Source organism: Trachemys scripta, chromosome 1, assembly GCF_013100865.1.
Source record: "Trachemys scripta elegans isolate TJP31775 chromosome 1, CAS_Tse_1.0, whole genome shotgun sequence".
Lineage (NCBI taxonomy): Eukaryota > Metazoa > Chordata > Testudines > Emydidae > Trachemys > Trachemys scripta.
The window spans coordinates 246059805-246131893 of NC_048298.1; the positions used below are offsets into that span (position 1 = coordinate 246059805).

The 72089-nt window shown below is 42.0% G+C and overlaps 1 long non-coding RNA gene across 1 annotated transcript; it reads left to right on the top strand.

Annotated features, from left to right (window-relative positions):
- The first annotated feature begins 2379 nt into the window (after window positions 1-2379).
- LOC117870813 lies at window positions 2380-37105 on the top strand. The gene is made up of 3 exons (XR_004644045.1): window positions 2380-2535; window positions 5000-5104; window positions 31617-37105. It is a non-coding gene; the product is annotated as an uncharacterized LOC117870813 (long non-coding RNA).
- Window positions 37106-72089: the final 34984 nt, after the last annotated feature.

Below are 72089 nucleotides of genomic sequence, written 5' to 3' on the forward strand. Positions count from 1 at the left end.
AGTTAGAAGTAGTCCATGAGGTTCATAGGTGACAAAATCATTTGTCCCAAATATGCCAGCAGTTTTAAATTTTGTCCAGAAATGTGCCAGTAGCGAGGAGGGAAAAGGCTGTGGATTTCTGTGTTTTTGCATGCAGTCATAACAGGCTAAGTCATATGGAAGCTAACGTAGCATCCTGTTGATTCCCTGATGGATTCTGACTCAATCGTGTATGTTGATAGCTACAGACTTTTCCTGAAGCAGGATCTCTACGTAGTTAGTCACATTTCAGGGAAGGACATATTTTATAGGGCCACCTCACTAGCTGATTGGCCCACTCCACTCATAGATGTGCTGCTCAGCCAATATATATTTTAATACTTCTGTGCATAGGCACCGACTTCCCCTCTTTCCTGTGGGTGCTTGACCCCCCCCTCTGCCCCCGGTCCCAACGCCACTTCCATGAGGCTCTGCCCTTGCCCTGCCTCTTCCCACCACTGCCCCACCCCATTCCAACCCCTTCCCCAAAGTCACTGCCCCAACTCGGCCCCCTCCCTGCCCCATTCCAACCCCTTCCCCAAATCCCCGCCCCAGCCCCGCCTCTTCTCCTCCTCCTCCCCTGAGCGCACCACGTTCCCGCTTCTCCCCCTCCCTCCCAAAGCGTGCTAACACTCCCAAACAGCTGTTTGGCAGCAGTTGGGCAGGAAGCGTTGAGAGCTAGGCCGAGGAGCAGGCATTCGGAGTGCTCGGGGAGGAGGTGGTGGGGTGGGGGTGAGGGGAGCTTGGCTGCCGGTGGGTACAGAGCACCCACTAATTTTTCCCCATGGATGCTCCAGCCCAAGAGCACCCACGGAGTCAGTGCCTATGTTTCTGTGGCATAAACTGCAGATTTCTTGGAATGACACCTCCCTTTGTCAGTCAATTACCACAAGAACTGTTATGTCCTCCAAAATGTGGAAGGCCTGAAATCACAGAAAAAGCTTTTGTACCACGGCCACTCATAGCCTACTCCTCCTCCTCCAGCCTTCCTCTCCACCCCCAAAAAAACCCAAGTAGTTTTATAATTTTCTAAAATAAAGAAAGCAGTTTGGATTTTTAACTTACCATTGTGCCTGCAATTCTTCCACTGTGATTAACCAAGCTGTATCCTGGAGGCTTCTATGGTCTGATGCATCCTTCTCACAATATATTGAAGTTCAGTTGGTAAATGTATCATTTTATGTCCTTAAAATTCCATGAGGAATTTTTCTGTGCTCCTGCAGTGAGTTCTTTGAGACAATATGCCCGTATTTTATCCTGATCCAGGCCCCTGGATGTCTACTGGCTGCAGAGCCTCCACAGCTCACCCACATCGCAGCAGCAGCCTGAGCTAATGTCCCTTCACAGACTGTTCCAAGCGGAAGTGTTTCCATGACAAACTTATGGTTGTGGACGGGGCCAACAAGCAAGTCCAGTACCAAAGACAGAGGGACTTGTGACTTCAGGAAAGGTATGCTGAGAGGCAAAAGGCAAGGCTCAGGCTGGCAGCACAGCTTGAGGACAGGGTTTCAGCATGGGAGCAGGCATTTGCTTTGCAGTTCCTGGAAGAGGAACAGTGGCTAAGGGAGGAAGACAGAGCTCAGCAGAAAGAACTGTTTGAGTGATTCATGTCACTAATGATCTCAAGAGTAGCATCTTCTGCTGCTTCATCTACATCACAGCCTGAGTCCCCTGCATGATCCTTGCAGCAGTCCAGAAGCAGCTTGAAAGACTCCATGGCTGGGTGACCCATGCAATTGGGCCCCATGAGTGGCTGGGCAGGACAATCTTGCCCCATGCAGCCCTCCATATTAACCCTCTCCTCTTTGGATCCCTCCACCTCCTTCCCCTAGAGTCACATGCCCAGCAAATGAGGAAAGAAGAACAATGGAATAGTAATTACATTTCAACAGAGAGTTGTTACCATTGTGAAGAAAAAAACAGGCCCATGCAAATCTTTGGTTGTTTTGCATGTGGAGGGGGCAGATTAAGGACTCCTTCAGCTTTAGGTAGACACAAAGCCTCCTGCGGTGCAGAGGGAGTGTGATGCTAGAGATTCAAACATGAGCAGACTATGGGTGATTGCTATTTTCTATTGCACGATCTGAAAATATTGCCACATTTTATTCTCGGGCTTTTATTGATTTATTTCTTGTTTGTTCATCCTTTACATACACAAGTCAAGTACAACTTTAAAGAAATCAATGAGGATTTCTGTTGTAGAGGGCTGTGTGCTGATTATTTATCTTATGGCCTGTTATCTCCCGCTTTGTTTGTATTTTCCTTCTTTTTTCCCATGCCAGAGTGCTGAGTGATAACAGCTTTCTGCTGATGCCATTGCTTTTTACTAAGAGTAATTGGATTGTGATTGGCCCTGCTGTGGCTGTGGGGTGAGGAAGAAGCTTCCCCTTGCTCATGTGTTGTGCAGGGTCCACTCATAATAGCTGTCCCTGAGTTCCATGTGCTCTGGGAACACTGGATCTACTCCCTCCTGCTCCTCTCCCACCAAAGAATACAACAGAAGGAGGATGGGAATGGGTAGGTTCATACTCCTAGCCCCCAGGCCCAGCAGAGCTCACATGTAATGAGCAAAGCTGGGTCAGACTGTGGGTACATCCATACTACCCGCCGGATCGGATCGAGCTGCCATATTTCACCACCCGGATCGGCGGGTAGCGATTGATCTATTGGGGATCGATTTATTGCGTCTCGTCTAGATGTGATAAATCAATCCCCGAAGGCGCTCCCCGTCGACTCTGGAACTCCACCAGGGTGAGAGGCAGAAGCGGAGTCAACAAGGGAACTGCGGCCGTCGATCCCGTGCCGTGAGGACGGGAGGTAAGTCAATCTAAGATACGTCGACTTCAGCTATGCTATTCTCGTAGCTGAAGTTGCGTATCTTAGATCAATTCCCCTTCCCACCCCCACCCCCACCTCCCGTAGACTAGGCCTGTGACACAAACTCTGAACTGCTCCTTGTGAGATGGTTTAGCTCTGTCACCCACTACATAGGACTGCTATGGTTTTGGCCCTAAGACTTACACTAATGTTAGAAAGCGAGGGGCTTATTGGGTATATGTCGTTCCTGGAGTTCAGATAGCAGATTACTAATCTACCATACATGAAACTACAAACGTTACAAATTTTCCTATGCTAACCTTTAGTCCATTTTTTACTGTGGGTAATATTATCAAAGCACTTACGTGGCCTCGGAACCCATTCTTTTTCTACAGGACATAGGCTCTTAAGTGACCGAGGTGTTTTAGAAAAAAAAAGAGTAGGACTGAACTAGATCAGTCCTTGAACTGCAGAGACCTAAAGAAAGCCAAGGGTGAGTCAGTAAGTGGTACTCTTCCCTCTGAGTTAGTAATGAACCAATGCCCAAACTAAGTGGGTACAAGAGGACACTGTGAGCAGATGACAGCGCTATTCTTTTGGATGAGACATATAATTAAGGTTCTGACTACTAGCAGACTTTAAAGATCCCATGGCACATGTTTTGCAACAGTAGAGGTATTCTCCCCAATGTTGTTCTAGCCAAATTCCAATAGGGGTAATTAATTGTGGTAGATTCTGACTCAGAAAATCCCCCCCTGTGACTTTCTAATTGGCTAGGTCTTCACTTCCTGCCCCAAACTGTTATATAATGTTGCTGCGGTCTGTTAAAAAAGCTGCCATATTTCACCACTGAAGTGGCTGCATTTCAGTGAGGCAGTGACCCTTGTGTGTGTAGGTTTTTTGGAAAATATTTTGAAAATTTTAAGTATAATTATTTACTATTTTTTTCCTTTGTTAAATTTGTAAAATGCTTTGGAAAAACTGAGGCTGGAAGGTGTTATATAAATATAATATCTTATTTTGCACTAGTCCTTTTGTAAAATATTATATGGATTCATATCATTCACAGCCTATACATTTACTATATATTTTCCAGGAATCTGTCTCTACTTCAGTTGTTCCAAAGTCATGATCAGGAGCTCAAAGAAACATTTTTAGCACCTCTATCACTTTTGTTCTATCTCGTGAACTAAAAATACATATTCCTGGAGTGGTGCTAAGAGACCAGTACTACCAATCTTTTCTAAAAGAGAGATTTCAAACTATCCAGTATCTGCAAACATGCAGTGTCTCAAATGTCACCCTGAGAGTCTTTTACAAAATGCCTGCTACTGAATGCCCCCAAAGCTTTGAAATCGATAGCAGCAATTATACACATGTCTAAAAGAGCCTCCCCTCTTTGGTAACTGATATCCTCTACACCACAAGTGGGTACTTCACAGCAAAGCAAAATCTGCCTTCATCACAAACAGTAGTTAGTTTCTTTCTGTGAACACATAACTGAATGTCATGTCATTATCAGCACTGTGTTTTGGGAGGACTTTATGTTTGTGGGCATTTATCTACTTTCTTTCAGTTGGCTAATTACAGCTACACACTCTCCAGCTGGAAATGTTTAACCCAATCCATGCCCAAATTTTCTGCCGCTGCCCTGACAAGGCTTTTAGGGATTTTAGCTGGGCATGGGGGCAGGGGAGGGAAGAATAACTCCAAAATGGGTAGTGAACTGTTTTGAGTCCCACTTATTCTTGTTATTGCAAAGCAAACTGCGCAGAAACAAAATAGCAGATCTCTCTTTTCTTTTAGACAACATGAGGCCCAATGCTACTCACATGGAAGCCAGTAGCAGTTTTGCAATAGACTTTGGTGGGAGCAGGTTGAGACCTTACTTTGTAACTGACAACTTTTTTACAAATAAATTGTAATTGTAAACTCTCCTCTTTTGCTCTTTTGTCACTGACATGGGGAAAGACTAAAGTCCAAATCTCGCAAATACTTATGTACAAGCTTAGTTTTACACATGTGAGTAGACCTATACATTTCAATGGGGAATGAGTGTCTGTACCCCAGCAGGGGGGTATTCTTGAAAGAGAGGAGAAGAATATAAACAGGGGACAATGACACCATTACTTCACCTGCCTCTCCTCCCCCATCTCTATGCAAGGAAGCAAGATCATCAGGAAGGCAAAGAAACTCTACTGAGACTATGGCAGGGGCTAGTCCTAACTAGAAGACATTCCAGTTAGCAAGAACCGCCATGAAGTTTTGGGTGAGAGAAATCCTTTCACTTTTAGAATTATTAGCATGGTAAAGTTTAAGAATTAGGGTGCAATTTTGTATTTTATTTCCTTTAGTAACCTGCTCTGATCTTCTATGCCAACATCACTTAATCACTTAAAATCTATCTTTCTATAGTTAATAAATCTGTTTTGTATTTAATCTAAACCTGTGTGTTTTTGACTGAAGGGTTTGGGGAATCTACTCAGGTTACAATGGCTGGTGCATGGTCAATTTCTTTGTTAAACTGGCAGACCTTATGAGCTTGTACAGCTCAGTAAGTAACTGAATGGAACAAGACAGCACATTTCTGGGGTGCAAGGCTGGGACTAGGGATATATTAATGTTGTCCTATATGTAATTCAAGAGTGGCTGGGCATAGCACTCTGGTATATGTCTGGGGGTGGCTTGCATGCTAGAGGCTGGGGTGCGTGATAGGATGTCAGCTCACACAGCAAAGCAGGGCATAGTGCACATCAGACAGGAGAATTAAAGGGGGCACAACGATCCCACAGTTCAGATTGTACCCTGGGTGATGTCACAATGGGTTACAAGACTTTTGTGGATGAATGCATTGATCTAGCTCAGGGATCGGCAACCTTTGGCACGTGGCCCGCTAGGGTAAGCTCCCTGGCAGGCCGGGCCAGTTTGTATACCTGCTGCTTCCGCAGGTTTGGCCAATTGCGCCTCCCACTGGCCGCAGTTCGCCGCTCCAAGCCAATGGGGGCTGCAGGAAGCGGCGTGGGCCGAGGGATGTGCTGGCTGCCACTTCCCACACCCCCATTGGCCTGGATTGGTGAACTGCGGCCAGTGGGAGCCGCGATTGGCCAAACCTGCAAACGCGGCAGGTAAACAAACTGGCCCAGCCCGCCAGGGGGCTTACCCTGGTGGGCCGCATGCCAAAGGTTGCCGATCCCTGATCTAGCTGCATAGGGGGTTGTGGGAAGAACAAAGAGGAAGACAATGGCCCCAGAACACACTTGAAAGCCAATGAGGAAAACTATTGTTTCAAAGATCTTACATGCCATCTCCCACACATTGCAAGCCTTGTTCTGCCAAGGCTAGAAATTAAATAAAAGGTCTATAAACAGTTAAAAAGTAACAATCTCTGGGAAACGGGGTGACCAAAAAGATTAAGCAGTTTTAAAGGAACCTCTCCCAGACAAAGGGGAAATGGATTGTGAGTTAAGGGAACTTAGACCTACCAGAGTCCAAGGGTGCTGGACAAAAGTCAGGACTGTTGTGGTAATCATGGCTGATACACAAAGGGAGTGCAACCCAAGGCTTGATCTGAGAGTTGAAGAATCATGTGATTCCCTCCTGAGAGAGGTGAGGGCTTGAGGCCTGAGACCTTAGAAGGCATACACTCAAAGAGACCAAGAGGACTCAGAGGCACAGTTAGGCCAGTAAACATGGCATATGCATAAGAATTTGTAGGATCAGTGTTTACATACTAACTTTTACAGGAAAATCATTGCAAATTAGCCTCTCTATCCAGCAAAAAAACCAGCAAAGTTACTGCATTAAAAAAAAAATCTCAGTTTTCTATCAAACCAGCATGTTGACATCTATGAGAAAATAGCATACATCAAGATGCAGTAGGTGAATAAGTCAGCTTTGAAGATTTCACCATATACAGAAATCTTTTCTTTTTTAAAAGATAGAATAAGTAGACAAAATTACCATCCTGCTGACTGAAAGCAATCGAGGTGTACTACATTAGTCACTGTGTGGAGAGGAATAACTGTCCATGTTATGCACAAGACAGAAGCAAAATTATCTGAGGCTAATCTGAAATTCAGAGCTGCTTCTTCTTGGTGACACCCTCCATATAACGAACAAGAAAAGGAGAGCAGTCCTGCTAATTAGAAATGGCTTCTCCTTTTTAAACGGTTGGTGACATCCTTGCTCTCTTTCATCTTCAGACTTTGATCCTAGCAAATATAACAATCAGTTTCCTATCCTGAGAGGCAATGTACTAAGCTCTGTATTTACTTTTTCTCCCTCCTGTTAGACCAATTGTGCTGCCTGTACCAACATCAAACACAACATACACCATCTTTCTACATGTAGGTGATTGTAAATACCCAACTATATTTTAGAATAAGCACGGTGCTGGGCAGTTGTGTTTTCACTTTACACAAACTGTTTTTTGAGTAGAAACACATTGTAACTGGAAGTTCACTCAGGTTCTCAGGAGTATTATACTTAGTTACCGGAAGACACCTGGGCTGTGCTTCCTTCTTATAATTATAGGGATCAAATAATTCACCATAGATGAATTTCAGTTCTTGTTTTCAGTTCTTATCATTTTTGGACATAATAATTAAATCTGATCTATGACTCATTCATTAAAGCCATTGTGTAAATAATAAATATAACATGTTGTCAATGTTTGATAATGTTGCTAAAAAAATTCCTATTCAGAAAAATTAAAAACAGGACATGCTTCTCTATTAAATGGATATTAACCTTGCATCTGCAACTGAATACTTTGTAATAAATTACTGTACAACTGAAATTCAGACAACATATGTACTTCATAGTTAAAAAGATGCAGTGTTTGCCTAGGGTGACCAGGTGTTCAGTTTTTGACTGGAACACCCAGTCAAAAAATGATCCTGGAGGCTCGCTGACCGGGCCGTTGACTGTCTGGTCGGTGGCGCTGCGCAGCGGGGCTGGCAGGCTCCCTGCTAGCCTCCATGGCGTGCGGCTCCCGGGAAACAATGGCATGTCCCCGCTCTGGCTCCTACGTGTAGGGGCAGCCAGAGGGCTCTGCACACTGCCCCTGCCCCAAGCACCACCCCTGCAGCTCCCATTGGCTGGGAACTGCGGCCCATGGGAGCTGCGGGAGTGGCACCTGCAGATGGGGCAGCACGCATAGCCACCTGGCCGCATCTCCGTGTAGGAGCCAGAGGGGGCACATGCTGCTGCTTCTGGGAGCTGATTAAGGTAAGTGCCGCCCACAGCCAGCACCCAGACCCCTTCCTGGGCCCCAATTCCCTGCCTCAGTCCTGATCCTTGTCCCGCCCTCCGAACTCCTCGGTCCCAGCCCGGAGCACCCTCCTATACCCCAAAGCCCTCATCCCCACCCAGAGTCTGCACCCCCAGCCAGAGCCCTCACAGCCACCCCCACAGCCCAACCCCTTGATCCAGCCCAGAACCCCCTCTTGTAACCCAAACCCCTTAGCCCTAGCTCCACTCCAGAGCATGCACTCCCAGCCAGAGCCCTCACCCCCTCCCACACCCTAGCCCCCTGAGCCAACCTGGTGAAAATGAGCGAGTGAGTGAGGGTTGGGAGAGCGAGTGACAGAGGGAGGGGATGGAGTGATCAGGGGGTGGGGCCTCAGAGAAGGGGAGGGGCATGGGTGGGGCCTTGGAGGATGGGCGGGGTGGGGGTGGGGCAAGGGTGTTTGGGTTTGTGCGAGTAGAAAGTTAGCAACCCTAGCCCCAGTCCGATGAAAGTCAGTGAGAGTGGGGCAGAGCAAGCGTCGGAAGGAGGGGAGATGGAATGAGCAGGGCAGAGCCTCAGAGAAGGAGCAGGGGTGAGGCCTTGGGGAAGGGGTGTTTGGTTTTGTGTGATTAGAAAGTTGGCAACCCTATGTTTGCCAGAAAATATAGAAGCAATCAAAGAGCAGAGAACAGGAAAGTGAATGCTTCACTAAAAAATAATTAAGGATAGAGTGACATCCCCGATACCATATTAATTATAATTCAAGAATGCTTTTAAGTTAACATCCTTGTAGCTTTTACATACATCATTCTCTTGCATAATAAAATATTTTCAAAAATTAAAGCATAGACCTGTGCTTTGGGATATCAGAGGATGGAGAAAGCTATGAGACACATTTGCACTATGTTTCCTGACTATGAGAAAAACTTCAGGATGCTTATCGCTTGGCTATGGCTGCTGCCCAGAATAACTCAGATAGTAACACGCACTAGTATGATGCAGGAGCTCCATCCAGGGGACAGAGTTCTGCTATGAAATGTGGGTGTTGCCAGAGAACATAAGATTGCTGACAGATGGAAGGCAATACCTTACCTGGTAGTGGAAAAACTGGGAGATCTGCCGATCTACAAGATTAAACCTGAGACAGGGCCAGGGCAAATAAAGATGGTACATAGAAACCTCCTACTATCTGTGGGGGAATTGGTAGGCACCCCTTATGGGATGCACCATGACATGGGATATGGGCAGAAAATGGGTGCTAGACCAAATCCACTACCCAACACGTGCAGTGGGTCCTGTGGGGGCTAATCCACCTTTATCTAGCACATCTGAGAGAGAGTCTGAGGAGGAGGACACTACCATGGAGTATCCTAGAATGGAGACCAGATTCCGCCCTCCATCAGCTGAACCCAGTGAGAGCTCCACTTCTTCAGCTCTAAACCCCAGGGCAGAAGCATTTAGGCCTGTTGCTGGCAACCCCCCATCAATGATGAGACCAGTCTAAGACAATGAGCTTGCCTCACTAACATTCCCAGACTTCCTGGAAGAAAAACAGGCCTGTGATGACATGCCTAGGTGGCTGAACAGAGAGGACATACAAGTGGTAGGTACCTCTGGTGACCTGGATATTCCAGTACCTGGGCAAGAGATGCAGGGGTCTGTGCCAGTAGAGGGAGTACCCTCAAGGGAACCCTCATCATCCCTCTCCCCAGAAGAAGTCCCCACTGCCCCTGCCATGCCCACTCTCAATAGGCGTGACAGGGTTATAAGGCCAGTAAATGGGATAACTTACGATGCACCTGCAATGGTTAGTGAGGAAGTGATATATTAGCTCACAGGGTTGTGGCAGCCATAGTGGGTTTCCTCAGACCCTTTGAGGAGAACTCATGCAGTTGATATAATCTGGAGCATGATTTGCCAGGATGACAAATTCTCGGCAGGGGAGTGGGGGGAGGATGTAAGCAGGGTCTGAATGAATGCTTCCCTGACAGCTATCTCGGAGGGGGAGAGACTCTGGGTGTGGTTACGTAAATACAGTTTGCTCCTGCTTTGCTTAGATTTGCTTAGATATTCAGCAGATGGAGCGGTGTTTTGCTCATTGTAATCAACTTGGCTGGTGTTGGGTCACAGATCACATTAGTACTGAATGCAGGGGTAGTGAAATGCTCTTATCAATGTTGTGATTATTGTGGAAATGCAGGGAAGCAGGACTGTGCTTAACCTGTTCCAAATGGGGAGGAGGTCACCCTTAGCGGAGAGGACCTCATTGAGCCAGGGGCGCGACTGCCAAAGCCCTGTGAAAGTAAGAGGGTTGGGAACATGAGTCTTGGTCAGGAGGCTGCACACACTCTCCCCCTGCCCTCTCTAAACTAGCTTAACCTGTTCTTCCCCACTGTCCAAAGAATAGAGCTAAACAGGCTTCATTAAGAGCCTCTTTTGTTATTTTAATTGCTTAATCAGAGCTGAAACTAGTTGTGGTAGGACTGTATTTCTGTCCTGCCTGCTAAAAGCTAAAATCACTGAGAGCTGAAATAACTTGAGATGGGGCAGTGTTTCTGCCCACTGTGCAAAAGAGCTGAAAATCGCTGAGAGATTGATGTGGAGAGGTCACGGCAGAGAGGCAGAAAGTGACTGACAGTCAGCTGGCGAATGAGTAACGAGCTGGGCAGCAGTGAAGAGGCGTGATGAGCAGCCAGCAGGGTGTGGCAGGAGGCACAACAAACAGCCACCAGGGCGGCGGTGATAAGGTGCAAGGAGCAGCCAGCTGGGTGGCTGGTGGAGGAGCGTGATGAGAATGGTGAGCAGGTGGCCGGTGAGAGGCCAGTGGAGCAAGTAAGATGCCTCTTTACCCCACACCCAGGGTGGGAGGTGAACTCTGCAGATGCACCTCTGAACTCTGAGACTGCACTGACCAAGGACAGTAACTGTGAGTGGGGTGCAGAGAAGGGTCGGGCATGTGAAAGGGACTTTTGGGTTCCTGGATTTAAGGACCTGAGGGGAAAAGGGCACTGTCCAACCTACTTGGGGTGGGTCTTTTACTCACGGTTTATGTTTATGAACCCCGTTCACGGTGTTTTCCCAAATTAACTCCGAGTTATTCCCTCCTTTTATTAAAAGTGTCTTTTCTACACTCAGATTCTGTGCTTGCAAGAGGGGAAGTATTGCCTCTCAAAGGCGCCCAGGAGTGGTGTGTAATTTTCCCAGGTTACTGGGTGGGCACTCAAGCCGGTTCTGTGTTGTATCGATGGAAAGGAACCACTAGATATTGAACCCGGCCCTGGTTGCTGCTGGCTCCACGTGGCAGAAGGGTTACAAATACAACCAAAGATTCCTTACAAATATAGCACTGCTTATTGTTGGGTTTTTACACAGTATACAAGTGATTTTTTTAAAACGGAGAAAAGACCAAAGGAATAAGTTGCTTTAACAATGAACCAGGATCAGTTGGGAGGAATCGGAAACTGCAGAAGGGCTTGGGAAGGCTGCCACCTAGGTCCCCAGGACCCAGACATATCCACGGAGGGCTGATAGGTCCTCTGGCATAGGTCACTGTTTGATTGAAAGGATAAAATGTAAAGCTGTGCTTGACACTGGATCCCAAGTGACTATTATATTCCTCTTCTTCTACCAGAAGGTTTTAGGCACTTGTCAATACAGCTTCTAAATGGAGTAGGCCCATGTGGCCTTAGAGAGGATGAATGCCCAAAGATATGTCATAGTATACCTGGAATTTCCTGAGGAAGTGAAGTGGATACTGCAGTACTAATATACCCTGACCCTGATGTGTCCGTGCTGTTAAGGACCAACTCTAGACTTTTCAGGGTACTCTCCAATTACTAAGGGGGAGCAACACCTGAACACCCTGAGAAACCATGCATTTTGTGCTGCAGCCAAGAGAGCATAGACAACTGCAAGGAAGATAGTCGAGTTACCAGTGGGAACACTAATGTATGCAGACAAGGCACCCTAAGTGGTACTGGCAAGGAGTGAGAAAAAAATTGCTTGATGTAAGTATCTGCCTGAAAGACAGTAAGAAGACACTTGAAATTATATAGCAGTCATTTGAAGGAAATCTCCTGGAGGAGTGCTGATCCCAAGCAGAGTCATAAACTTACCTGCAAAAGCCAAGGGAAAAGTGGCTATGATAATTGCTAATGAAACTAACCTTGATATTGTTGTGAAACAAGGACAGAAGATAGCAGATCTATTTGAGCCAGAAACCATCACGAAATCCACTGCAAAGACCAAGCTTCACCAATAAACCCTGCAAGGTTTGACATGAGGATTCAGACACTGATGACATTTTCTGTTGAATTAGGCACTTGGCCTTTAGTGTTTGCACAAAATATTCAAGTAAATTCTTCAAGCAAAAGAAAAGAGCCCTGAACTTTCCAAGCTTCATCAGAGAGTGCTGCCCTAGTGAGACCAATGCTTATTAAAAAAGGTCATTCTATAAACAATGTAATATTTCAAGATTTTAAATATTTTTCTAGCTCTGTATGTTCATCATGTAGGCTAATGGATTTTTATCCACTTGCCAGTTCTGATTAAAAAACCTGCCAACAACAATGAAACTGTGACAAATCCACAAGCTGGTGGAATTTTGATCTCCGAGGTTCTTCCTGCTTTTCTCCACACCTATGTATCTCCCTCTCTTCTTTTTAGCCTCTGCCCTGTGAAAAGCTCACTGTTAAGTGATGAGACTGAAATCAGAGGTGCTCTCACTTCTCTCTGCCCCATTGATTTTAGTGGCATTGCTCTGGATTTTCACCAGTGTGGCTGCGAGTAAAATCTGACCCAGTCTCTCCCTCTTCCACAAAATTATTACTCAGGGCAGGTCTTCACTACGGGAGGGGTCGATTTAAGATATGCAAATTCAGCTACGCGAATAGCAGCCGACGTATCGCAGCCGACTTACCCCGCTGTAGGGACGGCGGCAAAATCGACCTCTGCGGCTTCCCGTCGACGGCGCTTACTCCCACCTCCGCTGGTGGAGTAAGAGCGTCGATTCGGGGATCGATTGTTGCGTCCCGACGGGACGCGATAAATCGATCCCCGAGAGGTCGATTTCTACCCGCCGATTCAGGCGGGTAGTGTAGACCTAGCCTCAGTTTGCGGTAAATGGGAAGTAATTATAAAACATCAGGACCAATGTGTGATATTACAGTGTGTAAACAAAACGTTCTAATAACAATGATTTACTATAAGTAGTGAGATTACCTCTGCTTCATGTAAACCTTGTGTTAATGGAGGTATAAAATTAAAAAAACCTTAGTCAGCTTCAGTAGAGAAGGATTATCAAGTCACAGACCCCACTATAGTCTTGCTGCATGTGTGTACTGAAAATATAGAGTATAGTCCACATGCATGTTCCAGGAAACCTGCAGAACTGCTGCATAATTTATTTTGTGGAGGGGGTTTCAGACTAGGCTGTAGTTTAATCTATTACAGCATGTTTCAATCAATTAGTAGCTTTTCTGTATCCTGTTTATTGTATGCCTGCCAATTATGTTTATTACAGACAGGTGGAGTTAAAGCAGTCACACAGTAAATTAAAATGAGAACCATCCAAATTAGCAAATACAGGGCAAAATCCTGAAGCCATGGAAATCAAAGGGAGCTTTGCTATAGATGTCACGGGTTCAGGATCACGCCCATAGATGGTTTTAAATTAACTGTATAAGAGTAATAATAATAGACAGCACCTGTAACAAGTAAATCTCAAAGCGCTTTACAAAGGAGGTCAGTATAAAAATCAACAATAAAATTGGCTAAAATTCCATTGTAGTTAAGGGGAGTTTTGCCTGTGACTTCAATGAGGCCAGGATTTCATCTATTGTCTTTACTTGGTCCACAAATAATTTTCCAATACCCTCTGAAACACAACATACACTGATAACACATGGAATATAAGATGTAGTGTTCATTATGAGTCCGTGTAGATGCACTTGACCAGGGGTGGCCAAACCATAGCTCACAAGTAGCATGCGGCTCTTTTACAGTTAAAGTGTGGCTCGTGGACCCTTCCCCCATGTTCTGCCTACCAGACTCGGGAGGGGGGAGGGGGGGAAGGGGGTGAGGGGAGCTCAGAGCTTCTGCCAGAGATGATTGGTTCTTGCTGAGAGTGGGGGTGGGGCACAATTTAAAGCCCCCCCACCCCCAAGAGCTTGAGTCACACCCTCCTAGGCATGCTCCCCCTCTTACCTTCAGCAGCCGTCACTGAAGCACCCAGGCGTTAGCTCCACAGGGAGAGGCAGCAGCAAAAGAGAGGCTCCCTCTGCAGTGCCCAGCTGTTTGCCACTGATTCTCCACACAGCCACAGCTCCCAATTTGTCGGCTCCAGCAGCTGCCGTGCAGGGAGGGGCCCAACAGCACCATGTGACGTAGCAGGGTCAGCAAACACTGGCAAAAATCGGGGGGGGGCATGTGACCCCACGTCCTCCCCTCCGCCCCCCCACCACATCACCTCTGGCTTCTGCCCAACAGAGAGGTGGGGCTCAGGGCTTCAGCCCCGTGGGACACGCCTGCCAAAGCTCAAGATTTCAGCAGGAGCAGGGCTGAAACCCCGCACCCCAGCAGGCACACCCTGGCTCTCAAACTTCTGAAGATTGTTGTATGTGGCTCAAAGGTTCAGTAAATTTGGCCATCCCTGCTCTAGATGATTTTCCACAGCCCTACCAATTTGTGCTATGGCACTCTCAGATCTCACCACTAAGCAAGCTCACCCTAGGCCAGTGCTTGAAGGGGGCCCTCTAAAGACTGCTTATTATAGATGCAGTAGGAAGTAGTGCCTGTGATACACTATATCAAACTCTTCCCCTTGACTAAATATGGAATCAGTTCCCTACAAGGGTGGTGGTGGGAGTATTGTGCTGCTACTGCTGTCTTCCATGTGGAATATGAAACTAAGATGGCTCCTGACACTTATTAAAATTTCTATGGCACTTTTTGTAAGACTAAGGTTGTTAACTCCAGTGTTAACTCTCGTGTCCTGGCAAAATTCCAAATCCAATATATATAATATATGCTTATCTAAATTCTTCCTTCAGTTTCAGTTGGCTATAATAACCTCCTTCACTTCCTGTTTTAAATTGTGGAATATGGTTGTTTTGCACTGATACACAGCTGCTGAGCTCCACTTCAGAGGTGACTGCACATCACTGTTGATGAAATTATCTTTATATATTCCTTGCCTACCTCACAGGGGCTAGTGTGAGGCTTAATTAATGTTTGTAAAGAGGTTGAGAACTTAGGAAGGAAAATATAGAAGTGTGGGGGAAAATATTCAAATGCTCCTAAGTCGCATTGAAAGTTAATGAGATAAAGACTGTTAAATCACTTAGGTGCTTTTGATATTTTACCTGCAATCTATTAATTATTAATTATTATTATTATTATCATCAAGCTACATGTCAATAAGGGTTGTGTGTTGAAAAGGCAGAATCAAGTTGCACATCATTTTTATATGTTAAACTATACAATCTTGTTTCTCTTCAATCTTTTTGTGGTGGTGCTTTGGCAAACACTTGTGTAAAATTCCTAAACTCATTGATAATCTGTTTTAAACTAGTGTAATTTCATTGACTTCAGTGGTGCTATTTTTAATAGACTATGGTATGAACAGAATCAGGCTCCAAAAATAATCCTATGTTATTTTTCTATAATGCTGTAAACCTTAAAGTTTTAGCTAAGTGTATACGAAAATTACTAAAAGTAATTATGGAAGCTATTTGATCTCATCTTACATAGACACATCAAAGGATGACAGGTCAAACTGCAGAGTATGATGATTTCTGGTAACAATTATTTCAGTTAAAGAAAATAAAACTTAAAATACAACTATTTTTGATTCTCTTTCAATTTATTTCTGTCTTAACTGGCAGTAAATTGTCCAAAGAAAATAGAACTAAAAATAGTAGTTATACAACTTCCTTTTTAAATGGCAACAAGGGCACACTGTTGACATATATCCAGCTTCTCGTCCACTGTAATCCCCAGGTCCTTTTCTGCTCAAATGCCGCTTAGCCAGTCGGTCCCCAGCCTGCAGCAGTGCATGGGATTCTTCCGTCCTGAGTGCAGAACTCTGCACTTGTCCTTCTTGAACTTCATCAGATTTCTTTTGTCCCAATCCTCCAATTTATCTAGGTCACTCTGGACCCTATCCCTACCCTCCAGCATTTCTACCTCTCCCCGCAGCTTAGTGTCATCTGCGAACTTGCTGAGGGTGCAAACCATCCCATCATCCAGATCATTAATGAAGATGTTGAACAAAACTGACCCCTGGCTGCCAACTAGACATCAAGTCGTTGATCACTACCTGTTGAGCCTGACAATCTATCCAGCTTTCTATCCACTTTATAGTCCAGTCATCCAATCCATACTGTTCTAACTTGCTGGCAAGAATACTGTGGGAGACTGTAACAAAAGTTTGCTAAAGTCAAGATATATCACGTCCACTGCTTTCCCCATATCCACAGAGCCAGTTATCTCATCATAGAAGGCAAGCTTCTCTTATTCCATGTCCTCCCACCTTCTGTTACTGCCTGCTGCATCCCTTCTTCATTTTCCAACACACCAGACCTGTTTCTGAATATTATTTCTCCATCATTAGCCGGTCTCTTCCTTTGCTCGGTTCTTATAGTCACATGCTTCCATTACCCTCTCAGTTCTCCAGTCCAGCTTACATCTGCAAGTCTTGAGGTTTCCTTTCAGCCTACTCTTGCTTTCCCTCCATCATCTGCTTGAATCCCTTTCAAAAGTCAACCATCGTTTCTATCTGCATCTCCAAATCTCAGAGCTGATGGAAAAGAAGATCCATCAAGCAGCACTTCATATAAACAAAGCTCTTTTCAGGTACCCACTCCAGGATACTGTACATCCTGCTGCTTCCTCATCCAGTCATCTTCATTTTCTCTTCCATTCTTTGGGTCACTACCACTGCTGCCTCTGTATCTGTCATAGCCTTCCCGACTAAGTTCCTGTCGGGGGAGGAAGGAACCACACACATACACAAACACAAAACAAAAACAGACCACCACATACCTCCTGCCCCAAATTCCCCTTACAAACTCACACTCAAACTCCCTTGTTTTCAACTCTGTTTGCTGGCCCCTGTGCCACTGGCTGGCTGCTTAGGTGCCTTTATAGGTCTCCTAATTAGGGAAGCCCCACCCCAATCTGGGCTCTTTTGTGATCACACGTTCTGCTTCTCTCACAGAACCCTGATCCCTACCAGCCTCTGCAAACTGGGGGGAAAAGAAAAAAAATAACAAGCAATCAAAACCAACAAAAAAACTCTTAAGAACTCACTCATTGCCCCTAAGGAATAGAGGCTTGCCTCCTTTCTCCTCTAACACTCAACATCTCCACTCAGACTCTCCTGTTTTCATCTCTGTTTGCTGGCTCCTATGCTGCTGCTCCTGGATAAGGACAACAGGGGAGGCTAGGAATTGTCATTGACCTGCCAGTCAGAAAAGGAGGGCTTGAGTGGGAGAGAAGGAAAGAGAATGGAACTACCTCAGGAGGTGGAGAAGGAGCTGAGCATAGCAGTAGAGCTGTCATTCAAAGGGGAAGATACAGGAAGAGGAGGAAACGGACCTGTAGAGCTGACTAGTCACCTGAAAGGCAGGGAATGGGACCTTTGTTTCTGTCAGCAACACAAGTAATACCTTCGGAGAAGTATATTGCTGAATATGCCTGAGTCTGTGGTTATTGTCTGTTGGCGCTCTGATCAGAGGTCTGTGGTGACTGGGGAGAGGGAAGATTGCATCTGGTCTATTCAGTTACAGTCAAACCATTAAAAAATAAACAATTTAATTTTCCAACCAAACCAAAAATAGGTGGTAAAGCACCTTTTAAAGCTTTGTAATCTTAGCAGCACCTAACCTGTTTTGATTAGGCACAGTTTTAAGAGGCAAAATAAATTTGCAAGCTATGGGTCACAGTCAGGTAGTTCAAAGGCAGCGAATTATATCTCAGAAATGCATATAATAATATTATCACATAATTTATAAAGACCACAGTGTAACTTCTAAATAAGTGAAAATTAATTTGTCAGTATTCTCATAGTTGGATTAGTGAGACTGTACAGTCTTTATCTCTAGCCCAATATTTAGTTTTGATTTCAATTCATATAATGCTGTATGTTGCCATTAGTTTCATATTAGTCACAAAGTGCTAGTGTAAGACAGAGATGCCAAATTAGGTCAATAAACTGACTACCAATTAGCATAAAAAAGATAGTCATTAAATATACATGGAATATAATACCATTGAAAACAGACAGGGTTTTTTGTTTGCTTTGTTTCCCCTCTGTCATTTTAAATGGGTTCTTTTAATATGGCCAAAACAGATTCTTTCTTTTTACTTTTAACAACATTTGGTTATTAAGACTATATCTATAAAAAATTAAGAGAGATTCTTTTACAGGAATTCTGTCTGGTCTAATCCTGTTCATTACCTCAATTACCATACAAGTATCCATTACCTATAATTTCAAGGGGAGAATTAAAATGTCCATTATTGTGTTGTCTCCATAATTTTACAAACATTTACGCATGTGAGTAACTACTACATAAACCTTTGCAAATCAGAGGCCTGCATCATACCTCTTATGTGAGGCGATAACCTATATCGTTTTGGCTCTGGGGTTCAATACCAATTTTTGAGAAGCTCTATATAAAAGTCATATCGCATTTAAGAATTAATATCTTTCTACAGAATTACATAAGAACAAAAGAATGGCCATACTGATCAGATCAATGGTCTACCTAGCCCAGTATCCTGTCTTCCAACAGTGGCTGATGCCACTCAGAGGGAATGAACAAAACAGGACAATTACTGAGTGATCCATCCCCTCTTGTCCAGACATCTAGCTGTCACAGGCTTAAGAACACACAGACCATGGGGTTGCATCCCTGATCTCTTGGCTAACAGTTATTGATGGACCTATCCTCCATGAATTTATCTAATTACTTTTTTAACTCTATTATACTTTTGGCCTTCACAACATCCTCTGGCAACAAGCTCCACGGGTTGACTCTGCGTTGTATTAAGAAGCACTTCCTTTTGTTTGTTTTAAACTTGCTGCCTATTAATTTCATCAGGTAGCCCCTGGTTCTTGTGTTATGTGAAGGGATAAATAACACTTGCTTATTCACTTTCTCCACACCAGTCATGCTTTTATAGACCTCTATCATATTGTCCACACTTAGTAGTCTCTTTTCCAAGTTGAACAGTCCTAAGATTTTTAATCTCTCCTCATATGGAAACTGTTCCATACCCCTAATCATTTTTGTTGCCCTTCTCTGTACCTTTTCCAATTAGAATATATCTTTTTTTTAGATGGGATGACCAGAACTGCATGCAGGTGTGGGCGTACCATGGATTTACATAGTGGCATTATGATATTTACTGTCTTATTAACTATCTCTTTCATAATGATTCCTGACAGTCTGTTGGCTTTTTTGATTTGTGCTCAACACTGAGTAGATGTTTTCAGAGAACTATCCACATGATTAGACCATCTTTTCCTTGAGTGGTAATTTTTAAACCAACCTATCAGAATTCTATAAGCAGGCTTATCATTCTCTATTAAAATCTATAGCATAGCTTAAACGTTCTATAAAAATAAGATTGTCTATTACAGGCCACAGGTTTTAATGGACTAATGTCTAAAGAACCCCATTTCATTTTTATGAACCCTGCCAGTTTAAGTCCTGTTAAATTCTATTGGGCTTTTACATACAGGGAAGAAAAATTGAAGCTCTGAAAACTTCTAGTCCATTAAAGACCTGCCCACAACTCCCTCTAAAGTCAGTGGGAACTACAAGTGTGGAACACCTTAGAAAATCAGGCTCTTATGTATACAGTGTAACCTTCTGCCAGGTGCTGACAGCAGCAAAAAGGGCTGGGTTCAATTTTCTTGAGGTTTCCTTAAAGTCAACACCAGCTCAAGTCCCCATGCAGAAATCTTTTTCTGGAGTATCACTAAAAAAGCCATACATATGTAGAATTGAATGCACTTGCCATTAAGGACCGTAAGTAACAGGGCCAGCTCCAGTTTTTTTGCCGCCCCAAGCAGCGAAGCAAAAAAAAAGATAAAGCCGCGATTGGAGGCATTTCAGTGGCAGCTCTACCGCGCCGCTTCATTCTTTGGCGGCAATTTGGCAGTGGGTCCTTCCCTCCAAAAGGGACTGAGGGACCCGCCGCCGAATTGCCGTCGAAGACCCGGACATGCCGCCCCTTTCCATTGGCAACCCCAAGCACCTGCTTCCTTCGCTGGGGTCTGGAGCCGGCCCTGGTAAATAAATAGCACCTACCCAACAAAAGAAACTGGCCATGAACTGACTAGACTCATTAGTGAGCAACTTCCTTCTAGGGAGACTTCCTCTAAGTGTTTTTTTTTTTTTTGTCCAATCTGTAGACAATGGGATTTCCAGTTGCTGGGCAGTGGGCACTTTTAGCATGGAACCCTCACTGTGTTTGAGCACTTGGCATAAAGTTGTGCAACTGGGCATTTGACATAAAGTTGTTCAGCTAGTAGGCTAAATGTCCTTGTCTCATGTGTTTACCCAAGACCCAGCAAGATACAAATAGTTCTGATTAGGATGGCAAAAATTAAATACCAAAATCCAGAACAGTTCTAGTTGCTGGGCATTAGCTGTGTAGGTGTCACAGGTAACTGCATATATAAAGGAATTGGCAACAAACAGACATTTATTTCTAAGTCACAAGATAGTAATGTATAAGAATTTTCTCTTTCATGATTTCCCAGAGTACTTCTCGTTCCTTCCCTCTCCCACCATATATAAATCTGATGTATTGGTTGCCTCAGTCCAGCTCTTAGTGGACAAATGTCCACAGTCTCACTAGAAATGCTGAAGAATGAAGGGGCATGGAGACTGAATTAGTCTGGTCAAAGTCAAAGCATATTGATGAGGCAGCTAGGGGAAGCTTGCACTGCTGTGGCCTGTATTGCTCCAGCTTTTTAGCTAAAAAGAGTCTTAAATCAGGAGTAAAACCACTGAGGTCAATGGAGATGCTTTGGTGTAAACCTGGTGTGAGATCAGAATCAGGTCCTCAATATCCAGAGTGTACATCTGTCACCATTCACAAGCATTTCAAGGCCTAATTGTATCACCTTGATCACACATCTTCATGATGTGTACTTATTACATAACTAGTCCACTTGACTCTAATGGAGCTACCTGAGGAGTACAGAACTACTGAAAGTAAACTAGGTTTCTGCATGGTAAAGGACCAGCATTTGATATCATTACTCATATAGTTAGCTCCTTACTACACAAGTAGCCCCATAGACGCCAACATTCACTGTGAGTAAGAATATAAGAACAGCCATACTGAGTCAGACCAATGGTCCAGCTAGCCAAGTATCCTGTCTGCCAAGAGTGGCAAAGCCATGGGGCTTCAGAGGGAATGAACAAAACAGGAAATCATCAAACGATCCATCACCTGTCATCTATTCCCAGTTACTGGCAGTCAGAGGCAGTGCATGAGGTGTCATCCCTGACCATCTTGGGCAATAGCCATTGATGGTCCTATCCTTCATGAACTTATCTAATTCTTTTTTGAACCCCATTATAGTTTTGGCCTTCACAACATCCCTGGCAACAAGTTCCACAGGTTGACTGCATTATGTGAAGAAGTGCTTCCTTTGGATTTTTTAAACCTGTTGCCTATTAATTTCATTGGGTGACCCCTGGTTCTTGTTATATGTGAAGGAATAAGCAACACTTCCTTATTTGTTTTCTCCACAAGAGCAGTCTCTCGCGCTTGAGGGCAGAGGGAGGCCACTCTGCCTTATTACAGGCAGATGGGAAAAATAGTCTATTGGGGGAAGCTCTGGTTCTGGGCGGGGCAGAGCCCAAACAGTCTGTTAGTTCACAGCCTCCTGGCGAGCACAGGTGGCAAGTACCCATCTATAGGGGGTGCTCTAGCCCTCTGGGCAGGGCAGAGCACAAACTGCCTGTAGCCCCAGCTTTCTGGATGGGGCAGACAGTAAGTAACAGTCTAGAAGGTGCAGGCCTCTTGGCCCAGACAGAGTTTCTAGGGGAGGTTGGGGGACCTATCGGGGCCCTATCAGTGCTGGGCAGTCCTGCCACTGGGTCAGGGGGGAAAGCCACTGAGCCAGGCTGCCTCACTTTCCAGCAGCACAGCCGGCTCAAGGTCTGGTTCCCCTGGGCTACTTCCTACCCCACTTAGTTGCTGGGACTTGTCAAGCGGAGCTCAGTTTTGTCGCTTTGCAGTCAGGCAGAAGTCACTGCAGTCCCTCCTCAGGATCTTCTGTCTCCTCCAACCACAGGGCACTGGTCCACTATTCCCTACTCTGTGGCCACACGAAAAGGTCTTTTTCAACTTTAAAGCACATTAAGACATTCACACGCAAGAAGCCTGGAGGCAAACACCTGACCAACTTGGCTTTACTGACCATCAAAAAGGGACCACTTCGGAATCTGGACTCCTTACCAGATTTCTCTGACTTAGTCATTGAGGAGATTCTTTAAAAAAAGATAAAAGGATGGATTTTTTATTTCAGTAGAAACATTAGATAATCACATATTTATACATTCTCAGCTTCCACTGTATTTGACAACCAGGATTTGTCAAAATGAAAGTATTTGGTTTATGAATCACTATGGGTAGGTTAGAAAACAAAATCATATCTGTCATCTAAAAAGTTATTGCATGCCTTACTAAAAATGACACCGAGTGCCATTGTTCTTTAGATAGAGATCAGTGGTATCTAGGACTTTTTACAGAGTTCTCACCATCAGAAAGGTGCTCCCAGAAGAAACTAGGTAGGCTTTCCCTTTCGCTCTCAGGTCTGTCTAGACTCCTTTATGCAACTGTACATGACTGTATTCACAGGCAGGGTAACACCAGGCACATTCAATGTCAATGTCTTATCCTTCTATTTCCCAACAAGATTGATAGCATTTTATTACCCCCAAACTCAAAATTTAACTGTACTTTAACCAAAATGCCCCAGGCTGTCACATAACTAAAATGCAAATGAGGTCTGGCCCATTCAGTCAATTCCCTTTGCCCTCCAACAGATGCTGGCAGAGAGCTCTCTTCCCAGTAAGGTCCCTGCCCATCTACAGTTCTTAAGCAACTCTGGGCTACTCTTCTGTCATTTAACCAAGAGGTAATAATAGAGAGCTCATTACTCTCTAAGGCTTCTTAGGGCTTGCATTGTATAAGATGAATAGTGCCTGGTTTATTCTGTGGGCAATACAGGACCACACAGGACCTGTGGAAGCATTGCATCTCCATTGTGTAACAGAGATCGAATCTACAGTACTACATAGAAAATGAATATGATTCTCTTTTTAGGGTTGCCAACCCTCCAGGATTGGCTTGGAGTCTCCCGGAATCGGCATCAGTCTCCCAGTGAATATTGAAGGCAATCTGGGAGATTTTAACAGGATATTTTAAGAAAATGACATCACATCATGTTGGGGGGAAAAAAATCTCCCAGAATAGCTTCAGTCAGAGTTGGCAACCCAACTTTCTATAGATTCTTAAAACTTTCCATAGAATTCTATAGCAGGGATATATTTTCTATTAAATTCTAGAGGATGAACCTCAAATGCTGCAGAAAAAATTATATCTAATTAAATTCCATAGGACCTTTCAAACAAGGAGCTCCTTGGAATGTAGGCGAGGGTGTCCATTGTTTCACGCAGTGCAGCATGTGATCCCTTCTCTGATCAGGCAACTTTATTGGCTAGTACAGGGGAGAAGGGACATGATTAGGCAATTGCACTGCCTCCTCCCCACCACGTTTGGGATGGTTCACATTGCAGGAGTTTAGCAGGGAGGAATCCCTGCACTGAAAAAAGTTCAGAAACTACAATTGTGGCTACAGTTCAGATGCACAAGTGGGATGACACTCTTTGGACCCTCCTGTCCTTTGCACACTTTTGGAAAGGCCAGCAACAGTCGGGCCCTAAATTTCCTGTAATACACCCTCTGACATTTTGAGGATCATTCAGACCAGTAAGGGGTTAGGTTATCAAGAGCCTTGTAACTTGGGGTGCCTTAATGCTGTGCTGCTACAGATCAGAGCTGTGACACCGGTAGCCAGCCTATAAGCATAAAGGTCTCACCCTGGCAGCCATCCTTACCCCTTGCAGGGTGATCCCAACAGCCCTTCTGGTCCTGAGTTTCTGCAAATCCACCACTGAGTTCTTAACTACCAGACACATGGACTTTTCCTTTCTGGTTCATCATCTCCAAAGGAATGAAACCTGCCACCAGTTATTAGTCCACTTGGGGCCACCCACTGCACCCAGACTGCACAACAGAGACCTCCTTAAGGTAAAAATAAACAAAAAGATTTAACAGAAAAATCACAGATTCAAAGATGAAATAGTAAGAAAAAGTGAATACATTCAAGTTACACAGAAAATAAACAAAGACACAACCTTAGGCTTTGCAATTCTGTGTGAACTAAATTCCCTTTTCTAATACAAGTTACCTATTGCCTTTGAACAGTTTCCCAGCATGCCCTCTGTCATACAGGGGAGCCAGTGTTTTGCAGACAGCACCCTACTTAGATGCTGGCCTTTGGTTCCTGAATAGCCTTTACTTCAACCTCTTCCCTTTTACCAGGATTTGCAGGATTTTTGTCTTTGTCAGACTATAGTAATTCATGGTTACACAGGTCTTGTCTACAATACCGGGATAAGTCGACCTAAGTTACACTACTCCGGCTACATGAATAACATAGCTGGAGTCGACGTAGCTTAGGTCGACTTACTGCAGTGTCTACATCATGCTGCGTCAACAGAAGAGCGTCTCTCATCGACTTACATTAATCTTCTCATTCCGATGGAGTACTGGAGTCAACCCAAGAGCCCTCTGCGGTCTTCACTAGACCTGCTAAATCGACAACCACTGCATCAATCACAGCAGCCTCGATCCCTGGTAAATGTAGACATGGCCAAAGAGTGGGGAAAAGTCCCTCCTTCTTAGTTTTCCAAGACTGGGGTTTTCTTTTCAGTTTCAATGCCTTTCCATTAACTTTAATGGTCCACCATTTTCTTTCCCTGTACAAGGCTAGGTGACTGGAGTTAGTTTCACATAAAAAACTAGCCTGGGAGGTGCCTCTCCCTGCCTGATTGCGTCCTCACACTACTGTGAGGTGATGCTGTGGTTGCACCCTGATGACAATTACAATGTTCTACAAAGCTGTACATGCATCCATTCATAACCATAACTTGTATACATATCTCCTAATGACCATCAACTTCAGAACATTACATACTTCCATAAAAGATCTTAATTGGCATATATTTACACACAATAACATTGTATACAACCAGTTGATTCTATTCTTATTCTTTGGGAGAGAGTCTGAACCTCATTTTCCCCTTGGGGTGTCTGAACCCTGATTGTTACACCCCATTTAGTTTTATTATCTCCTCACTGACTAAACATGATTTTTCAAAACCACTTGAAATATAAGGTGCTAAATTATGGCTCACAACCCACAGAAGTACATGAGGAAAAAGCTATGAAAAATCTTGATGAAAAAAACCTTCTGGCCCAATCCTGGTTGCAGAATTACCTAGCAAAGAAAATGTTCTGCAGGCTCTGCCTGAATGATAAGGAATAGTGTCAGAAAGGAGCATGCTCAAAATCAAAGGCAGGTGGAAGGGCCTGGGCTTCCCAGCCTAGCTCCAGGTTCCTTCTTGGCCGGGGAGCAGGGCCTCGGGGAAGCGGCAGGGCAAGGGTGGGGCCACAGAGGGGGCAGGTCCTCATGACCTCCCCCCACACTTTCAGGAAGAATCCATTGCCTCTGATTCAGGCACACGAAGGAGGGCTGCGGGACTCCTAAACAAAGGAGAAGGGTGGGGCCTGTGGAGTAAAAGAGCCTGTTTTGAAAAAAGACTAAATAAATGAGATTCCACAAAAGGGGAATCTTGTTTTAAGTATTTCAGCCTGAGAGTAAGTTATTACAAGGAACTAAGAGGGAACTGAGGGCAGGGTCCCCGCAGGTTTATCTCAGGCCATGAGAGGGCACTCTGGGATGGCACCTATCCACAATACCTATTTATGGAGATTATTTCTCCCCCATCACCGCTGCCCCTTTACTGATGTAAGTCAGAATTGTCTTGTAATAAATTTTGCCATTGACATTATGATGAAGTTGTCAGATGAGGCTGCACTCTGTTCAAGGAGCCCGGGATTTCACATTATAAAAACACTGCATCTGTCAGACAAATGTAAACATCTGAGCTATTTCATTACTGAAAATATACCCAGGTTAAAATTACTTTCCCATTCACATGTACAAAAAAAGATTATATTTTTTAAAACTATTTCTAAAAAAAATCTAAATTTGATCAAATAAATGAAATGTCACACCAGCTGACAACCATTCTGAAACAGCCAAGGTTTAAAAACCCTGAGCATTGTGGCGTTTATAATGAAAATACCCAATCAACAACTGCCTTGCAGGTAATGTGTGCCTCTTCCTACAGTGTTGATACATGTTATCTCTGCAGCTGCTGTGAAATAATAATGCAGCCAAGATTTGAAAGAAACAGGACAAAAATTCTGTAATAATAGTATTTTGCTTTTATGGCCTACCAGTAAAAATAATCACCTGCTTGGCTTGGTATCCAGAGCAGTAGAGCCTCTGTATTGCTTTGCACTGTAAAGTCTAATTGACTGTTGTCCAAACAGTGGATATAAAGTGACATCCTACAGACTTGTCTTTTGTCTATTCACTACAGTTAGCAGGAAGAGCTGTGGTGCTTTACTGTTCTTGCTTATTGTTTGTGATTTACTCAGCAGCCATTCAGAAAATGGCAGGACTGAAAGTGTTTGGGAAGAGTTTGACAGCCCTGGCCCTGTGGTTAGTCAGCAGAATATTCTGGTTGGTTATCAACTATCCTCAGTGGAACAATATTTTGGTTTTACTCAGGTTTTTACTGGCTTATCCTCCCTGTGCTCTGGAAAATAGGTTCATCTTAGTGTTTTGAATTAAATGTTTATGGATTCTTATCTTCTGTAATTCACACGCTGCATAAAAGAGCTGAATGCTAACTAGAAGCATGAGCTCAGAATTTTAAGAAGCTATTTTTAAAATAATCAATTGAGTCATCTTAGGAACAGAGCAACAGCATAAATACCCCCTTTCTCCCCGCCCCAAAAAAGGGAATAGTGGATATATAGAGCTGTATAAAACCATCATGCTTTAGTACTGCTCCTAGCAAACTTGATTGCTTTTTGCATAGATTTACAAAATTAGCTGCTGAAAGGAATGCAGTAAAATGTTACCTATTTGCATTTTAGCAAATATTTGATACCCTTAGCCAGATTGTTGCAAGCTCTGTCTGTATATGCAATAAACTTTACACCCACCCCACCACCACCACTTTTGTACACCCCCATGTATGGATCAGCCACAATCACAACCTTTGCTCTCCCAGAATACAAGGACTGCTCTGGACTAGTGCTACCAGCAGCACCAGTCTCCTGGACAGTACAGAGAAGAACTTGCAAAGGTTGGCAGAGATACCAGCTCTTCATGGCACTCTCACAACAACATGCCCTGTATCCTGCACACTACAGACAGCGGCTTGAAGCCACAGTCTGGTCCTGTGTTTTGTTAGTAGCAGTAGTAACTATCGGTATTCCAAAAGTGCCTAGAGGCCCACCCAGTATCAGGAACCCATAGTGCTATGCACTCTACTGCAAGAGTTAGTCCCTGATCTGGAGAATTCACAATCTAAATAGACAAGTCACACATAGGATGGGAGGAAGGGATAGAACATATAAGCAGAGTGACTGGAATGATGGTTTCCAAATGGCCTGCTAGTTGCCACAAATTTTTAAAATATTTTTGCAGGTTTGAATTTTAATTTTTTTTATACAAAATGTATTATAAAATGCAGTGTGAGTGAAGCGGGAAGGCAGGAATGCTTTAGCTGAAAGGAAAAAAGGAGACAGTGAGGTGAGGTCTACACTATAAACTTACATTGGTAAAACTATGTCACTAAGGGGTGTGAAAAATCCACACCTCTGACACAATTATACTGACCTAAACCCCGGTGTAAACAGCACTATGTCGGAGTGGCCCGTGCCACTTCCCGCAGCTCCTATTGGCAGGGAATGGAGAACCACAGCCACTGGGAGCTGTAGACAGTCATGCAAATGTAAACAAACTGTCTGGCGGCCCGCAAGCGGATTATCCTGACAGGCTGCATGCAGCCTGCAGGCCACAGGTTCCCCACCACCGGTGTACTAGCATCTTCACTGAAATGCTACAGCAGCACTGATGCAGTGTAGACCTGCCCTCAGAAATAGGATGTGAGGGAAGAAAATAGATAGGAAAGTTGGAGAGAGCACAGAAGGCAGTTAAAATGAGGCTAATGTGAAGAGACTGAGGGAGAGGGCAGGAAGGAACTGGAGCCAGCAGTCAATCAACAAAGAGGAAATTGTGTTCAGAGAAACAACTGTAGAAAGGATAATCTCATTACATCATCAGTGTCCAACAGTGCTTGCTGCAGCAGCTTGTATAGCTGCTCCTGCCAGCTGAGGTCTTTTCCCAAGCTAGATGTTTCCTGGAATTCCTTCCTTACGCAGTCCCAGTGCTGGTGCAGGATGGGCTGCCTGGGGACTACTGGGGATGATTGGGACATAACAGAAGGGGCAGGGAGGTGGCAGCCCTGGCTGAGTATTACTCCACCTGACCCTTATCCCTGGCACTGTTCTGCCTGTTGAATCTGAAATTGTTTCAAGAAATATTAATTTAAAAATTAATTCAAATTGGTTTGGACAGGAACACTAACATGTGGATTCAAAACTGGCTAACAGACCATAAAAAAAAGGTTAATGTTGAAGGGAAATATATCCACAACTGGGAGAAGTGGTGCTGCCTGGAGAGATTAGAAATATGGACAGTCTAATATGTCGGTAGAAATCATTTGAAATACAAATACTCAATGGGAGGGAGAACATCAGTATTCAGGAAGAAGTAACATTGAAAGAGAGCTACCGGTGACAGACAAACTAGACATGAGTCTACCATGTGACATTGCTGCATATAAGGCCAAAGTATTTGATTTGCATACTAGTACTGGGTGGGAAATAAATTTAGGAGACCTAAAAAAAATGTCCATCTCAAAGTAGGACAAAGTCAAAATCTCAAATTTTCATGAACAAAAAAAAAATGGCTCAGGTCAGGTGAAGCAAAATATTTTATTTAGATAATTTTTTGTTTTAATTTTATTACTATAATTAGCTTACATTTCGAAACAAGAAGTTGTTTAGAACTGGAAAAAATATATATTTTCATTTAGACATTTAATTTAGACACAACATTTTGACAATTTCAAAGCTTTTTTCCCCAGAAGTTTTCGAAGTAAAAAAATTAATCCAAACCATCTCTTTACTATCAAAAGTTTTGGTTTTGACAAAGACCCATTCTCCAATGAAAAACATTTCATCAACAAAATTCCCAACAAGCTAAGTCGCATGTGCAAAGGCCTCAAAAAACAAGGAGATTACAACCCACTATGCATGTGATTTGACTGTATGTGGATAATTGTATTTAGTTTTAGGCACCTCAGTAAAAACAAGTACTAACAAGAGAAAGAGTTCTGGGAAGAGGGACAGAAATGATCATGACCTGACAAGAAGGATTTGTGAGAAAAGATGAAAAAAGATAAATATACATAGCTTCATTAAGTTACAGCTAAGGAGGGAAGGAAACATTACAGTCTCCATCAAAGGTTTAAATATCATAGAATAATAGAATATCAGGGTTGGAAGGGACCTCAGGTCCAACCCCCTGCTCAAAGCAGGACCAATCCCCAACTAAATCCTCCCAGCCAGGGTTTTGTCAAGCCTGACCTTAAAAACCTCTAAGAAAAGAGATTCCACCACCTCCCTAGGTAACCCATTCCAGTGCTTCACCACCCTCCTAGTGAAAAAGTTTTTCCTAATACCCAACCTAAACCTCCCACTGCAACTTCAGACCATTACTCCTTGTTCTGTCATCTGGTACCACTGAGAATAGTCTAGATCCATCCTCTTTGGAACCCCCTTTCAGGTAGTTGAAAGCAGCTATCACATCCCCCCTCATTCTTCTCTTCTGCAGACTAAACAATCCCAGTTCCCGCAGCCTCTCCTCTTAAGTAATGTGCTCCAGACCCCTAATCATTTTTGTTGCTCTCTGCTGGACTCTTTCCAATTTTTCCACATCCTTCTTGTAGTGTGGGGCCCAACACTGGACACAGTACTCCAGGTGAGGCCTCACCAATATCAAATAAAGGGGAATGATCACGTCCCTCGATCTGCTGGCAATGTCCCTACGTATACTGCCCAAAATGCCATTAGCCTTCTTGGAAACAAGGGCACACTGTTGACTTATATCCAGCTTCTCGTCCACTGTAACCCCTAGGTCCTTTTCTGCAGAACTGCTGCCTAGCCATTCGGTCCCTAGTCTGTAGCAGTGCATGGGAGTCTTCTGTCCTAAGTGCAGGACTCTGCACTTGTCCTTGCTGAACCTCATCAGATTTCTTTTGTCCCAATCCTCTAATTTGTCTAGGTTCTCTCTGTATCCTATCCCTACCCTCCAGCGTATCTACCACTCCTCCCAATTTAGTGTCATCTGCAAACTTGCTGAGGGTGCAGTCCATGCCATCCTCCAAATCATTAATGAAGTTATTGAACAAAACCGGCCCCAGGACCGACCCTTGGGGCATTCCGCTTGATACCGGCTGCCAACTACACATGGAGCCATTAATCACTACCCATTGAGCCCGATGATCTAGCCAGCTTTCTATCCACCTTATAGTCCATTCATCCAAGCCATACTTCTTTTACTTGCTGGCAAGTTACCAAGGTGGAGAGTAATTGCTTAATATAGAACATGAGTGCATAACTAAGAGTAATGGAATTAATTTTAAGGGAAATTAAGATACTAATCACTATGAGTATCTTGGCAGAATCAGGCCCATCAGGAATAGAAGAAGTGAGCTTCTGTTTGTGTTATAGCAAACAATACAAAATGAAAAAAAGTTAAAAAGTTATGAATTATTTTGAACAACACATAAATCTAAGGCAATAGTGATCTGGCAAGCAGAAAAAGGGGCTAAGTGCATCAAATAAATCATTTCTTGCAAATTATTCTCTCCGCTCTAATTATAAGCTACTTACAGTTATATCTGCAGTTAGATGCTATTCTACTTGGTTCATTGCTACATATTACGGGCAAAACAATTTAAATGTGTTATGTATCTGTTGAAATTAGGTCATAGTCACTCACATAACATTATGTGATAACTTAAAATGGAAGGAATGGATTCCAAGCTGCAACAAGTTCAGATACCTCTGAACTTTCATCCTGTAGGTATTTTACTGCTTCCTACTAATGTGTCAGGTAGTTTAAAATATTTTCCTTTTATATACCTCCTACTGTGTTTTTATCACAGGTGAACATACCTCATTACCCTTTATTGTGCTATTTAATGGTCACTTGTTAACTTTTCCCTTTTTTATGTTCTTTTAGGTATAGGTGCTCACCTATGGAAAGCTAATAGTCCCAAATGAACAAAGATTCATGAATAAAACACAGTACATGGACTTTTGGAAAAGTCAAGTACCAAGTTACTGCCAAGCACCATTAGCTCCAGTAACTATCACTCACCTGACAGGAAAACTAAAGTCGGCTAAAAACTAAACCGGCTGCCTATACTGAAATGAGTTAGGGCCTTTAGGGGCTGCAGTTCACCACTGTGGCGAGAGGCTGGGCGAAGGACTGCTGGTTCCCCCGGAAGTGGGGAGACAATGGAGCTGGGGCACAGCCGGAGGGCCGTGCCCTGAAGAGGACGCCACGGTCCGGAAGTGACACGTGTCCCCACAGACAGCAGAGATGATGGAGAAGCAGCGACGGAGAGTGAGACACCCCAAGAGAAGGATGCCTTGCTGATGGACAGACTAATTCCTGGAGCAAACAGCAGGAGGCGCTATGGTGGTGAGCACAACCTGTTACAATGACAAACAGCTGTACACTAAAGGTCAGATTGTGGCCTGAGCTGCGTGGCCATGAAGCTATGGGAACAATAATCCGCCCCTGGCCTTTACCAATAAGTTTTGTGGCAACTGGAATATGATGAGGGAGAAAGGATGGAGGAAAGCCAAGAGTTCCCCCATCCTTACCCATATGCTTAAAGGATGGTGAAGTAGAAGGTGCACCACACCCCTTTATTCACTAGGACCCAAGCTCTTATTCCTCCTTATGTCCCTTCATGGACATGCAACTCAGGCCACAATCTGGCCTTCAGTGTATAATTGTTTGTTACAAACGTGTAAAAAGAAATATACAAAGTTCTTGTTCATTAGCAATTTCAATTATCAGCCAGATTGCTAATAACCGTAGGCACGAAGGAGTAAGGGGGAATAAGGCACCTCCCTACTCTCCTGTGTGAGCTATCTGTACCACAGATTGCATGATAGGAACAGAAGCGAAGCTTCTCCCTCCTCACTCTGTGAAGGTAGGAGGACAGGGACTGTGTGAAGCTGTCTCCCAACCAACACAACAGCCAATACATCTGTGCCAGTACACTGAGTGACATATGCTACACCAGGTATGCACCCAGAACCATTTACTTCCTCCCCGGACCATTAAGGAAGCCAGGAGGCAAAAATATGGCTCTTTGAATCCCAATTTGCTTCCCTGGGCTGGTCCTAGAGCAGTGCAACAAAGCACAGCTCCTTGCCAGAGTAGAATGTAAAGTGACAATGTCCCCCTATGTTTGCAATTAATGTTTTGTACAGAAATTATATATAGGATAGTCATCTAAAAATGCTTGGCCAGATGTACCTACACCTCTACCCTGATATAACGCTGTCCTCGGGAGCCAAACAATTTTACTGCGTTATAGGTGAAACGCGTTATATCGAACTTGCTTTGATCTGCCGGAGTGCGCAGCCGCGCCCCCCGGAGTGCTGCTTTACTGCGTTATATCCGAATTCGCATTATATCGGGGTAGAGGTGTATTTGCAGTTATTTCTACTCTTGGGTTTAAAATTTAAATTGGCTTTTTATATTAGAATTAAATTTCCATAACTAAAATGGCTTCAGATACAAGATTAATTGTTTTCACAATTGTTATTAATAATGATCAGCAAAAAAAAGTAAATGACAGAATGTTACACAGACAAAGGGTTAGATGAAGGTCCCACTTAACATGAGAAATCCCTTTCAGAGCTAAGCCCCAGAGATCAGAAGCAGAAACAATGGTTGAAATCCTGGCCCCCTGGAAGTCAATAGCAAAGCTCCCATAGACGTCATTAGAGCAAGCATTTCACCCAATATTTATGAAGAGCTAGCTTTTGCCACCCTGGCTCAAAAGGTCTAATACCTTACACCACAAGTAGACCTTTAAGCATTAATGAGACTACTTGTGATTGAGGTCAGTGTGAGTAAGGGTTTCGCAATCTGGCCCAATAGGATAGCAGCATCAGGCAAGAATCCCAACACAATTATTTTGTCATGAATTTTATGAATGAAATACAGATTGGTGTATTTTTCAGTGATATCTCTCTCTCTCTCTCTTCTCCCGCCCCTCATAAAATCCTTCCCTGATGAGTCACTCAAAAATGGTTTAAGCGGCAGATTGATCTCAATCTACTCAATTCAATTCAAAATGAAAGCTTGTATTCATTTTTTTTCTTTTTACTTACCAAACAAAATACAGTTTACCTTAGATAAAGCCACCATCACAAAGTCATTGTACTGTATAACTAAGGAATATAGCAGCATCTGTAGACTATAGATTTTCTACAAGAAAGTCATGATGATCCATGTTCTTTTTGCGTAAGTTAGTTACTTTCTATTTTAGAAGAATAAAAATAATCATTTAAACTTTATTATCATTTTAAATGGTTATAAAATAAGGTCATAGCCTTCCATGAAATCATCTCCTACTCACTTCAGTACAGGATGATAATGCTCCTAGTAGGCAAATTATTCAAAGCAAGCTAGCAAAGATAGTTCAATAATCAATCCAGCAGGATGCATAGCATTAATCTAACATTGCAGAGTTTGACCTCTCCCAGGTATAAATTTAAGGATCAAATTTGACCATCAAACAGTGTCACCTACCTACATGGTGGCTTATTCTGTTCCTAATTTCAGAGTTTATATAGCCAGATACTAAACACAGAATGACTGTCAAAATGACCCAGTCACTATGGGGGATGGGTACACAAGAATAAAATAAGATCCACAGAAGCAATTTGCCCTCAATTCAAACTAAACTCAGAGTACATTTTCTGAGATTCAAAAACTTTAGTTAACTCTTTTGTTTTTAATTATGTTCACATGCTTCCGCACTTCTGTTCCTGGAGTCGGAAGTGCCAAAATGTCATTTCCTTTTCTGTGATACCTACAAAATACTTGACAACAGTTAAGCTCTTGGTGTGCAGAGACCACAGCCTATCATGCTAACCAGTATTATCTCATTGTTTACTTGTACTCCCCTATCAGTGTATACCCACCTGTTGACTCTTGTCTGGTACCAGGGTTAGGGCAAGGACTGTCCTTTGGTTTTGTGTTTGTACAACCAGTAGTACAATGGGGTGCTGGTCTAGAACTGGGGCTCCTAGACACCATGATAAATAAATAATAAAAACGAGAGACTTCAGATAGTTTAGATAAACTTCAATTAAGTATGCATGTTTTTGGGTGCTTATCGATGCTGAATGTCCAAAGTTTTTGAGTTTGCCTATTACTGCTCACACAATTCCTTGGCATTTGATGGCATCAGTTACCTGAAAAATAGAATTTTCTTGTGGGATAAAGGATCGCTCACCTTTAATATTGTTTACTCATGTTTTGTATTTAAAATATCAGAGTTTGATTAAAATATGTTTTCTTCACGAGACATCTCACACGAACACATTTCCCTTACATTGCCTAGAGCAGAGGTGCACAAACTGGAGGGCACACTCCCCGTCCCTCTCTGCGGGGGGGTGCAAAGAAACTGGGATCCCATGGGTCCTGCAGGACCTGCTGCCATAATAGCGGTAGCAGGATAAAAACCCGAGTGGGTATTGCAGGGCGGAGCAGGAATGGGATTGAAAAAATACTCCTCCCACACTGCAAATATGAACGCCCTGGCCAGTAGCTGCCACGCTCCAGCTGCCCAACTCTGAAGGCAGCAGCAGCAGAGCAGAGTAAGGTTGGCAATGCCCCGGCCAGCAGCTGCTGCTCTCTGGCTGCCCAGCTCACAAGTAAGAGATTACTTCAGATTACAAGGAACAGGGAGAGGGGGAAGCTTGACAAATTCTGTAAATGGCAAGAGGGGCACAACTGGAGAAAAGTTTGTGCATCACTGGCCTAGAGAATGAAAACCTCTGAAATGGCTCATTATTTTATAGTTCATTTGTATCAAGTTTGCTTCAGCTGAAAAGAGCCTTTATTTATTGGTGGTAGAAATCAGCTGGCATGTTTAACTCAACTGCCTAGCTCTTCTTCAGCTCTGTGTAATCTCACAAGCTTGTATCTGTAACCAATAGAAGTTGGTCCAATAAAAGATATTACCTCAACCACCTTCTCTCTCTAATATCCTGGGACCAACACAGCTAAATCACCACTGCATATTTGATCTTGAGCGAGTCATTAACTCTCTCTGTACCTCAGCTCCTCACAAATAAAATGGTTATAACATTACCCTACCTCGCGGGGGTGTTGCTAGTATAATTTATTGTGTTTGTGAGATGCTCGGGTACTATGGTGACTAAGGGCTCTGTGAAAACCTAGATAGAAAATGCTACCCTTCACTGACGTTCCTTCATGTTAAACAGCAAGAAGAGGGAAAACATGGAGTAAGGACACTAAGATTTAGGTCCCAATCCTGTGTGTTACTCAGTGCCTCCTGTAAGGTATTTAGAGTCCAATTAATTTAGGGAGCTCCACAGGAGGGATACAGTGTCTTCCAAGATCAGATACCCAGTTTATCTGTCACCTACGTAAAATATTTTTAGAGTCCATCAAAATATGAAATTAAGAAACAGGAAAATAAGAAATGAAACTGAGGGACTGCATCATTCTCTTCAAAGTGTACCTACTCCTTTAAGATTTTTAAAACTCTTAAGTGTTATGCAAGAGAGAGTTTTCTCTACAGTAGTCTACTAAATGCCTAAGTACTTTATGATTATAGGAGACCAAGCAAATGGAACTGAGCAAAACAGGGTTTTAAAAGAGATCTAGTTGAGGGATATTCAGAGTTATAGTTATCTTCAGAGATATTCCAAATTGTTTTAGAATGTAGGATTCTTGAACAGCTTGGCGCTGTAGTACAGAACTTATTTGCAGTTGTCTGTGGTTCCATTAAATATAAAGTGTTGCCTGCATATCAGGATAATTTAAAATGATGCTTCCCCAAACTGATATTTGCTTTAGGGTTTCTGCCAGCAACAGTGGTCACAAAATATTCATAAAGTCATTGTTCAAAACAGCATAAGGTTTATTGTAAAACAGTAGCAATGAGACAGCCACACTGAGGAACCTATTTTTAGCTGGGTTGTAGTCTGACAGTTGTTCGCAGGCTCAATTTGCACCTCAGTTTTTGTTCCTATAAAATGAATTGCAGATGTAAATCTGAATAATTGCATTCCCATCTCTCCAACCTGCACCTGCAGTCAAGAAGACAGAAGCACAGCTACTTGCAGTGGAATGATGGTAACAATCCATGGTTGCAACATGCACTTGCAAACAGAGATGCTTTCCTTCTGAAAATTTATTACTATATATCATACCAAGGATCATTTCAGTTAGTTTACATTTTATTCCACACACATCTACACCGGGACACCAATGCTAGAACTCTGAGGACATACCTTGAGATACATTAAAATGTCAGTTTTATGGGTGGCATAATGTAAATAAACATGATATATTCCAAGAATGCCTTGGCAATGGTGAAATGATGTATTTGGTGTTAAAGATAGATTTCAATTAGTGCCAAGCAAAATGTAACCAAAGTTTAATTTGGTAGTATAATGCACAATGGTTTGATTCATAGGATAATTCCAGAAGGAAGCACTAAAATAATTGTCTGACTTCCCGCATAACACAAGCCATAGAATTTCACACAGTAATTACTACAGTACAGAGAATGATTGTTCCCTGTTGTATGAGGTGGGCACTAGTGAGCCCAATAACTTGTGGCTGAGCCAAAGCATATCTTTCAGAGTATTGCCAACTGCAAGCGTTCAAAAAGCATGAGTCAAACAACTAAACATCATAGGTCACATTTTCAAGTTTTTCCCCACAACCATGAGGCTTAGAAACTATTGTTGTTGTTAAATAAATGTTAAAAGAATCTCACATAATCACAGTAATCCAGGAGCTGGGGCTCTAAGAAAACCACCAAATATCACCACACACGATTATATCACAAACATTGGAAATACTGCTTTTTAAAAAAAAAAAAAAAAAAAAAAGGACATCCGATTTTTAATCAAACAACTCCAGATGAGGATGACTTAATTCCTTCTCTTGGTAATCTGGTCTAATGGTTAATTACCTTCACTGTTAAAATGTTGTGTTTATTTCCAGTGTGAATTTTTTTTTAACTTAACTGCCAGCCAGAGGGGACCGAGGGATGGCGGGTGAACTCCCTCATTGGGGAGGCTAACCTGCTGGTCCTGCCCCTTCTGCCTGCGGCCGGAGGAGCCCCAAGTCGTGCCTCCCGCCCCCACGCAGCCGAAGGAGCCCCAGCCCAAGCTGCCCAGGGCAACGCCCACCCCGGCTGGCCCAAGCTCCAGGCCACCAGCTGGAGCTGAGCTCCTGCCGGCTTCAGGGGAGAGGGGGAAGGAGGTGGGGCCTCGAGGCTTAGCCTGCCCTGGATTTTGATACCTGCCACCCATATTGTTATGCCTTTGTCTGCCACATGAAAGAACCCCATAAGGTAATGAGGATATGTAGTGTTACTTATTTATCAAAGGAAAAAAAAGGCTTATAACTGTCTGTTCGTGTGGTTTTTGTGACCTCCCCCTTTCCCTCCCTCCATCCCAAAAGCAGCTATTTTTTTTTTCAAACAAAATGAGAGGCAACAAATAATCTCTTCAAATCTTGGGGAAGTTTTGCACTTTTTTATTTAATCAAAAACTTTTGGTGCATAAAGTGTTTCCTTATTTCCAGTGGCCAGCCATGTGTGCCTGAACCTGTTTTCATCCACATGCTACTACTCTTTTCATTATTTTGAAAGACAGACAGAAAGATATGCATTGTCTAGAGATAGTGTAGGTCTGAGGTGCCCAGTTAGTTAATGATGCACTCATGACACCATCTGTAGATAATACCATGCACACTGACTTTCCAATGTGCCAGGGGGTGCTTGACCCCTCGCTCTGCCCGACCCCTCGCTCTGCCCTAGGCCCCACCCCTACTCCACCCTTTCCCGCAAGGCCAAATTCCCACCCCACCTCTTCCTGCCCCATTCCGCCCTCTCCCCCTCCCCGCCCGCAGCGTGCCGCGTCCTCACTCCTCCCCCCACCCTGAGCCTCCTTCACGCCACGAAACAACTGATCGCGACTGGCGGGAGGCATGGAGAGGGAGGGGGAGGCACTGATTGGCGGGGCCCGCCAGCAGGCAGAAGGCGCTGTGGGGAGGGAGAGGTACTGATAGGGGCCTGCTGGTGGTTTCTCAGCACCCGCTATTTTTTCCCTGTGGGTGCTCCAGCCCTGGAGTCAGCACCTGTGAGTAACCCTTTACTGTACTAAACAAACAGATATTTTAACATCTTTTCTAAGGCCTGGTCTACACTAGAAAACTAGGTCAGTATAACTACATCACTCAAGGGTGTGAAAAATTCACATCCCTGAGTGACACAGTTAAACTGACCTAACCCCCGTGCAGACAGAACTAGGTTGATGGGAGAATTCTCCCATTGACCTAGCTACTGCCTTTCTGGGAGGTGGAATATCTACGCCAATGCAAGAACTCCTTCTTGCGGCATAGATAGTGTCTTTACTGAAGTACTACAGCAACGCAGCTGTGCCACTGTAGAGGTTTATGTGTAGACATACTCTAAGGTCCCTAATGTCTGTTATTACTCTTATATCTATATTGCTCCATAAGCATGATAGGCTTTGCAGCTGCAGAGGCTTCTCCTCTACACTGAGAGTGCTCTGTGTCGGATTTCAAGCCTCCCCATCCCTAGATTTGCAGTCTGAAACCCTGCCCCACCAAAAAGTGCAGAGAATTCATTCCTCTGAGGCAAGAAATATAAGTCAAACCCTGATATGCCTGCCCTATGATTCTAACTGAGGTACACTGACAGAACCATGGAAGAAGCTTCTACAGCTTCTGCCTGCACCATTCTTTGGTCTTGCCAGTGTTATAAATACATCACTGTTGTGCCAACAAAAATTCACTGTTTACAAAAATAAATTAAACAGTTGAAATAAAAAAAAAAAAAAAGCAACCACAAGAAGGTAACAGTGGGTGTCCAAAATGCAGCTCAGTGTGTTATACCAGAGTTCCACAATTTGTTTGGTGGCTGCCCTCATCAGCATCCTGTGGAAAATACAGGCCCCAGCATGTCTGGTCTCTCTTATATTAAGCTGGATCGGTTCAGTTAAGCATGAAAGCTGGGACTTTCACAGATCATATCTCTGTATAAAACTGCAGGCAGCTGCAATATGCTCAATTTTATGCAAATGAAGGGTGACACTCAGTCTTCTGGAAAGCTACCAAAACATCCTCCAGTTGGGCAAAGTGTGGATGCTCCAGTTTCAGTGGATGTGTCCAGCTACGTCTAAAATTAAAACTTGCCGATCGTTTTGCAAGTCTCCATCATTCTAATGCAATTTATAATAAGAATATAGTGCAGTTACTTTGAGGTATTCAGGGGGTGGGGATGGGGGTAGGAGGGCTGGCGGCGGCAACCAAAATATTTCCCTGCTCCAACCAAATAATTGAGTGATTACATTTTTGGCTGTAAGGCTGCATATAAAATAGCTCTTTCCAGTTCTGGTTTGTTTCAGTATATAGTAACAGGGTCAGAGGATTATCTGTCTTTAAGAGTGCTTCCCTATTACCTCAGGCACCTGCTTCAAGATTTAGAAGATATCCTGGGGTATTGTGTGCAACTTTTTGTTCCATGGTGATTCCTTTCTCAGGACTTCAAAACATGTCTGTTTTTCACTCTGAGCTAGTTGAAAAGAACATGGATAAGCGAACAGCATGGAACGGCACCCAGCAAAAGTTTTTCACTAAGGCATGTTGCTTCACCTTTGAATAAAGGCAAAATATTAAAGAAAAATACTACAGTTTGTTTATTTGAAGAATAACTGTTGTCCAGCTATGGACACTGAAAGGCTCATGTGCCCTATTGTCTAAAATGTTCACAGCGTGCAAAGGATAGAACATGTACTGTACATTAGAAAACATTGTTTTGCTAATTAACTCTTTACATAATGAGATTTTAAAAGTTCAAAGAATTGTGATGCTTTCATCTCAGGAATATGCCTGTGATCCAATATAGGACAAAAGAAGGACTCTGCAGTTGAACATACAGAAAATGCATCAGATAAGCATTACTTTATCCTTGCTATTTGCTAGTTTTGAAACAATAATCATCTACCAAGAATTAAACAGAACCTAGAAAACTGGCAAACAGTTCCTACTGCAACCATGCCAAGAATATTGAAAGTGAAATTCAGCAAATACTTTCAGCTAAGTAATAATATTTTCAAGGGTATATACATGCAACTAATGCCTCTGGTGTTGTTTTTTTTTTTTTTTTTCCCCCCCCTTCCATCTGGCACATTTGTTATTTGGAACACTCATATTAAAGAACAGAGTTTCCAATCCAATTTGTGGATAATAAGCTCACTGCTTCTGGTTTTATTTTAATTAGGTGGGAGATGTACCTGAGCTATGACTGTGTTACATCTCTTCTGAAACTTACACCCACAAGGAAACAAAGCCATAACAAAAACAGCAGAAGAGAATCATTTCAGCCAGTAAAATCCACAAAGCTAAATTTTTGTTATCTTGAATGTATGTAACAAATGCTTATGTCTCATGAAACAAACTAATCCTTTTCTCTTCTTCTAGATCTAGCATTGTCTGTCTATTCATATGCCTACTTGTGTAGTTTAAGCTATCTAATATGTATGCTTTAATGCTTCTGGAGCCAAAGTTCCATGCTTAACAGTGGACCCTATTGGCGCCAGGTCTAAGTACAGCTAATTGAATGAAGCAGCAAAGACTGGATACAGAAGATACTATTAAAGCAAAAATAATTTCAAGTGGTAACTTAACAGTTATGTATAGACAAGCCATTCAATGTGTCCAATTTCAGTTTTCTTTACCACAGGCCACCCCACATTCCTCTGTAATTATAAAAACATTATTATGGCAGGTTTAAATCCCATCTGATTTGGCAGCAGTGCTGTGTATTTACTGTGATGGCAGTTCAGAACACTCATTAAATGTACAAACAGCTGACAATACAAGAAGGAATTCCAAAATATGTTTTTCCCTCATTGCAGTGACCCTTTCTAGCCTTTCAAAAAAAAATGTTGACTGAATTCTAGGAGTAAGTGTACAAGAGGCACTTCACAAAAACACAAACCGTATTTTCCTTCAGTTACTACTTCAATAGCTACCCCTCCCCACAAAACACTTGATAAGAAAATGCACAGATTAAGAATGAAATTCACATGAAAGCCTGACATTTTTAGATTTCAACAGGGACAAGTACTGGGGTTTTGTCATGCATTTTTTTTTAACCTTCCACATGATTTAAGGAAAAAAATGTTTCCAAATCAAAGGTTTATTGAACTATTATTTAACATTTTTCTCCCAAAATATAACAGCTGAAAGAACATTATGGCCTATGTAATATGGCTTGCGTGTTTACCTGTCTTTCTTAGCTTCATCTTTTGTAGACTTTGATCAAACACTCTACTGAGTTTGCACTGGTGGGATTTACATTGGCTGCTTACAATATTAATAGCTGTCAGCATTCGTGCATTGGTGAGGGTTTGTTTGGTTTTCTTCATGTAGATTTTTGAAGAACCTCTGAAAGCTCAATTAATGCAGTTTCAAAAGGGTTGTTCTCTCTCAATATTAAAGATTTGCAAGAGGACACATAAATAGCTTAACTGCAACATAGCAAAGACTGGGTACTTGCATGTGCACATGGACTTTGATCCAGCAAAGCACTTACACACCTAAACTAAAAATGTGCTTAAGTAGTCCTATTGATGACAGTGGGAGTACTTAAGCTTAAAATTAAGCACATGCTTAAGTGCTGCGCTAGATTCGGGCCTAGATTTATTATGTGCATGTGCATGTACAAATATGCAATTGTATTTTCTGCATGCTGTCATGGAAGTTGCGCACAGAGATTTGATCCTGAAATGTCCTGGCACATGTAACACTGCTCTACAGCCAAAATGCTTCTGAAATGAATGTAGTCAAACTTTAATAATTCTGGGTAACTGAGAACAAAAATGATGCTTAAAATTGTTGATTGGCTCTAGTTTTCAAGATATGCTATTGAGTCAGTATATATGACCCTTGACTTGGGAATGGCGGAGGATAAGTGAGTTATAAAGGGAAGGGATCTCAATTTAAACCAGAAATGACTAAAATACATCTTTGACTGGATCTATGAATAAATCTATGACTGGGTTTGGACAGTACTTGCTTTTTAGGCAAAACAATGAATGATGCAATCTGAAGCTGGTATTGCGTCATACATGATATGAATTGCATCATGTTATTCCTAGAAGTCATGGATGATGCAATCATAACGAAGCTTACATCACTCTGCTGAACAAATTGCCCTATATCAGCTCTAGAAATCATACAGTGTCGTGCTCTCTTATTTGTCAGTGTTTGATTTTGCAAAGGGACACATTTCTGTTTAGCCAAAGTGAGCAGAGATGCCTCGTACTTGTGTGAACAGTGCAGATAACTTCTGCTATGTTTGTGGTGAAGTGACTTTTGCATCACAAAAGCGCAGTATAACCACTATGGTTAAGAAAGCCTATCACCTTTATTTTGGCTGCAAAATTGGAGATCAGGACAAGAGGTGGGCCCCACACATATGCTGCAACACTTGTGCAACAAATCTTTGCCAGTGGTTGAACAGGAAAAGGAAATCTATGCCTTTTGCAATGCCAATGATTTGGAGAGAGCCAACAGATCCTACCAGCAATTGTTACTTCTGCATGGTGCCTCCAGTTGGGAAAGGTGTGTCAAAGAAGAAAAAGTGGACTGTGCATTATCCAAACATTCCATCAGCTATACGCCCAGTACCCCACAGAGAAGGACTGCCGGTTCCTGATACACCAGAATCATTCTCACTTGAGTCAGACGAGGAAGAGGAAGAGGATGAAACTTCTGGTCCTGTACCATCAAACAGGACCCACATTTTCTCCCATCCTCCTCCTCTGAACCACACCTCATAACACAAGGTGAACTGAATGACCTTGTCAGGAATTTGGAACTATCCAAGAGTAAGGCAGAGCTGTTGGGCTCCAGACTACAACAGTGGAATCTCCTGGCAGGTGATGTTAGGGTTTCCATGTTCCGTGATCGTCAAAAGGATCTTGTCCCATTCTTCTTCATGGAAGGTGATCTTGTAGCCTGCAACAACATCGATGGTGTGATGGCAGCCCTCAACATCGTTCACGATCCAGATGAGTGGAGACTGTTCATTGATTCATCAAAGATGAGTCTTAAAGCTGTTTTACTGCATAATGGCAATGTTTTGCCATCAATTCCAGTTGGTCATGCAGTCCATATAAAGGAAACCTATGACAACATGAAACAACTTTTGAGGTGCATAAACTATGACCAACATCAGTGGCAGCTTTGTGGCGATTTGAAGGTTGTTGCTCTCTTGCTTGGTCTGCAGACTGGATACACAAAGTACTGCTGTTTTCTCTGCATGCAAGAGATTCCTACTACATCAAGAAAGATTGGCCACTGCGACAGTCATTGGAGCCTGGGAGGAAAAGTGTTCAGCATCCACCACTTGTTGAATCAAGGAAGATTTTGTTACCACCCTTACACATTAAGCTGGGTCTGATGAAGAACTTTGTCAAGGCCATTGAAAAAACACAAGCAGCTTTCAAGTACCTCCATGGAAAATTTCCAAGGTTAAGTGAAGCTAAGATAAAGGAAGGTGTCTTTGTTGGTCCTCAGATTCGTGAACTTCGAGATGATGCATTTGACCATGCACTGCGTGGCAAGGAAAAGACGGCATGAAAAGCCTTCCAGTTAGTGGCAATAAATGTTCTCGGAAACAACAAGGCAGACAACTACAGGTTGTTGGTGGAAAACCTCCTCAAGGCATACAAAAGCCTTGGTTGCAACATGTCACTAAAGATACATTTTTTGCACTCTCATCTAGATTTTTTTCCACCGAACTGCAGAGCAGTGAGCGACGAGCACGGCGAGCAATTTCACCAGGACATTGCAACAATGGAGAAACGCTATCAGGGCAAATGGAGCCCATCAATGCTTGCAGACTATTGCTGGACAGTGACAAGAGATGCTCCATTGAATGAATACAAGAGACAAGCCAAGAAGCGCCGAGTAGACACTGAATAGGACTAAACTATGTACAGAATAGTTTTTTGCCTTTTGTTTCATAATCAATTTTATTTCTATAACCCTTTTGCTGATTTTCAAAGTGTTACATAAACAGGACAGGTGAAATATTATCATGTAAAGCAACCATAAACACATGAAAAGACCTAGGTTTACAATTTATGATTAAAACTCTACTATCTACACAATATACATAGACATAAAATGTAAAAACTTAAATCTCTTAGAAACAGTAGCCAATCAGTTGTTTTAATTGTCATATTTGAATTCAGCACATCAAAATACATAATAAATAGCACATTTTATCTCTGAAGCAGACGACTTCTCAAAAATTGTAGACCAGTGTAATCATAACCCGGCAGAAAAACAAAAGTGAAATTCATGTCCTACGTTACTGGAAACTTTTAATTAATACACTTAGACTCACTCTAAATGCAATGATATATAAATTAGAATGAAGTTTATTTGATTCCAGTGTCCCTGGATGTCTTATCTACACAGTATTACTGAATACTCCCATAACATCCTATCCTAACATGCATTGCTTCTTGTGTAAAACCTGGGATGGATTCCTCAGAGAATGTTTCTACTGCAGTTGTTTCAAAGTTCTGACGTGTTTTCATGGATAACAGACCCAAATTATTTTTCTCTAGTTCAATTGCCACCAAAAAATGGAGGCTTGGAGCCTTATTCTCACTTGCCTTCACCAGTTCAGTGTACAAAAACAGGGGGAGAAAAAAATGAGTGAAAATGGCCACATTATCTTTGGAGGAAAAAAAAAAAAAGCCTCTGTCCTACGGTCTTTCTTCACATTCAAAATCTAGCCACCTGTAAGCCAGATTTGTGAACCCCTTTCTACCAGTGGTGCGTAGTTACTTACGTCAGTGGGACTACCTGGGCAAGTAACTACTTCATTGCTGAGCGAGAGTTCAAGAGTCTGAATAAGACTGGATGGAGTGCGTATCACAGCTAGAGTTATCTCCCTCCCCCTCCTAGCAATTGGGGGCAAGGAAGGGGCAGCAGAGGCCCTGCAAGTTCTCAGACTGAAACCCACCTACTAACTTGTATAGGGACTGGCTCACAGTGGGGTCCTAAGCCTGGACCCTCAGACTTCTCCAGTCCCACCTGCACTCTGTGGAGGCTGTCAATATCTGTGGAGAAGGCAAGGAGTTTATCTGCATGACCTTAGGGATTCAGTAAATCCTGACCATGCAGCAAGCTAAGGAATCGTTTCATACCCCTCCTGCTGTAGCCTGACTATCCTCAGCATTAAGCAGTGCAGGCCTCCCTAGTTTCCACTTTTATAGGCAGCTGTGGAAATTCTTCAGGAAAATCCTCCCATGCAACTGAGTTTCTGCCCTTCACCTCCTCTAGCCCTAATCCCTGTAGAGTTTTCTCTTCAGTTATCACATATTTTATTTGCATTTGGTACTTCTGCTGCACAGCCAGAAGAATGAATGTATTCAAAATTACCTTTGCATCAGTGGAACTGAGCAGAAAGTGTTATTGAAACTGATTAAGAAAATCACTTCTGTTTGCTATACCGTTTTAGTGCATATAGCTCCTCTTCATCCAGAGTGATACGACAGAGTAAAACAGATGACAAAAGAATCTTTGGAAGGGAGAATAAACTGCATCATCTGGTTTCAGTCCAAGGATTGATTTAATTTGGTAGCTTTGTTTATTTAATTGTTAAAACAGCATTTAAAAAAGCACAAAGCACTATTAAAGGAATCTCTTTATTTTAAAAATTCATCTTCCCCTTAGATGTGACTCAAAGATCCCTGAATCCAAGAGACACATGAGCTAAAGATAAATTTCAAATAAAAAGCCAGTAGTCCTGGTTTTCATCTCCTCTTTGCAGGACTCTAGCTGCCATGAAAACAATAAGGAGTCCGGTGGTACCTTAAAGACTAACAGATTTATTTGGGCATAAGCTTTCATGGGTAAAAAAATCCACTGCATCTGAAGAAGTGGGTTTTTACGCATGATAGCTTATGCCCAAATAAATCTGTTAGTCTTTAAGGTGCCACCGGACTCCTCATTGTTTTTGTGGATACAGACTAACACAGCTACCCCTCTGATACTAGCTGCCATGAGAAAGCAAGACTATTGCAGTATGCTTCTAAACAACATATTTATTCTGACAAGCACAATTTTATCCCACTATATTACTTTGTTCACTGTTGTTCTGCAAATGTTCAACAGTGAGCAGCAATGCTGAAAACATCTCAAGAGAGCAAGTGAAGAATAACTTATTCAGTTGAAAACTACAGTGGGAATTTTAGGTGGACAGCATGTACTTACGTAGCCTGGAAATAGTGTAAAAGTGAGAGCAATTTTTAAATATGCCTTATAGTGAGAAACTAAAAAAGCTGAGTCTACCTAAGTGACTTAATCACAGTCTACAAGTACCTGCATGGGAACAGATTTCTGATAATAAATGGCTCTTTTTTTTTTAAACCAGGAAAATGAACAAGAAAAGCAATTTCATTTATAGAGAAAGAGAGACATTTATGACAAAGTGTGGACAATTTCAGCACCATTCACAACCATTCCATTAAATACTTCCTTATTATCATCTGGGATTAGAGTCTACAGGCTTTGTAAGGCACTGTACAAATTGGCACTGACATATTATAAACCCATAGCAGGGGAAAGGAGGTTCATTATGTTCTAGAGTTCTCACATGTATGATCTGTCAACTATGTGAAATTTTAGTATTTTTCCTACAGATATGCTAATCTCCTCTCAAGTTGTGATGATGCGCCCCATGCATTTTGACTACCACGTTAATGACTTACTGGTAGAATATATTTAGCTTCACTAATTTAAATGCAGGAAGAGAAAATATGAGACCACTTGTGATAAAATATTCAACATCTATTTATAGCCGAGTTCTATTCCCCAACCATTTTGAGGAATGGTCAAAGCTAAAATGTGTAGGTAAAAGTGACTAAATGACTTAGGGAGTTAGGTGTCACTTTTAAGTCATTTAGGCATTCAGGACACTAAGTCCCATAGAAAGTCAATTGATTTTCACTCAAGTGACTTTTGAAAATGGAACTTAACCATTTAAAAAAATTAAAAACATTGTGTGTGGTTGGCCAGGTTGTCAGAGTTTTTGAGAACAGGCCCAGGCCCCTTTCATGCAATGGGGCTGCTTGTGTGAATAAAGTGCTCAGTTAAGTTTTTAAGAAACCCCCTAAAAAATTGAACCTTTTTGCTGCTGTCAATATCTGGCAAAAGTGTTATGTGTTGGGACCAAAAGTATCCCTAATGTAGCCACACTGAAATCAACAGTTATATCAAGAGTGTGCCCCATGGGTTCTATGATAGGAAACCTCCTATCTAATATCTTAGTGAGTTTCTTTGGTTAATGATATTTTGGGGATGGGAAGAGGAGTTGTAAGATGACCAAAACTATTCAGAGGTTTGGGCTTGTTTGTTTATTTATTTAAATGCATTTACTATAGGTACTTTGAACACTGAGCCACCCAGACTCTATTCTCAAGTACATGTAGGTGGATTTAAAGGAAGGTAGGGAAACTCCAAATATATCCTTGAACACTGGTTCTAGGAGAATGAAAATTTTTATTCACCATTCATATAGCACAGAGAATGCTAGTCACTTTACAAGCAATTAAACAGATCTCTGCCCTGAAGTGTTTGCAATCCATGTTAGGGACAGTCATACAAAAAGACAGCTAAATGGAATCAATGAGATGTGACGGAGAAGGGAAATAAAGGAGAGAGAATGACATATTCAATTTAAATTAATTTTCTGGCATCTCTAACATCCACTTTTTATGGTACCTCTCTGCAACAACTCCAATATCTGCAGAGAATACGAGTGATCTTCATGTACTCTTATGTCTAACCACATCCGTAATCAGACTTAGAGATGCTGTCTTTACTTAGAGCCACAACCTTTAATAGCCTTTTCAGATTCCTCTGAGTAAGTTCACTGAGTGTGCTCTGCATTCAGCAACTAATGTATAAATGAAAAGAGATAAGTTCTGAACTTTTGACCAAATCTCTGATCATGCATTTTGGCACCAGACCATGGATTCAAATAAATCCAGTGTTTGAAAAAGTCTGTATATTTACTTATTTTGATGTCCCATATTGAAATTCTTTTGCTCAGCTTCCCACACATGTATTTCTTTGTGAAAAAGAATAATTGTTTCTTCCCAGTGATCCAGATTGTCATCTTTACTGACATTGAGTAGTACATCTTACCACTGATTGGGACTACCTGGGGAGTTAGGGACTACTCTGAGTGAGTAAGGGTGGTAGAATCTCATACCATACAACTCCCTCAGGAACAAAGTACCATCACAAACCTCGCTGAGGTTCATTTTTTTGAGCTTGCCTTCTCTAATAAACACATAGCAACAGGTATATTTTAAAAAAATACACCCCACCAAAAAAAAAACCAACCACCCTACCAAAACAAGACACTTCACTGCACACACTTCTCCCTCTAGGGAGAGGATGAGAGAACAAACATGTGAGAGATGTATAATCACATTTCTTAATGAGCTACTGGATGGTGCTCAGGTCATATGATAAACACAGTAAAAGAACATATAGCATAGGTATAGAATACTATGCTATTTTCATAAGTCACAGAAGGCAACATTTCCTGTTATCATCACTTGAGGGAAAGTCCTGGGATTACAAAGAGCAAGATAGGGAGCTCAAGGTGAGGGAATAGAAGAGGAAAGTTGGAAGGTCCTAAAATGAAAGTGTGTCAGAGCTTTGTCTATACTCAGAGGAATGACATGCCTCCAAACAGCAAAGGAAGCAGAGTACTTTCAGTGGATTGATTCTGAAACTCTTACTATATAGTCTCACCACTAAATGGTGCCATTGCTTGCCTCATTTTTTATTTTCTAACTGTAGTGAGGCAGAGTGGCCTCCCTCTGGACTTGAAAGTGAGGGACCACTACCCATCCTGCCCCCGTTGGCCTAAGTACCGAGGCAGGGCAGGAAGTATAAAGAGGGGACTTTGCAGCTTAGTTGACAGTGAACCAGAGAAGAAGGCAGATATCTAAGGAGCCGAGCCTTCTCTGAGACAGTGGACAAGCAGCCAAGCAAACCAGCACCCTACTGCCTAAAGAGAAAGAGGACCCAAGGAGTCGCTGAAGTGGGCGCCACCTGGCTGCTAGGCAGTGAAACAGAGCCCCAGCTCAATGGAGAAACATCAACTAAGTGGGGTAGGAAATAGCCCAGGCAAACTAGACATTGATCCGCTTGTGCTACAGGGAAGCAAGGCAACGTATTTCAGTTTCCCTGCTGACCCAGTGGAGGGGCCATCTGCCACTAATAGGACCATGGGTTGGGACTCAGTGGAGTAGAGTGGTACCAAGTCCGTGTATCTCCTTTGTCAATACCCCACACGTGAGGATTAGCAGCACACTCAGCCTAGGCCTGTGCCTTGATTATTGATTGCCCCAGCCAGGAGGCTGTGGGCTCTAGACCAGACGTTCTCAAACTGGGGGGTGGTCTCCCCTGGGGGGGGAAGACAGATTGTATTCTGAGGGGTCACAAGAAGCTTTAGAAGAAGAAGAAGAAGAAGAAAAAAAAAAACTTACCGCACACATTTTATCCACAGCAATGAATAACTAGCAAAGCAGATTCCTCCAAACATATCAGATCCTCAGATGGTGCTGTGCATTTTGACAGATTTCTGTTAAGTTTGCATAGCATTATACAAAGTCATTGCCATCTGTATGTTAATCTGTTTGCTACAATGCGGTGGTGCTCATTTAATTGTAAGCATTGACCACAATCACAGTTTTGCTTTTGTTCTCATTACAATGATCATTGACGTTGCATGTTGATTTTTTTTTAATCAGTATATGTACTTGTGTGGTTGGTAGGAAGGCATATAACTACTACAGACACAAAGGGAGGTGCGATCAAGTAAGTTTGAGAACCCCTGCTCTACACTGTTGACAGTCTTAGCCAGGAGGCTCTAGGCCAGTGGTTCTCAACTTGTTTACCATTGTGGGCTGCATATGCAGCTCTTTATGTGTTATGTGGGCCACATCCACACAATATATATACACTATCTGTATAGCCCTGAGGATATCACATGGGCAGCAGCGGTATGCTGATTGCGCCGCAAGCGGCCCACAGGCCACAGGTTGAGAACCCTGCTCTAGGCTAAAGACTGCTTATTGTTCTGCCCCGCCCAAAGGGCTAGAGCCCTAGACTTTGATTGCTGTCAACACTAACCAGGAGGCTGCAAGCTATAGACTGCTTGTTGTTCAGCTCCAGGCAGCGGGTCCCAAGCCCAACTACCGTTGCCTGAGGCAGTGAGGCAGAGTGGCTTCCCTCCCGACTTGAGAGTGATGTACCACTACACTAACACATACAACCTTTACATGAAACAGCAACATCAAAAGCCTCATGTTTCGATACACTGCCTTGCAATCAAAATTTAATATTTTTTTAAAAGTTGTAGTTAATAAAAAGAGATATCTTCCTGCTTTTAGCACTTCGTTTTCATTTCCTTCCAGCTAATGCCAGCAATAACTGGTGCTTCAACAACTTATTACTCATTAAATACTCATTTAAAACACCTTTTCTACTGTATATTTTGGATTATAGAAAGTGTTTTTGATATTTCATACCATTTTGCAGTACATGCTTTTTTGTCCAAATACAATCAAAGCTTCATTTGAAACCAGATTTTTTTTAACATGTTTTATTTTATTTGTCAAATTTCCAGGCTTAGATTTAGTTAAAATGTTTAATGGAAAACATAACAGTATTTCCCTGAAATCCAACAAAAGTTGGGGGAAAATATTCTAATAAATCAAGGATAATAAATATAATATTCAAGTTCACTTTTATTAGACACTCCAGGTCTGCCAGAAAAAAAAATGTTGATTTTAAGTTGTAATCTATATCCTCTTTAAAGTTCTACAGATGCATTTGGTGTAAGATCAAACTACTTATTTTTATTCAATATTAATATTTTCCCACTTTGCTAGTCTTTTGCACTCAGAAGAATTTCTGATATACACAATTATTTAAAACATAGATTTGGAGTTTTTGATTTGTAATTTGTTTAAGGAAAGTTTATTTTGTTTATATTATTCCTTCGGTGTTATCAGCCCTGGAGATGGATGGGAAATGTCTATTTAAGCACAGAACTGGTACAGAAAGGACCACAGTAGTACAAGCTACCTCTTCCTCACTGATCTGTATTAAGAATAAACTCCCTGTAGGTGGGGAGAAGATAGTTAAGTCTTGATGCTGCTTCAGTGCTTAGCTCTCTCCTAAAATGACCACCAAGAATGTTAATTAGCACCATTTTTAATCGTATTTCCAAGGGTTTACTAGGAACTGGAGTGAAATCACTTGACAATCATCAGATGCTATTAATATTTGGTGACATTGTCAAAATTCAAACCTTTGACATAGAGATGAAAGGGGATTATGGCGCTTGAACTGTTGATTCCCTGTATATTCCTATGTAGTTTCCCATTTCATATAAAATTATACATATTGTCACAGTTCAGGGCAACTGCACATGCATTCCCCCCGCATCCCCTCCCCCAGTGGTCCCTCAAGCGCACATACTCTTAGGTTTTCAGCTCTCCAGCTGTTGCCTCTCTTGAGTGGAGATCCGTGTCTCACCACTTTCTGACCAGGGTATGTCCAGGCTGCCCAGTCAGTTCCCCCTACCTTCACTGTGTATTTCTGAGCAAAGACAGTCTGCTTGAACAGACCTGCTTGCTTTCTCTTCAGAGACTGCTAACAGGGCAATTGCTCCAGATATAAGTTACCACATAGTGTTCTTTCTAAGTAAGCCTACTTTATTCTTAAGGTAAAAAGCATTACCGAGAAAACGTATTAAAAGCAATAAAAGAACCTACACACATGCTAATCAGCTTACCAGGCATCCCCGCATCTGAGGGGTTTCTTTGTGGTTACAAGTTCATCATAGCTTCATCTCAGAACAAGTATATATATATAGTCTTATGGGGCCTCATTAGACCAAGTCCTGCCAATCCTCCCCAAAGGACTGGGGCCCTCTGCGGACCAGTGGTCATATCCCAATAAGGAAGAAGGCCTTGAGTCAGTTTAAAACCCAGACTTTTATCCAAAAATCTTTTTTTTTTTTTTTTGATCTGGTGGTCTCCAGAGAATCCAGTTTGAACCAGTTATGCTTATCTCCACAGTTGGTTATCTTCAAAGGCTGATAACATAGGAAGCTCATTAGCACCCCCATCCTTACTAGAGAAGGTACATACAATGCTACAATACAATATACACAGTTGCATTTTTAATACAATGTACCCCAAAGGTGTTAACCCTAATTCGATAAGGTTTAACTTAACTCAGTAAGATCTGAATAAGGTTAAACTTAATTCAATAAGGTTTAAACAATAAGGTTTCTTCAAGATATTGTCAGTCTGTCATAAAATCAAAACATTCACAAACATAAGCAATAAAACACGATAAGAACTGCAGGATGCTAGTGATGAGAGAACCTCAGAATGCCAAAGCAGTGCAATGAGGCATTAGCGTACATGAGAATCAGGCTCTATAACTTTTCAGATGCTTATCTGAACAATCTGAACCTCCTGGGTCTGTTCAGCTTCTGATCAAGCCAGAAATACTACTGAAATGTCTTCCAACACTTTAGCATTTCTGTTCTTAGCCCCAGATGCACAACAATAAAATCTAATGGGCAGAAAGATTAACAAGGTTTTTGTAAACCACAAAAAAGATTTTGTCTAAGTTTTGAGTCAAGCTTCAAAATACATGGTTTGATTGTTTCTTAATCCACCCGCAAAAGATGGATCTCATAAAACTTCATATCTATTGTTTTAATCAAAATTATTATATTGAGTCCACTTCATGCAATTAAACTAGATTATTATACAGGCCAGAACTCCCAGACAGATTCCTCCTTTCCTGATGGTCTCTTGATTAAAAAAAAAACAAAAAACTCATAACAACGCTGTTCTGCTGATCAGTTTAGAGTGCAGCAAGGGCCATAGGAGTTTCACCTCAGATTCAAATAGGCAAAAACATTTAGAAACCAGCTCCTATATGGCTGTGTTTTTATCCCAGATATACGGTCAAACCAAGGTAAGGAGATTTTATATAGCCCATTGTCAGTGATTTCAGACCTCTTCAGTCTGCTTCATATTTGGCTGGATAGGTAGATAGTAGGGATGTCAATTAATCGCAGTTAAATCACGCGATTAACTCAAAAAAATTAATCGCACCTATAACAATAGAATACCAATTGAAATATATTAAATATTTTGGATGTTTTTCTACATTTTCAATATTGATTTCAGTTACAACACTGAATACAAAGTCTACAGTGCTCATTTTATATTATTAGATTTGATTACAAATATTTGCACTGTAAAAATGATAAACAAAAGAAATAGTATTTTTCAATTCACCTCATACAACTACTGAAGTGTAATCTCTTTATTGTGAAAGTGTAACTTACAAAATGCAGATTTTTTTTTGGTTACATAACTGCACTCAAAAACAAAACAGTGTAAAACTTTAGAGCCTACAAGTCCACTCAGTACTACTTCTTAGTCTGCCAATCGCTAAGACAAACAAGTTTGTTTACATTTATGAGAGATACTGCTACCCTCTTCTTATTTACAATGTCACCTGAAAGTGAGAACACTCATTGGCATGGCACCTTTGTAGCCGGCGTTGCAAGGTATTTATGTGCCAGATATGCTAAACATTAGTATGTCCCTTCATGATTCGGCCACATTCCAGAGGACATGCTTACATGCTGATGATGTTCGTTAAAAAAAATAATGGGTTAATTAAATTTGTGACTGTACTCCTTGGGGGGAGAACTGTATGTCTCCTGCTCTGTTTTACCCACATTCTGCATATGATGACCCAGCACATGTTCATTTTAAGAACACTTTCACAGCAGATTTGACAAAACACAAAGAAGGTACCAATATGAGATTTCTAAAATTAGCTACAGCACTCGACCCAAGGTTTAAGAATCTGAAGTGCCTTCCAAAATCTGAGAGGGACGAGGTATGGAGCATGCTTTTAGAAGTCTTAAAAGAGCAATACTCTGATAAAGAAACTACAGAACCAAACCACCAAAAAAGAAAACCAGCCTCCTGCTGGTGGCAGCTGACTTAGATGATGAAAATGAACATGCATCAGTCTGCACTGCTTTGGATTGTTATTAAGCAGAACCCATCATCGGCATGGAAGCATGTCCTCTGAAATGGCGGTTGAAGCATGATGCGACATACGAATATTACTGCCTCTGGCACATAAATACCTTGAGATGCCAGCTACAACAGTGCCATGTGAATGCCCGTTCTCACTTTCAGGTGACATTGTAAACAAGAAGCAGGCAGCATTATCTCCTGCAAATTGAGGAGATCAATTTGCAGGAGATAATGCAACCTTATCTCAACCTTATTTGTCTGAGTGATTGGCTGACCAAGAAGTAGGACTGAGTGGACTTGTAGGCTCTAAAGTTTTACATTGTTTTATTTTTGAATGCAGTTTTTTTTTTTTACATAATTCTACATTTGTAAGTTCAACTTTCATGATAAAGAGATTGCACTACCCAGTACTTGTATGAGGTGAATTGAAAAATACATTTTTTTTGGTTTTTGACAGTGCAAATATTTGTAATCAAAAATAAATATAAAGTGAGCGTTGTAGACTTTGTATTCTGTATTGTAATTGAAATTAATGTATTTGAAAATGTAGAAAACAGCCAAAATATTGAAAATAAATGGTTTTCTATTGTTGTTAACAGCGCGATTAATTTTTTTAATCGCTTGACAACCCTAATGGATATATATTAGCCAAATGTGAAGTAGACTGAAGAGGTCTGAAATCACTGCCAATGGGCTTATGTTTGTATCTAGGGGAAGCATCTAAGGGTGCAGTATAGAATCAATTAAAATCAGATTTCCTCGTTTCTAACTGGTGTCACTTTAACTCATTAAAAAAGGGTTAGTAAACCACTGCAATATGATAGGCGTGAGAAATGGAAATTTGTACCCTGTAAAACACGTTGCTGATGATTAAAAAAACTCAGTACAGTGACTGTTAATGAATTGTGCATACCATAAACACTGAATTACCCTTGTAAGTACAAACACCACAAAAGCAAACCATGATAGAAAAGAGCATCAAATGCCAACAATTAGAATTTTCTTCACAAAGAGGTTTTACAATAGGCTATTCAGGTAGACCTGTTAGTCACTGTTCTCAACTAGCACTTGTAAATGTACTGAATGGTACAGTCCTGTCTTTCAGAATTTCTATACTCTGAAATTCACTGTACTCACTGAAGTATTTTCAGCATTATATGACATGGTGCAGAATGCCTGTTTACATGTACTTGTTAAAATGATGGGATTCGGTCATAAACCAGATGACTTCAGATGAAAATCTCTGATTCAAGTTTTCTAAACAACAAGCAACCACTTGATAAGGTAAAATCACTCTAGTGTATGGGACAGATCAACATCTAAGCACTCAAAGACATCCAAAATATTCTTAGCTTTTGCAAGTCCACATACACCAAGTAACAAATCTACTGGACCGAACAGAATCTCTCTGTTCAGTGCACATGGTTATCTACCAGCTAATTTTGAAGTGTGATCTTACTAATTTCAAAATCATGCATCTTTTGGGGACTGAGGGGATCTTTTTGGATTTGTCTACAATATTCAATTTAAACCCGTTTAGGTTGAGGTCTGTAGCTGACTACCTACACATACTTGATATGCCTAGGTCAACATTTTTCAAATATGTACAAATTCATTCCATTTTTTAAAAACAAGGGATTTTTAAAGGAGCCTAAGGATGTTAAATGCCCAACACTCATTGAAATAAATTGTAATGGGAGTCATGTGCCTAACTCCCTTCGGCTCCTTTGAAAATCCCAGCCAAGTAATAATGTCTTAAAATAAGAGTCTCTAGGAGTCAGATGTGAAATTATAAGCTCAGAGAAGAGTGTTCAGACACTGGGTGCTAATTCAGCCCACTATACAGGTAGTCTTTACTCACAATATTGAGATCCAACTTCAGGTCTGATTTCAGACTCCCACATCTTGGAATTCAGAGTTCAGGCCATCTCTACCAGAAACCACGGGTGCGTTCTCTGATCTGTAAGCAGCCATGTCAGGTACAAACTTCTACTGAACACTGTTTAATACACAAGTGGAGGGAAGCTACTGAGAATCAGTGGGAAATGATATGGGAAGATCCCCCCCCAAAAAATCCCAAAACATTCAGATTAATTTTAATTGGATGCAAACAGCATTTGTGCTGCCACCATCTTACCATCCTCTCAGACAAGAGCTGGCATTGTAACAAACAGCTGGGGAATAACATGCTTATGTTCTCATGGTGTGAGTATTTACAAAAAAAATTGGGAGAACACATGGTACGCACTATTGGGAATGCTACAGCACAAATATACTATGTGCCCCATTCTGTGCTATCTGTTTGAACTTAAACAAAAAACAAAAAATGGGCTGCTTGGGTAAAGTAGACTCCAAAATGGTGAGCCAGAAATTGCGTTCAGGGAGACAACATATAATAACGGCCTGGAAAATGGCAGGACAAATATCACTCAACAGATGGTTTTCAGAGATTTTTTTATGCTGTGGTTATGGAACACAAAGTGGATAATATAAGAGCAAACTACTGTATGTATCCACAAAAAACCCAAGATCTGATCAATACCTTATGCAAGAACTATAACAACTTTCCTCAGAGGAAAGTTGTCTGAGTTACAAAAATATCTCACCCACTTCAGCATTGTACTGAAGACTATGTTTAACCATTATTTATTTGTCTTACTTATTTTGGCAAGTCTACCCTCAGTTCCACTGAGGTAAATCAGCATTCAATCCGTGCAACTTCTCTGGATTTATACCATGTTCAGTAAGAGCAGAATTTGGTTTATTGCTTGTAGGTATGACTAACTTCTGCAAGAGTACGGGTGTTTATAAGACAGTGTAACAAACTCCATTACAGGGTGTCTCTGTGAGTGTTGTATACTAATCCCTTGGATGTTTAGTAGTGTGCTGGGTGTACAACAAGCTCAGAGACAAGTTGCAACCGTGCATCCACAACTGAGGATGCCAAACTCAGGACGAACTGCTGAGAAATAGGGCAGTGACCCCAAGGCTAGTGACTAATACCCATAGGATATACCAAACCAGCAATGAAAGTAAATTTCTGTTTCATCACAGATATAAAGGCAGTTTCCGCAGGCATTCCATTTCTTATATCACCACCATAAACACTGGATTCAGAGATGAGTGGTTCTTTACAACCAGTCTCATCAAATACTAGGTTCTTTTGATCCCAAAGGACTAGCCACACACCTAGGTCAATATAGAACTTAGATCTTACCCAAAAATCACATTGATGCCAATCCTTTAGTATGTAAAATCTAAAGGTTTATTCATAAAAAGAAAGAAAGAAAGATGAGAGTTAAAATTGGTTAAAGGAATCAAATACATACAGTAATTGCAAAGTTCTTGGTTCAGGCTTGTAGCAGTGATAAAATAAACTGCAGGCTTGATAAGTCTCTGGCTGCTTCCAAATAATTGGAAGGTCCTCAAGTCCTTGGTTAGAATGCTCCCATTTGCATAAATCCAGAGTCCAGATGCTTGGGCAAGAAAGAGGCTGGAGCAGGACAGAGGTAAAATGGAGGGGTTTCCAGGGCCATCCATTCCTCTGCTATGTGGAAGGAAACCCGTTGTTTCAAACAAAAACCTCAGCACGGGTAGTGGAGAATCGCAGGTGACCAGATAATGTTTGGAGTCACATGGACAAGTCACATGTTCATGCCCAATTTCACTCAGTCATTGCAGGAAGCCATTACCTATATTCCAGACAGCAGGTAGGACAGTCCACTCAGTGTAGACGGGCATCTCCCATGGTCCATTGTCGGTAAAGTGTCCTTTTGATGGGCCACTCAATTTGAATAGTCCCTCCAAGATATGTTGGCTAACTACTTTGTGGGCGTTACTCCAGGAGCAAACATTTAAAATCCAGGTATAGAGTCAATACTCATAACTTAAAATACAGAAATGATATATGCATTCAGATAGCATATTCATAACCAGCAAATCATAACCTTTTCATAGACACCTCACTTGATAACCTTTGTGCAAGATTTGCTGCAAATATATACCAGTGGTTGCAACAATGATCTATATAGTCATATTTTAATCAGATAATGTCACACAAGTATTGTAGGAAGAGAGCTGGTTTAAGTTTTTCTTTCAAAACCTCTGTCATTGAAAAATGGCTTTGTCATGAATATTGAAATGTCCATTTTCAATTTTTTTTTTTTTTTTTTGAGTTTTTGATGAAGAATGAGAACTTGAAAGCCAAAATTTCCAACCAAAACCTTATGGTTTTCAGACAAAATAGTTTGCTTTTGGGGCCAAACTTTCTTACTAGTTTGACAAACTTGAAAATTTTGGAAATCTTTTTATAATGAGAACATTTTGATTTGTCACAATTTTTCATGGGAATAAAATATATTTCCCAACTATCTCCAGTTGTAGGTGCTCTAAGCACAAGCCTTTTCAAGACTGACCCTTTGGTGGGTTCCTATGAATACTCACACACTTTGGTTAGCTAGGATTTCTGTGACAGGATGTATCTCCCCCGCACTGGCCCCACAAGTGTTAACTGTGCATTGCAGGCTAAGGAAGCCATGCCCCTTCGTCCTTGCTGGGCATGTTCAACCTGGAGACAGGGAATAAAGGGAAGCAGCCCACCTCAGTTGGTGGGACCGCTGATGAGGACAGACATGTACTGAGAGTTACCTCCATGGAAAGGACTGAGTCACCACAGACCTCACCAGCAGACGACTCCAGAGACCCAAAGGATCCATGGACTGCTGTACTGGGAAACTGGGTAGGAAGTGACACTAGTCCGGTCATAGGATTGGGAGATCTATCAGTGTGTTTCAGTGGGATTCCCTGCTGACCCAGTGGCAGGACACCCCCCCAATCATTCCTAGGGCCCTGGGCTGAGACCCGGTGAAGTGGGTGGGCCTGGGTCCCCCTAACCCCTTCTGCCAACCCCACACCCAGGTGGCAACTGCCTCTGTCTAGATCTCAGCCTTAGGCCTAGAGGCTTGCAGTTGCCTACTGTTCACCAGAGTTAGAACACTAGACTATTGAGCCTGTTTGTTTGTTTGCTGCCTCGCCCTGCCCGAGGGCCGGAGCAATCCGGACTGTTTGCTTGCCCCTATGCCCTGTCTGAGGGCCTGAGCAACCCAGACTGCGTGGGCCTCAGACCCAAAGGACTCTGACCACTAGGCCGCAGTCTCCCATTCTGTGGGTTAGACCACCAGAGAGAGACTCAAGCAGCTGGGCCGTAAACTCCCTGCTGACCACAAGTGACTAGACACCCCTTGATTCCCTGGCCAGAGTTCAGTTTTATTATCTGTCTCCCAGAATTTCCTTTGGGACCATGTGTACAATCTTCCTGCCAGTCCTGTGTCCACTTGCCAAGGCTATTGCTGGCCACCTGACAACAGGGTCTGCCTCTGCCTAGATCTCAGCCTTTGCAGCCCAGCTCCCAGGCAGCTGCCTCCAACCTACTGCTCCTATTCTCATGCAGAACCACCACTCTCTAGCCCCGATCCCCAACAACCTCAATTTGTACTTCCCTTCCTGTATTGGAGGGATTATGGAGCTTTCTACTGGCTGGATGTTGAACTGGAGGAAGAGCTGTAACACTGTCTTGTAGTGCGCCAACATATTCCTTACAATAGGAGAAACAGTGATTTTCATACCAGACAGTTCATGATTCTGTACATAATATCTGCCAAGGGATAAATACATAGTTATTAAAAATAATTTACAGCAGAGACTCAACATTATAAATCATGGGCTGGTTTCCCCATCTAACATCGCACTAAACCAGCCAGAGATTTGTGTAGAAGAATTCACATGCATGATCTGAAATCCCTGAATATGATTTACTGACCAGCTATGACTGCCGGACAATTCCGTCCGGGTCCCAAATGCACATGGAGGATGCCATTTTGTTCTACATGGTGGTGTCCTCCACATAGTTATGTCTCGCAAGCACTGATCATGTGAGGTCACTCCTTGCATGCAAGTGTAGAATTGCACACTTTACTAAAAATATCATGGCACGCCACTTCTCCTGTCAGGAATCTCTGACAGCATGCTGACTTCTATGTCAGATTCCCCCACACCGCACGATAAGGGGAAAGAAGGATACGTCAGGGGCAGGAGGGAGCGTGGCAGAGACCTATGCCAGCGGCAGAAGTTAGAGGAGGCCCTCCTCCTGCTCCAACTAGCAGATCTGCATGACTGAGGGTAAGAGAGCCCAAATGACTCCCTGCATTCATCGTTGTCCACTATGGAGAATCATGGCCCTAATATTATGACTGTTGTGAAAAATCTGATGTACTGAAAGTCAGTGGAGTATTGTGGTTCAGATGAATTCCTATACGAAAAAATCTGTCTTGGAAGAGAAACTATAAAAGCTTGGTTAAAAATGTAGTATGACATAAGGAAAAACTTAACAATCTAAACTAAAGTGACTCAGAAGATATACACTATAGGGAGTAAATACTGTAAGTTAAGTAACTAAGTACCATTTTTAAAAGGATATTTGTCCTGACCAAAACCACACTTTAAAAAATGTTGGAAAAACTGAGGCAGAGCTCAAACCTAACAAGTCTTTATCCAAATATTGATCTATATTTCTAGCGTAAATAAACCAAAAAGGGATGAGACAATATATGAAGCAGAAAAAACACATTGATCTTGAGATAACAGTTTGCCCTTGTAAATTGGAAATATTTGATATGAACATTGTGGAAAGAGAATAAATACCAACAATCAAGATGTCAGCTTTACATAAGGTCTTCTCTGGATCATAACTACAAAGGTAACGGTATTTTTAATGTCAGTTTTACTTTAAAAGTTAAATAGATTTGTTTCCATCTATATAACCGGCCTCTGTTTTTAGAGGCTGAAACAGTACTAAACAGTACATGTGGAAGCTATTGACTTGTGCAGCATAATCATAAATAACAACCTCACTGAGGAACAATGCTGAGTTTATGACAGATGACATACTGCTTCCTCCTAAATATATATTGTATTGCTTCAGTGTGATTGGCAATACTTTAAACAAAATAAAGCTAACTATTTTCCAAAATGGTGTATTTTCTACTAATACAAACTTTAACCCTCTGTTATATCAATATAAATTATATGAAACGTGACTTTTATTAAATATAAAAGTTTCAGCATGGTTAGAATCACTTCTGGTCTATCCAGGTTCTTAGGCTACACCCATCACTGTAATACTTGAGAATAATATTGTTTTCATTAGTTCTCCAGGATTTTGCTTCTGCTGGAATCAGTAAGAAAATTCTCAATAATTTCAGTGAGAACAAGATAGGGCCTCGGATCTCTCATGCATAAAAATCCATTCCAGCTAGCAAAATTAGGAAACCATGGGGGGAAAAAATTAATTCTTCTACTCTCCTACTCAGATGAGTTTTATTCAAGACAAACTATTAACAGCAAGCAAATGTACCACAAATAGATAAAGAAACCTGGGGTTGAATTTTAATATTGGGTTTGCATATCAGAATTCCTGAGGCATATGCAAAATATATAGGCTACAGGTTCTGATCCTGCAGGCCAGAATCCTGCTAAGGGCTAGCGCTTAGTTGGGATTTTTTTTTTTTTTTGACAAAATGTTTTTTCCAATCAGAAAATGCCAATTCAAAGGCTTCTCACATTGATGTGGGGAAGGAGGGGAGAGAGGGAGAGTAACCCTCAGAATAGCCAATTGTCCTGGGGTCTTCTTGAATCAGAACAGGGAGTTAAGTCTAGGTCTCCTACATCCCAGCTAAGTGCCTTGACCCCTGTGCTATTGGCTTTTCTGGCATGTGTCTGTCTCGGTCTCTCTCTCATTTATTGTGAAAAAGATCACATTTTTGTCCTGATGTGGAATGAAGACAAATTTTGAAACTTCTAAAAAATTTTGTAAAACAGACTAATTATTTTCTGGCCAGACCGACTAAGGGCTCGTAAACAAGTTCAGAGGGGATCACAACCACCCTCTCTCTTTCTGGCTAGATGGGATGAGGGTCTCATAACTTTGGGGTTGTCCCATGATATGGAAAAGGTTAAAAACCAATGACATATTCTGAAAGCACACTGCTGCTTGAGGAACGAGTTCTGTAATCCTGAACGGAACAAGTCTCCCACTGATTTTATGGGAATTTTGCTCCATTAAGGACTGCAGAACTTAAGCCTCGGTGACTAAACAACAGTTGAATCCTGTATCAATTGACGTCAATGGGAGTTTAGCTATTAACTTCAACTGGAAACTTAACAACTAAAACTCATGTGGAAGAATTCAAAATCCATAGGATGAACTAAGGGTATTTCTACACTGCAATTAGACTCCCATGGCTGGCCCATGCCAGCTGACTCAGGCTCATTGGGCTTGAGCTAAGGGGCTGTTTAACTGCAGTGTAGACATCCTGGCTGGGTCTGAAGCCCAGGCTCCAGGAGCCTCCCACTTCGCAGGGTCCTAGAGCTCAGGCTTCAGTCCGAACCAGAATGTCTACACTGGCTAAACAGTCCCTTAGCCTGAGTCAGCTGGCACATGGGTTTTTAATTGCAGTCTAGACATACCCTAAAGGTACAATCCTTCTATCAAATATGCAGGTGTATGTAGCCCTCTGGTGTAGCTTGTCTAGTATATATCTGTGTGCCAGTTGGTTTGAAAAGATACTGTATACAGCTTTCACGCCCACGTCTCTAGGATCAAACTTGAGCTGTAAAAATATATTTTTCATAGTGCTGATAAGGCACACTGGGCCAGGTGGCAGCCTTGGTGGTCTCTCATCTTCCTTTATTACTTTGTCTTTCCTATGGAAATCCTTGAATAGTTAAAGACTGCATTTAAAAGCCATTATGATCTAAAGGAGGGATGGCTTTTAGCTTTCATGTTCCTTCCTCAGGCTATCCTGTTTAACGTTTTAGATGAGGCTGCTGAGGAAAGAGCTAAGAGAAAACAGAACCATTTTTATCAGTTATACTTTCTTGCCCCCTGCTGGAAAAATCTATCAACTGAATATGCAGAACTGAACTTTTTTGAAAAAATATTTTCCACAGAGAACATCAAAATAATTTATTCTAAAAAATAAACAAACAACCCTCAAACATGCTAGTGAATTTCATTTCTAACCAAGACAAAAGGAGAAATTATTTAGCAAAATTAAATGAAAACAAGTTGGGACTTCAGTGGCAAAAGCTATGTTTTCCCTTGTAGCTTAGATTTAAAGGACCTAGTTTTGCCCTTGCTCTAACACTAAAAGCAGTGCAACTCCACTGAGCTCAAAGGAGTTAATCTTGATTTACACCAGTATAAAAGACTTCAGAATCACTGCAAGTAGTCTCATGCCTACAAAAAAAAAACCCTATAACTTTCTAAGAAAACTAAATGAGAAAAAAATCATTAGGGCAAATGGACACAAGTAATAATTATGCCTAATATTTTTCTGCAGTGCATCTATATTTAGTTTGCTTGGAAGCATTCAGTTTGGAAGGGATGCACGGGGCAGTGTTATTTTCCTCCTTATGATATATCATGTTTGGTATTATGATTTTACCAGTGAAAGAGTGGGTGGTAAGTATTCCATTGTCAGTAAAGAGTACAGATACTTTTCTAGCGATCTACAGAGTAACTTTCTTGATAACAGAGGCTCTATCAGTCCTGCATCATGTACCATTATCATGGAAACATATTTGTAGCTTTTGAAGATGTTTGAGAAAGTATTTTCTCTGCATGTTGAGTTATCTTCACAGTCCCATGCCTCCAACGTTCTTTAAACAAATACAGCTCCCTGTGAATAGCAGTCACCCTTTAGAAATGCAGTGAGGTCTATTAGCCCTATCATCAGCATTCTCTTTTTCATCAAAGTCCAGCTATGGTGGATTAAATAAGTATAACTGTGTCACAAAGAAGGAAGGGTAGTTCTTTGTTAAGTGTGCTGCTGGGAAGAGTCTCTCTGACTTTTTATGCCTCTTTAGGCTTTTCAGACAAGCAGCAGTTCCCTCCTGTGAGTCATGAACCTTTGTAGAAAGCTTTTCTGTCATAAGTAACCTTCTGATTTCTGTTTAGTGACCTTAATCTTCAAAATGACAGGATACCTCTGTGGCGTGGAAAATTTCTCCTTTTACACTCCATCCAATGTGGAATGACTCACATGAATAAGCGTATCATATTTAGAAAAATGGATATTTTCATTCAACCATTCTTTTTCAATGAATACTTTCAAAGACCAGATCTTAGCTTGATACGGAGACAAGTGGTCATCTCTGATGTGATAAAACAGATGGAATGTAGATGTGAGCAGAACAGAATCATGTGTCCTTTTGCATTTTTCAGTAGCAGGGGGATTCATGTCTAGATTGTTTGTTTGAAAGGCCTCAGTGATCCCTGACATTTATCATACTGTTATTAGTCAACAATCCAAATCAGGCATTCTCAGCCTTTTTCATAATGTGGACCAGACACTAGAGAGCTTGGGCTGTGTATTATCTCTCCTTCCTTTTGCAAGTATTCAGGGCATCTTCAGCTCTCACTAATGGCTGCTTATCACCCCTGTGGCAACCACAGCAATTGCTTATGCATAGCAAAGTAAGGTCTTTTTAGCTCTTTAATGCAATATAACCCCTGGAAACACAAAAGACAACCAGCACAATTCAGCCAGCAAACTCTCTGCAGACCACCTGCGGTCCACAATGTTCAGAGTAAGAGCAATTGATCTAAATTGTGTATATATATATATATATATATATATATATATATATATATATATATATATATATACGTAGCGGCAACATTCAGAACACAATCATCTGTAAATGTCAGGCTCTGAAACACAATTGTAAATACCTGCTCAGACACATCAAAATTTCTCTCTGCCTTAAGTTCTTTCCCAAGAGGAAAAGAAATCAAAGATGAACTATTAGCAGGACTGTATGGTTCAGAGAGTTGGCAATGTCATGCACAGGCTTTCACCTCTAGGATACGAGTTCAAATCCACTCCAAATCAGTAATGATCCAAGTGGCTCTTATTAGATCAGTTAGATCCAAGTGACCTGTTTTAAAGGAGTTTGTGTTCCAAGCCCAGTGGGAAATGTGTTCACATCACAAAAACTAACAGCACAGCTGCCAACCTTGTTAGTGGCTTCAGCAGAAAGGCCAAGGATTAATTGGGAATAAGATTGATCTACTCATAAGCATAGACTCTGTGCATGCTCCAGGGCTGGAGCACCCATGGAAAAAAAATTAGTGGGTGGTTAGCACCCACCAGCAGCCAAGCTCCCCTACCTCCCGCCCACTCCCTCTTCCCTTCGGCCCCGGCCAATAAACTCCTCCCCCACCCAGCGCCTCCTGCACCCTGCTGAATAGGGCAGGAGCAGGGAGGGACCTGCTCAGGGGAGGGGGCAGAAGAGGTGGAGTTGGGGCAGGGCCTGGGGTTCAGCAGAGGTTGAGCACCCTCAGGGAAAATTAGAAGCTGGCACCTATGGGTCTACTCATTCACTCTTAGAGGTGGTACCTTCCAACATCAAAATACAGAAACACTGGCTGCTAAGAACAGTATCAGCTCATGGGTTCTTCTGATATGTCATTTCTTCTAAAATGGGCACTCTGCCATGGAACCATGAGTAATGATGAAAGGGAGGCAAAACAAAGCACTTGATAAGGGTGTGGGTTCAAGGTTCAAATCCAGCCCAGGAGGATACAAGTGGAAGGGGATCTATTCTATCTTAACATTCTGCATTACAGAAAGTTCTTCTGTTGCTCACAAGATAGCGCAGCAGCATGATACCCACCAGCCTTTGGTTTGTGCTCTCATGTTACCAGTGATGTCATTAAACCGGGGAGGCATGTTCATCTTCAGCCTCGTGTTCTTGTGCATTCAGGTCAGATTCGGTAACATTACATTGACAGCAGGATCCTGCCTGGCAAGGCCAGAAGGCTAACTTTAGTGCTGCTACCCTGCAGCACCTGTGTGTATGCACAATTATGTACATATTTTATTATGCAGATTTCCAATTCTTTTGGTCCTCCTACTTCTGCTCCTATTTGCTATGGACTTGTATTCATCCCTGGTGCAACCTGTATCAAACTATTGTAAGCAGACAGAATTATTGTACTCTGTGCTGTATAAATACCCCCTATCCTCCTTAACACAGAAGAGCAGCAGCATCCTTTAAGGTGGAACACTACTCTGAAAAGTTACTGTCTAAAACAGCCAATGTAGGGAGCCACATTTATTGCCTCTCATGAATTTCATAGTACAATTGGTCAGTTTACATGCAAAAAGTTGGGATTCATTCCTTTCATACTCTCAAAGCTTCAGACTCAGTCTGGTATCTGAAAGTCAAACTATATTTTTCTGGCTCTGGCACATTTTCAGGGATCTTCATATGTTTTGACTGCTGTTTAGAGTAGAGTGAGGACAGGTTTCTTGTGCCCTTCTCAATCTCTTTGCATGCTTATGCATCATAATCTAGTCCTAAAAGTGTATGGATTTGTTTTTTAACCCAAGTTGCTCCTTTGCTTAGTTTTTGGGGCCCTTCAGGATAGCTTTCCATCTGGAGCAGAAATCAGTGATTACAGAGCCAGGTATTTTCTTAGTGAAAATACACATGAATCTTTCAAACAGAAGCAGAAAAAAAACACCCTCATCTTCCTCTCCCTGGAGAAACCTTGACTCAGGTACCTCTATCCCCAGAAGCAGCTGCCGTGTGCCTGTTTCTCTACAGGGCCTCACACATTCTGCGTAACACACATTCACCCCTCTTTCTGTCTCTGAGGATTGAGGTTTACACTGGGAAAACCAATAATCCAGGGATTCTTACCAAAAACTAGCATGACCTGGAAATGCACCTACCCTCCTTTTCAGCAGCTGTTCTCCAACACAAAAGGAACCTCAGAGCTTCTGCTGCCACACCAAGGAGAGTGCTTTAACCCACACAGTACCCTTAACAACACTCTGAGTATAATGACTACATGGCATCTTTAGTTCTGTGAGGAGTATCACGCTGAGTGCTTATACATCAATGACACCTAATGAGCGAGCCATTCGCGTCTTTTAGCATAACAGCCCCTAAGCAAAGGCCTCATCTACACTACAAAGTTTTACCAAGAAAACGTTTGCTCTGTCAACATAGCTATGCATGAGTCCACAGTCAATTCTGAGTCCTGCAGACAAATTCTCAGCTTTAGCTGGCAAAGTTATACCAGCTGCCTGAGTAACAGAAGCCTCTACCATATAGTTCTACCAGCACAATGCCTGTATGCACATAGAAGTACCTGTACCAGTATATGCAGTCCTCCTGCAGCAATCTCATGATGTAACTGTCCCTGCAGCAGTGACTGCTCTGGTTGAATTTTTGAATCTACTGACGAAATGTCATAGTGACCAGAAGTGCCCATTTAAAATCCCCAGCATGTTTTACAAATACATCTTTCCCTTCCACCTATTGAAGCACACCAATGTAAAAATGGCTCCAGCTTACCCTTGTGCTGCTGCATGGTCCAGGAGGGAAGTCCTAAATTTCCTCAACCTGTGAGGGAGAGGGGCAATAATGTGTGCAAGCCCAACTACAGCATTGCTGCAGGAATAAAGATGTGTACACTAACATTGTAAAGGCCTAGAGAAAATTGGGTTCAGCAGGGAGGAAGGCCAATGCCAAGTAAAGTGGAGGAGCTGCAAAAGCTTTATCAGAAGACAATGGAGCACAGTCTGAAATCTGGTGTTGCTCCCAAGACCTGCCCCTATTGTGACTAGCTCTATGACATACTGAGCCAGGATTCCCACACCACTCCCCTTCCCAAGAGTGACAGTGGACACCTCATGAACTGCAGTGAAGGACACCTGGAACTGGTGACGGAGGCGATCATGGAGGATGGGGACCCAGAGTGTGCTGAGCCAACTGATAGCAAGTTGTAGAAGATATAGAGAATATTTGGATCTTATTCTAGTGTCTTTGTTCACTAAGAAGCATGTTGTCATTTTTAGTTGTTAATCAGTTTTGAATTTGGTGCTGCTCAAATATGACAGACTGCTTTGCCCCGGAGAATGAAGTGGTGTCTTAGAACAGATGCAGCATGGGCAGTGCCAGTTCAAACTTCCCCCACTTCCCAGCCAATCTGTCTGAACCTTAATGTGGATAAAATAGGCCAATTCTGGTGTGATTTATGTTAGGGTAATTGTTCAGAATTTTGACTGAGTTGAACACTGGTTAACCAGGAACCAAATTTCTCCCATGTTCCAAAATGGAAGGGTAATTCCACTCTCATTCCGTAAATGGCCTTTCTGCAACACTACCTTCAAGAATGCCAATTACTGTCATCTTTAGTGGTGACTTTCATTATGTAGACACCCTTTCATTAACAATGGAATGGAGGCTGTAGAGCTACGTTTGTGGGAGATTGTAATTTAAAGATGCTCCCTCATAAGGGACAGTATTATGAATATAGGAATTTAGAGATGTGTCCTGGAAGTTGGGGATGAGAACACAGTGTAGCTGTGTGCAGCAGTTCACCACAGAAGCTCTCTCTAGTTTGTGTTATTAAACATTTTATTCCTTTGTCATTTAATGAACCCCAAGATCATTACATGGTGTCAGAAGTGCTGAATGAGAAAGAGAATACAGTCTTTTCGAAGTTACCTCGTGTGTTTGAAACTGAAAGCTGGGGCAAGGGAAGCACATGGAGCAGCAGAGAAGAACAAATGCTAAGGAAGTGGAGGGAGGAGTCAAAAATGGATGTGTTGCACTCATTGTCCACTCTGCAATTGTCACACAATGTTGCAGAGAACTGGAAAGAATTCAGACAGAGATTTGAATTGTGTTTAGCAGTCACAGGGGCAGAGGAGAAAAATAATAAAGTGAAATCATCAATCTTTTTGCATATCGTTGGGGAGGAAGCATTGGATATTTGTTACAACTTTACGTTTGAAAAAGGTAAAAGCATGAAGTTAAGTAAAATGCTGACGAAATTTGAGGAAGATTGCATGCCAAAAAGGAATGAAACCTTGAGAGAGATTTTTTTTTACATCTATGCAAAAAACTGATGACATCATTGAGCAATGTGTCATGGAATTAAGGAAACTCAGTAAAACCTGTGACTTTGGTGAGCTGACAGAGTCTCTGGTCAGAGATAGAATCATTTGTGGCATTAAAGATAATGTCTGAAGAGACAGACTGCTCCACGAATGAGACTTAACTTTAGAAAAAGCTCTCCAGATATGCAGGGCAGCAGAAACTGCGAAAGCACAAGCCAAAGAGCTAAATTCACCTGAAGGGGTTATCCATGTACTAAGTACAAAAGAATATAGCCAGAATAGGTCAAATCAAAGAGTGGAACCACTCGCTATGAAAACCACTGCTAGGAAGGAGACTGGTTACAGACAGTCATGTGGAAGGTGTGGATCACAGCATGGCTCCAAATAGTGTGTTGCATTTGGGAAATTCTGTCATACATGTGGGGGAAATAATCATTTTGCAAAATGCCGCAAATCCCAAATGTAGAAGAGTCAAGTGCATTCAGCTGAAGTCAGCCTTTTTGAGGAGTTTTTCATAGATGCACTGGGATCAGCGAGCCTGAGGAGAGGGACTGGATACTGCCTATGACAGTGAATGGAACAATTGTTCCACTGAAATTGGACATAGAAGCTCAGATTAATATTCTGTCTGAACAAGATTATGAGAGACTGAAAATTAAGACCAAAACTGGAACCAACAAAAATAAAAGTAACTGATTATTCTGGAACAAATATGCCAGTGACGAGGAGGTCCATTGCTAGCATCAATCATAAAAATACCGTTTACAGGCTCCTCATCATTGCAGTGCCAAAGGAGGTGACACCAATTTTAGGCTGGCAGCATGTGAAAAACGGGTCTCTCACTACAAGATCATACTGAACCTGGCTATCAGGCACTCTTTTGGGAATATTTTGATCTGTTTCAAGGGTTAGGTTGCTTGCAGAGTGAATACAATCCAGATAAACAAGCAGATCCTTCCAGCTGTCCATCCATATAGAAAGGTGCTATTTGCATACCGTGATCACCCATTTCTTAACCCCAGTGATAGAGTGTGCCTGAGGAATCACACCTCTAATACTTGGTGTCAAAGGGGTACTATTAAAGAACAGCTGCATCCAAGGTTTTATGTAGTCCAGACATACCATGGGGACACATTTCACTGTAATGAAAGGGATCTAAGAGTAATCCCAGAAAGTTCCACAACATTGACAGTAGAGTTGGACTCTGGCATTTCCAAACTGATCATTTATCATCAACAGACAAAGGAGAAATTCCCAAGGAACAAGAGAACAACTCAGACTCTAATGAAAGGCTGATACTGAGAAGATCAGAGAGGGGGGATTAAACGTCCTGAAAGACTCAAGACTTGGTAAGTGAGTGGTAAAGTCTCACCTCACAGTGATGATGTGATGGTAACCTCTCCTCTCTAGGTAGTTGATACATGGAGTTTATGGAAATGTACTAGATGGGTTGAGAATTTAATGCTTGTGCTATCAGATAGCTAACTGTTTTTATATATGTCTATTAGAGCCACTTTTTAAAAGACAGAAGATGTAGAGATATGTTTCTAGAAGATTATAATTTAGAGATGCTCCCTCATAAGGGTACAGTATTATGAATATAGAAATTTAGAGATATGCCCTGAAAGCTGGAGTTGAGAACACAGCATAGCTGTGTGCAGCAGTTCACCACAGAAGCTCTCTCTAGTTTGTTTTATTAAAAGTTTTATTCCTTTCTTATTCACTGGTTTGTTGTTTAATAAACCCCAAGATCATTAAAGAGACCTCCAGCAAATTTCACTTGATCCAGTGAACAACCACCAGCTAGAACCAACTTTCAGTTCTACTGATGTGTGATAGATTCAAAATGGTAATCTAGTGATGAAAAGTTCTGTCCCATTACAATCCTTCCCTCCCACCCCACAAATATATTCTCATCTTGGTGTACAAGAATTTCTGTATGATTGCAGGACAAATTCCTTTTTAAGCAAAAGTTTTAACTCAGGTCATTATCAACTACATGTTTAAAACAGAGTGACTGTTGTGTGAGTCATTTCTAAATTAATGTGATTGTTTTAAAAAAACATGAAGCACTCGAGTGAATTTTAATTCTTTCTACTGCACAAACCATTTTAAAAAAGATTACTGCCTTGCACATTTTTAGGAGAGATCTAATCATGCTAGCTACAAATTTCATGCAACCACAATAATTTTTAATCATTCCACACTGCACATAC